General features: G+C 32.7%; 2 protein-coding genes across 13 annotated transcripts in view; both read right to left on the bottom strand.

The window, feature by feature from the left end:
* Window positions 1–14,659: 14,659 nt before the first annotated feature.
* LOC145937738 (inositol 1,4,5-trisphosphate receptor-like) lies at window positions 14,660–54,368 on the bottom strand. Of its 9 annotated transcripts, XM_083041034.1 has the most exons (48): window positions 54,180–54,368; window positions 53,684–53,971; window positions 45,604–45,792; window positions 35,740–35,810; window positions 35,423–35,538; window positions 34,968–35,054; window positions 33,576–34,070; window positions 33,257–33,395; window positions 32,870–33,081; window positions 32,411–32,737; window positions 32,185–32,331; window positions 31,795–32,096; window positions 31,587–31,701; window positions 31,335–31,510; window positions 31,109–31,264; window positions 30,877–31,024; window positions 30,630–30,777; window positions 30,088–30,114; window positions 29,204–29,546; window positions 28,977–29,142; window positions 28,665–28,878; window positions 28,031–28,572; window positions 27,846–27,961; window positions 27,584–27,719; window positions 27,242–27,499; window positions 26,019–26,096; window positions 24,439–24,586; window positions 24,197–24,339; window positions 23,421–23,608; window positions 23,222–23,333; window positions 22,652–22,759; window positions 20,882–20,999; window positions 20,573–20,805; window positions 20,372–20,510; window positions 19,967–20,247; window positions 19,381–19,890; window positions 19,143–19,292; window positions 18,845–19,037; window positions 18,645–18,767; window positions 18,404–18,576; window positions 18,143–18,307; window positions 17,889–18,069; window positions 17,703–17,795; window positions 17,449–17,606; window positions 17,193–17,358; window positions 16,929–17,089; window positions 16,699–16,860; window positions 14,660–16,589 (listed from the first exon to the last, which is right to left on the bottom strand). In XM_083041034.1, exons 3-48 carry the CDS (start codon window positions 45,699–45,701, stop codon window positions 16,509–16,511), a joined length of 8,403 nt encoding a protein of 2,800 aa, XP_082897160.1. In that variant the 5' UTR covers window positions 45,702–45,792; window positions 53,684–53,971; window positions 54,180–54,368; the 3' UTR covers window positions 14,660–16,508. The 9 variants fall into 9 exon arrangements, with proteins under 9 accessions (XP_082897160.1, XP_082897161.1, XP_082897164.1 ...); XM_083041035.1 differs by having other exon boundaries at window positions 24,439–24,559; window positions 53,684–54,368; XM_083041038.1 differs by lacking the exon at window positions 22,652–22,759 and having other exon boundaries at window positions 53,684–54,368.
* A 7,225-nt stretch (window positions 54,369–61,593) lies between these two features.
* Ubce2h (ubiquitin conjugating enzyme E2H) overlaps window positions 61,594–72,089 on the bottom strand; it is a 32,749-nt gene continuing 22,253 nt past the window's right edge. For all 4 annotated transcript variants that reach the window (XM_083041107.1, XM_083041109.1, XM_083041108.1 and 1 more), the window contains exons 4-6: window positions 64,309–64,476; window positions 63,845–63,973; window positions 61,594–63,624 (exon numbers count right to left, since the gene is read on the bottom strand). In XM_083041107.1, coding sequence (XP_082897233.1) covers window positions 63,488–63,624; window positions 63,845–63,973; window positions 64,309–64,476 — 434 coding nt within the window. In that variant the 3' untranslated portion in view covers window positions 61,594–63,487. The remainder of the gene's footprint in view (window positions 63,625–63,844; window positions 63,974–64,308; window positions 64,477–72,089) is intronic.

Genomic DNA, 72,089 nt, shown 5'->3' with positions numbered 1-72,089 from the left:
TACATTGATTACAGAATCTTTTGGTGCCAAGCAGACAACAGCGTACAAACTTTTTCATGTGCTATACATAAATTAAGGATGCGTCGCATAGATTCAGCGGCAAAAAAGTATCGATTTCTATTATTTAAAGACGAGCCAAAAATTCATCGATTATACATTTGATTAGTACATTGATTACAGAATCTTTTGGTACCATGCAGACACCAGCGTACAAATTTTTTAATACGATAAACATAAAATAAGGATGCGTCGCACAGGGTCCGCGTCAAAAAAGTATCAATTTCTAATATTTTAAGACGAGTCAAAAATTCATCGATTGTACATTTAAATAGTACATTGATTACAGAATCATTTGTTACCAAGCAGACACCAGCGTACTAACTTTTTCATTTGCTATACATAAATTAAGGATGCGTCGCATAGGGTCAGCGGTAAAAAAGTATCGATTTCTAATATTTTAAGACGAGCCAAAAATTCATCGATTATACATTTTAATAGTACATTGATTACAGAATCATTTGGTACCAAGCAGACACCAGCGTACAAATTTTTTAACTTGATATACATAAAATAAGGATGCGTCGCATAGGGTCAGCGGCAGAAAAATATCCATTTCTAATATTTTAAGACGAGCCAAAAATTCATCGATTATACATTTGATTAGTACATTGATTACAGAATCTTTCTGTACCATGCAGATACCAGCGTACAAATTTTTTAATACGATAAACATAAAATAAGGATGCGTCGCAGAGGGTCCGCGTCAAAAAAGTATTAATTTCTAATATTTTAAGACGAGCCAAAAATTCATCGATTATACATTTTAATAGTACATTGATTACAGAATCTTTTGGTACCAAGCAGACACCAGCGTACAAATTTTTTAACTTGATATACATATAATAAGGATGCGTCGCATAGGGTCAGCGGCAGAAAAGTACCGATTTCTAATATTTTAAGACGAGCCAAAAATTCATCGATTATACATTTTAATAATACATTGATTACAGAATCTTTTGGTGCCAAGCAGACAACAGCGTACAAACTTTTTCATTTGCTATACATAAATTAAGGATGCGTCGCATAGATCCAGCGGCAAAAAAGTATCGATTTCTATTATTTAAAGACGAGCCAAAAATTCATCGATTATACATTTGATTAGTACATTGATTACAGAATCTTTTGGTATCATGCAGACACCAGCGTACAAATTTTTTAATACGATAAACATAAAATAAGGATGCGTCGCACAGGGTCCGCGTCAAAAAAGTATCAATTTCTAATATTTTAAGACGAGCCATAAATTCATCGATTGTACATTTAAATAGTACATTGATTACAGAATCTTTTGGTGTCAAGCAGACAACAGCGTACAAACTTTTTCATTTGCTATACATAAATTAAGGATGCGTCGCATAGATTCAGCGGCAAAAAAGTATCGATTTCTATTATTTAAAGACGAGCCAAAAATTCATCGATTATACATTTGATTAGTACATTGATTACAGAATCTTTTGGTACCATGCAGACAACAGCGTACAAATATTTTAATATGATAAACATAAAATAAGGATGCGTCGACAGGGTCCGCGTCAAAAAAGTATCGATTTCTAATATATTAAGACGAGCCAAAAATTCATCGATTATACATTTCATTAGTACATTGATTACAGAATCATTTGGTACCAAGCAGACACCAGCGTACTAACTTTTTCATTTGCTATACATAAATTAAGGATGCGTCGCATAGGGTCAGCGGTAAAAAAGTATCGATTTCTAATATTTTAAGACGAGCCAAAAATTCATCGATTATACATTTTAATAGTACATTGATTACAGAAACATTTGGTACCAAGCAGACACCAGCGTACAAATTTTTTAACTTGATATACATAAAATAAGGATGCGTCGCATAGGGTCAGCGGCAGAAAAATATCCATTTCTAATATTTTAAGACGAGCCAAAAATTCATCGATTATACATTTGATTAGTACATTGATTACAGAATCTTTCTGTACCATGCAGATACCAGCGTACAAATTTTTTAATACGATAAACATAAAATAAGGATGCGTCGCAGAGGGTCCGCGTCAAAAAAGTATTAATTTCTAATATTTTAAGACGAGCCAAAAATTCATCGATTATACATTTTAATAGTACATTGATTACAGAATCTTTTGGTACCAAGCAGACACCAGCGTACAAATTTTTTAACTTGATATACATATAATAAATATGCGTCGCATAGGGACAGCGGCAGAAAAGTACCGATTTCTAATATTTTAAGACGAGCCAAAAATTCATCGATTGTACATTTAAATAGTACATTGATTACAGAATCTTTTGGTACCAATCAGACAACAGCGTACAAACTTTTTCATTTGCTATACATAAATTAAGGATGCGTCGCATAGGGTCAGCGGTAAAAATGTATCGATTTATAATATTTTAAGACGAGCCAAAAATTCATCGATTGTACATTTAAATAGTACATTGATTACAGAATCTTTTGGTGCCAAGCAGACAACAGCGTACAAACTTTTTCATGTGCTATACATAAAATAAGGATGCGTCGCACAGGGTCAGCGGCAGAAAAGTACCGATTTCTAATATTTTAAGACGAGCCAAAAATTCATCGATTATACATTTTAATAATACATTGATTACAGAATCTTTTGGTACCAAGCAGACAACAGCGTACAAACTTTTTCATTTGCTATACATAAATTAAGGATGCGTCGCATAGATTCAGCGGCAAAAAAGTATCGATTTCTATTATTTAAAGACGAGCCAAAAATTCGTCGATTATACATTTGATTAGTACATTGATTACAGAATCTTTTGGTACCATGCAGACACCAGCGTACGAATTTTTTAAAACGATAAACATAAAATAAGGATGCGTCGCACAGGGTCCGCGTCAAAAAAGTATCAATTTCTAATATTTTAAGACGAGCCAAAAATTCATCGATTGTACATTTAAATAGTACATTGATTACAGAATCTTTTGGTACCAATCAGACAACAGCGTACAAACTTTTTCATTTGCTATACATAAATTAAGGATGCGTCGCATTGGGTCAGCGGAAAAAATGTATCGATTTATAATATTTTAAGACGAGCCAAAAATTCATCGATTGTACATTTAAATAGTACATTGATTACAGAATCTTTTGGTGCCAAGCAGACAACAGCGTACAAACTTTTTCATGTGCTATACATAAATTAAGGATGCGTCGCATAGATTCAGCGGCAAAAAAGTATCGATTTTTATTATTTAAAGACGAGCCAAAAATTCATCGATTATACATTTGATTAGTACATTGATTACAGAATCTTTTGGTACCATGCAGACACCAGCGTACAAATTTTTTAATACGATAAACATAAAATAAGGATGCGTCGCACAGGGTCCGCGTCAAAAAAGTATCAATTTCTAATATTTTAAGACGAGCCAAAAATTCATCGATTGTACATTTAAATAGTACATTGATTACAGAATCATTTGGTACCAAGCAGACACCAGCGTACTAACTTTTTCATTTGCTATACATAAATTAAGGATGCGTCGCATAGGGTCAGCGGTAAAAAAGTATCGATTTCTAATATTTTAAGACGAGCCAAAAATTCATCGATTATACATTTTAATAGTACATTGATTACAGAATCATTTGGTACCAAGCAGACACCAGCGTACAAATTTTTTAACTTGATATACATAAAATAAGGATGCGTCGCATAGGGTCAGCGGCAGAAAAATATCCATTTCTAATATTTTAAGACGAGCCAAAAATTCATCGATTATACATTTGATTAGTACATTGATTACAGAATCTTTCTGTACCATGCAGATACCAGCGTACAAATTTTTTAATACGATAAACATAAAATAAGGATGCGTCGCAGAGGGTCCGCGTCAAAAAAGTATTAATTTCTAATATTTTAAGACGAGCCAAAAATTCATCGATTATACATTTTAATAGTACATTGATTACAGAATCTTTTGGTACCAAGCAGACACCAGCGTACAAATTTTTTAACTTGATATACATATAATAAGGATGCGCATAGGGTCAGCGGCAGAAAAGTACCGATTTCTAATATTTTAAGACGAGCCAAAAATTCATCGATTGTACATTTAAATAGTACATTGATTACAGAATCTTTTGGTACCAATCAGACAACAGCGTACAAACTTTTTCATTTGCTATACTTAAATTAAGGATGCGTCGCATAGGGTCAGCGGCAGAAAAGTACCGATTTCTAATATTTTAAGACGAGCCAAAAATTCATCGATTGTACATTTAAATAGTACATTGATTACAGAATCTTTTGGTACCAATCAGACAACAGCGTACAAACTTTTTCATTTGCTATACATAAATTAAGGATGCGTCGCATAGGGTCAGCGGTAAAAATGTATCGATTTATAATATTTTAAGACGAGCCAAAAATTCATCGATTGTACATTTAAATAGTACATTGATTACAGAATCTTTTGGTGCCAAGCAGACAACAGCGTACAAACTTTTTCATGTGTTATACATAAATTAAGGATGCGTCGCATAGGGTCAGCGTTAAAAAAGTATCGATTTCTAATATTTTAAGACGAGCCAAAAATTCATCGATTATACATTTTAATAGTACATTGATTACAGAATCTTTTGGTACCAAGCAGACAACAGCGTACAAACTTTTTCATTTGCTATACATAAATTAAGGATGCGTCGCATAGATTCAGCGGCAAAAAAGTATCGATTTCTAATATTTTAAGACGAGCCAAAAATTCATCGATTGTACATTTAAATAGCACATTGATTACAGAATCTTTTGGTACCAATCAGACAACAGCGTACAAACTTTTTCATTTGCTATACATAAATTAAGGATGCGTCGCATAGGGTCAGCGGTAAAAATATATCGATTTATAATATTTTAAGACGAGCCAAAAATTCATCGATTATACATTTTAATAGTATATTGATTACAGAATCATTTGGTACCAAGCAGACACCAGCGTACAAATTTTTTAACTTGATATACATAAAATAAGGATGCGTCGCATAGGGTCAGCGGCAGAAAAGTACCGATTTCTAATATTTTAAGACGAGCCAAAAATTCATCGATTATACATTTTAATAATACATTGATTACAGAATCTTTTGGTGCCAAGCAGACAACAGCGTACAAACTTTTTCATTTGCTATACATAAATTAAGGATGCGTCGCATAGATTCAGCGGCAAAAAAGTATCGATTTCTATTATTTAAAGACGAGCCAAAAATTCATCGATTATACATTTGATTAGTACATTGATTACAGAATCTTTTGGTATCATGCAGACACCAGCGTACAAATTTTTTAATACGATAAACATAAAATAAGGATGCGTCGCACAGGGTCCGCGTCAAAAAAGTATCAATTTCTAATATTTTAAGACGAGCCAAAAATTCATCGATTGTACATTTAAATAGTACATTGATTACAGAATCTTTTGGTACCAATCAGACAACAGCGTACAAACTTTTTCATTTGCTATACATAAATTAAGGATGCGTCGCATAGGGTCAGCGGTAAAAATGTATCGATTTATAATATTTTAAGACGAGCCAAAAATTCATCGATTGTACATTTAAATAGTACATTGATTACAGAATCTTTTGGTGCCAAGCAGACAACAGCGTACAAACTTTTTCATGTGCTATACATAAATTAAGGATGCGTCGCATAGATACAGCGGCAAAAAAGTATCGATTTCTAATATTTAAAGACGAGCCAAAAATTCATCGATTATACATTTGATTAGTACATTGATTACAGAATCTTTTGGTACCAAGCAGACACCAGCGTACAAATTTTTTAACTTGATATACATATAATAAGGATGCGTCGCATAGGGTCAGCGGCAGAAAAGTACCGATTTCTAATATTTTAAGACGAGCCAAAAATTCATCGATTATACATTTTAATAATACATTGATTACAGAATCTTTTGGTGCCAAGCAGACAACAGCGTACAAACTTTTTCATTTGCTATACATAAATTAAGGATGCGTCGCATAGATTCAGCGGCAAAAAAGTATCGATTTCTATTATTTAAAGACGAGCCAAAAATTCGTCGATTATACATTTGATTAGTACATTGATTACAGAATCTTTTGGTACCATGCAGACACCAGCGTACGAATTTTTTAAAACGATAAACATAAAATAAGGATGCGTCGCACAGGGTCCGCGTCAAAAAAGTATCAATTTCTAATATTTTAAGACGAGCCAAAAATTCATCGATTATACATTTGATTAGTACATTGATTACAGAATCTTTTGGTACAAAGCAGACACCAGCGTACAAATTTTTTAACTTGATATACATATAATAAGGATGCGTCGCATAGGGTCAGCGGCAGAAAAGTACCGATTTCTAATATTTTAAGACGAGCCAAAAATTCATCGATTATACATTTTAATAGTACATTGATTACAGAATCTTTTGGTACCAAGCAGACACCAACGTACAAATTTTTTAACTTGATATACATATAATAAGGATGCGTCGCATAGGGTCAGCGGCAGAAAAGTACCGATTTCTAATATTTTAAGACGAGCCAAAAATTCATCGATTGTACATTTAAATAGTACATTGATTACAGAATCTTTTGGTACCAATCAGACAACAGCGTACAAACTTTTTCATTTGCTATACATAAATTAAGGATGCGTCGCATAGGGTCAGCGGTAAAAATGTATCGATTTATAATATTTTAAGACGAGCCAAAAATTCATCGATTGTACATTTAAATAGTACATTGATTACAGAATCTTTTGGTGCCAAGCAGACAACAGCGTACAAACTTTTTCATGTGTTATACATAAATTAAGGATGCGTCGCATAGGGTCTGCGGTAAAAAAGTATCGATTTCTAATATTTTAAGACGAGCCAAAAATTCATCGATTATACATTTTAATAATACATTGATTACAGAATCTTTCGATGCCAAGCAGACCACAGCGTACAAACTTTTTCATTTGCTATACATAAATTGAGGATGCGTCGCATAGATACAGCGGCAAAAAAGTATCGATTTCTAATATTTAAAGACGAGCCAAAAATTCATCGATTATACATTTGATTAGTACATTGATTACAGAATCTTTTGGTACCAAGCAGACAACAGCGTACAAACTTTTTCATTTGCTATACATAAATTAAGGATGCGTCGCATAGGGTCAGCGTTAAAAAAGTATCGATTTCTAATATTTTAAGACGAGCCAAAAATTCATCGATTATACATTTTAATAGTACATTGATTACAGAATCTTTTGGTACCAAGCAGACAACAGCGTACAAACTTTTTCATTTGCTATACATAAATTAAGGATGCGTCGCATAGATTCAGCGGCAAAAAAGTATCGATTTCTAATATTTTAAGACGAGCCAAAAATTCATCGATTGTACATTTAAATAGCACATTGATTACAGAATCTTTTGGTACCAATCAGACAACAGCGTACAAACTTTTTCATTTGCTATACATAAATTAAGGATGCGTCGCATAGGGTCAGCGGTAAAAATATATCGATTTATAATATTTTAAGACGAGCCAAAAATTCATCGATTATACATTTTAATAGTACATTGATTACAGAATCATTTGGTACCAAGCAGACACCAGCGTACAAATTTTTTAACTTGATATACATAAAATAAGGATGCGTCGCATAGGGTCAGCGGCAGAAAAGTACCGATTTCTAATATTTTAAGACGAGCCAAAAATTCATCGATTATACATTTTAATAATACATTGATTACAGAATCTTTTGGTGCCAAGCAGACAACAGCGTACAAACTTTTTCATTTGCTATACATAAATTAAGGATGCGTCGCATAGATTCAGCGGCAAAAAAGTATCGATTTCTATTATTTAAAGACGAGCCAAAAATTCATCGATTATACATTTGATTAGTACATTGATTACAGAATCTTTTGGTATCATGCAGACACCAGCGTACAAATTTTTTAATACGATAAACATAAAATAAGGATGCGTCGCACAGGGTCCGCGTCAAAAAAGTATCAATTTCTAATATTTTAAGACGAGCCAAAAATTCATCGATTGTACATTTAAATAGTACATTGATTACAGAATCTTTTGGTACCAATCAGACAACAGCGTACAAACTTTTTCATTTGCTATACATAAATTAAGGATGCGTCGCATAGGGTCAGCGGTAAAAATGTATCGATTTATAATATTTTAAGACGAGCCAAAAATTCATCGATTGTACATTTAAATAGTACATTGATTACAGAATCTTTTGGTGCCAAGCAGACAACAGCGTACAAACTTTTTCATGTGCTATACATAAATTAAGGATGCGTCGCATAGATACAGCGGCAAAAAAGTATCGATTTCTAATATTTAAAGACGAGCCAAAAATTCATCGATTATACATTTGATTAGTACATTGATTACAGAATCTTTTGGTACCAAGCAGACACCAGCGTACAAATTTTTTAACTTGATATACATATAATAAGGATGCGTCGCATAGGGTCAGCGGCAGAAAAGTACCGATTTCTAATATTTTAAGACGAGCCAAAAATTCATCGATTATACATTTTAATAATACATTGATTACAGAATCTTTTGGTGCCAAGCAGACAACAGCGTACAAACTTTTTCATTTGCTATACATAAATTAAGGATGCGTCGCATAGATTCAGCGGCAAAAAAGTATCGATTTCTATTATTTAAAGACGAGCCAAAAATTCGTCGATTATACATTTGATTAGTACATTGATTACAGAATCTTTTGGTACCATGCAGACACCAGCGTACGAATTTTTTAAAACGATAAACATAAAATAAGGATGCGTCGCACAGGGTCCGCGTCAAAAAAGTATCAATTTCTAATATTTTAAGACGAGCCAAAAATTCATCGATTATACATTTGATTAGTACATTGATTACAGAATCTTTTGGTACAAAGCAGACACCAGCGTACAAATTTTTTAACTTGATATACATATAATAAGGATGCGTCGCATAGGGTCAGCGGCAGAAAAGTACCGATTTCTAATATTTTAAGACGAGCCAAAAATTCATCGATTATACATTTTAATAATACATTGATTACAGAATCTTTTGGTGCCAAGCAGACAACAGCGTACAAACTTTTTCATTTGCTATACATAAATTAAGGATGCGTCGCATAGATTCAGCGGCAAAAAAGTATCGGTTTCTATTATTTAAAGACGAGCCAAAAATTCGTCGATTATACATTTGATTAGTACATTGATTACAGAATCTTTTGGTACCATGCAGACACCAGCGTACGAATTTTTTAAAACGATAAACATAAAATAAGGATGCGTCGCACAGGGTCCGCGTCAAAAAAGTATCAATTTCTAATATTTTAAGACGAGCCAAAAATTCATCGATTGTACATTTAAATAGTACATTGATTACAGAATCTTTTGGTACCAATCAGACAACAGCGTACAAACTTTTTCATTTGCTATACATAAATTAAGGATGCGTCGCATAGGGTCAGCGGAAAAAATGTATCGATTTATAATATTTTAAGACGAGCCAAAAATTCATCGATTGTACATTTAAATAGTACATTGATTACAGAATCTTTTGGTGCCAAGCAGACAACAGCGTACAAACTTTTTCATGTGCTATACATAAATTAAGGATGCGTCGCATAGATTCAGCGGCAAAAAAGTATCGATTTCTATTATTTAAAGACGAGCCAAAAATTCATCGATTATACATTTGATTAGTACATTGATTACAGAATCTTTTGGTACCATGCAGACACCAGCGTACAAATTTTTTAATACGATAAACATAAAATAAGGATGCGTCGCACAGGGTCCGCGTCAAAAAAGTATCAATTTCTAATATTTTAAGACGAGCCAAAAATTCATCGATTGTACATTTAAATAGTACATTGATTACAGAATCATTTGGTACCAAGCAGACACCAGCGTACTAACTTTTTCATTTGCTATACATAAATTAAGGATGCGTCGCATAGGGTCAGCGGTAAAAAAGTATCGATTTCTAATATTTTAAGACGAGCCAAAAATTCATCGATTATACATTTTAATAGTACATTGATTACAGAATCATTTGGTACCAAGCAGACACCAGCGTACAAATTTTTTAACTTGATATACATAAAATAAGGATGCGTCGCATAGGGTCAGCGGCAAAAAAATATCCATTTCTAATATTTTAAGACGAGCCAAAAATTCATCGATTATACATTTGATTAGTACATTGATTACAGAATCTTTCTGTACCATGCAGATACCAGCGTACAAATTTTTTAATACGATAAACATAAAATAAGGATGCGTCACACAGGGTCCGCGTCAAAAAAGTATTAATTTCTAATATTTTAAGACGAGCCAAAAATTCATCGATTATACATTTTAATAATACATTGATTACAGAATCTTTTGATGCCAAGCAGACAACAGCGTACAAACTTTTTCATTTGCTATACATAAATTAAGGATGCGTCGCATAGATACAGCGGCAAAAAAGTATCGATTTCTAATATTTAAAGACGAGCCAAAAATTCATCGATTATACATTTGATTAGTACATTGATTACAGTATCTTTTGGTACCAAGCAGACAACAGCGTACAAACTTTTTAATTTGCTATACATAAATTAAGGAAGCGTCGCATAGATTCAGCGGCAAAAAGTATCGATTTCTAATATTTAAAGACGAGCCAAAAATTCATCGATTATACATTTGATTAGTACATTGATTACAGAATCTTTTGGTACCATGCAGACTCCAGCGTACAAATTTTTTAATATGATAAACATAAAATAAGGATGCGTCGACAGGGTCCGCGTCAAATATGTATCGATTTCTAATATATTAAGATGAGTCAAAAATTCATCGATTATACATTTTAATAGTACATTGATTACAGAATCTTTTGGTACCAACCAGACACCAGCGTACAAATTTTTTAACTTGTTATACATAAAATAAGGATGCGTCGCATAGGGTCAGCGGCAGAAAAGTATCAATTTCTAATATTATAAGACGAGCCAAAAATTCATCGATTATACATTTTAATTGTACATTGATTACAGAATCTTTTGGTACCAAGCAGACAACAGCGTACAAACTTTTTCATTTGCTATACATAATTTAAGGATGCGTCGCATAGGGTCAGCGGTAAAATAGTATCGATTTCTAATATTTTAATACGAGCCAAAATTTCATCGATTATACATTTTAATAGTACATTGATTACAGAATCATTTGGTACCAAACAGACACCAGCGTACAAATGTTTTAACTTGATATACATAGAATGAGATTGCGTCGCATAGGGTCAACTGTAAAAAAGTATCGATTTCTAATATTTTAAGGCGAGCCAATAATTCATCGTCTATATATTTCAATAGTGTATTGTTTGCAGATTATCTTTGTACCATAAGCATACCATCGTACTACCTTTTTGGTCTAATATACGTTATATAAATCTGCGCCGTATGGGATTTGCGGATTAAAAATTTTAATTTTCGTTATTTCAAAACGTGCAAAAAATTAATCTTTTATACATTTTAACAGTACATTGTCTGCACCTTATTACGAATTATGCGTGACTGCATGCATATACCATTAATAACCGCGCGTTATGCCATTCCTTGATTTTATTAAAAAAAGTATGATGTATTTATATAAAGTTTGTTTAAACTTCATTAATATTTTTTTACAGAAATCAGATGATTAAAGCATTACATTGCCAATTAAATTTTAAAATAAAAATATGTTATAAAAATTAAAATAATATATAATTCCTTAAACTCGATTAATATTTTTTGACAGAAATCAGCTGATAGCTATTATAAATATTAATTGAGTTTAAGGAATTATATATTACATTATTTAAAACATATTATTTTAAATGTTATAACATATTCTTATTTTAAAAATTAATTAGCAAATTAACGTTTTAATCAGCTGATTTCTGTAACAAAAATATTAATCGAGGATAAGATATTACAACATATTATTTACAATATATTGCTATTTTAATTTTTATAACATATTACTATTTTAAAATTTAATTACCTTACTATATTAATATTTTCTAATATATTTATTTAATTAAGAAGTAGTATATTTATTAAGTTAAGAATAGAAGTGAGACATGAATACAAATTAACAATTAAGGTTTCGTAAATATAATTTTTAAAACAAAAATTATTTTCTTAATTAGAGTCACAAATATATTTTGTCCGACACTTTTCGATAATCTTGATATAATTCGAATTCCGAATGCGCAGTAGAAATGAGTTTCGACATATATTACCGCGAATCGACAGAGAGCCTATCAGCATCGCGGAAAAGCGATTGATTAAAGCGTTAATTTATTAATTAAATTTTTAAATAATATGATAAAAAATTAAAATAGTAATATGTTGTAAATAATATGTTATAATATCTTATTCTCGATTAATATTTTTTGATAGAAATCACCTGATAACTTTCAAAAATATTAATCAAGTTTAAAGTATTATAACATATTATTAAAAATATATTAAAAGACATCAGGACTTCTTCTTGCGCTTATTCAGTGGCAGAATCTGCGAGAAAAATCAGTTTTCATATATTTTTGTTATTAATTTACAGATAATTATTAATGCAATTAACGTGCAATAATACGAGTCTTTTAATATCTTCGATAATTCATCTAAATTAATAGATTATATTTTGCGAAGAGATAAATAGTTAACGAGCAATTGTCTTATTGCGGTCGAAAAATCGTCTGAGTTAATAGGGGAACATATTTTGCGAAGAGGTATAGTGTAGCAATATGTGTCTTTTCAGGTCCGAAAAATCGTCTGAGTTAATAGGAATACATATTATGCAAAGAGGTAGATCGAAGTAACGTCGGTAATAAAAGTTGCTAATTTATCGATAATAACATCGATAATTTACTAACCTTCATTACCGACGTTACTTCGAACATCCTCTTTGCATAAAAGAGGCAGATCGAAGTAACGTCGGTAATAAAGATTGGTAATTTATCGATAATAACGTCGATAATTTACCAACCTTCATTACCGACGTTACTTCGAACAACCTCTTTGCATAACATGTATTCCTATTAACTCAGACGATTTTTCGGACATATTAAAAGACATTTATTGCCGCACTATCGACACTACCTCTTTGCAAATTATATTCTCCTATTAACGCGGATGATTTTTCGAATATATTTATTGCTGCACTATCGATACTACCTCTTTGCAAATTATATTCCCCTATTAACTCAGACGATTTTTCGGACATAAATGACACATATTATTGCAGAGATAGTGCAGTCTGTTCTATAGTTATACATATATATATATTTTTTTTACATTATTACTTTATATTATTTGTTATATATTTTTACATTATTATTATTTTATATATTTTATGCATTATTTAAACAGATAAAAATAAGAATAATAATTAAAATAATTAAAAAATAATGTAAAGAATAATTATATTATTTTTTTTCGAAAAAGTAAAAGTTTGCGCAATTAAGTTATACAAGAAGAACATTCTATATATAATTATAAAGTTTTTAATAAGATGATCTTGGAAATAATATGATTGATATGTTTAAAATAATCTAAATACAAATGCAATAAAAATATAAATGTGTACATAAATGTATATATATATATATATATATATAAAAATGCGTACATAAATGTATATATATATATATATATATATATATATATACATTTATATATATATATATATATATATATATAAATGTGTACATAAATGTATGTATATATATATATATATATATATATATATATATATATATATATATAAATGTGTACATAAATTAAAAAGTTAAATGTAAAACGGTGACATAAAATAATGTAGTAAATGTAAGTAGTATAGGTCAATAAAAGTAGTATAAATCAATAAAATATTAAAAGTTAATATTTATAATAATAAATAATAAGCAAAATTAATTAATTTGAAACATTATAATTAAGGGATTAAATGCAAAACAGTGATATAAAATAATGATGTAATCAATATAAGTGGTATAGGTCAATGAAAGTAGTGTAGATCAATGAAAGTAACATAAGTTAATAAAAACACTATCAATCAATACATATAACAATAAATAATAAGCAATATTAATTAATTTTGACATCATAAATTAAAAAGTTAAATGCAAAATAGTGACATAAAATAATGTAATAAATGTAACTAGTATAGGTCAATAAAAAGAGTATAAATCGATAAAATATGACAAGTTAAAATTTATAATAATAAATAATAAGCAATATTAATTAATTTGGACATCATGATTAAAGGGTTAAATGCGAAACAGTGATATAAAATAATGGTGTAATAAATATTTTTTTGGAACATTTCTGTTATATATAAGCTGAAAATACTCGGGAAAAATTGTCTAGATATTAAATTATAAAACATTCTATATATAATTATAGCATTTGTAACAAGATGATCCTGGAAATAATACATAATACAATGAATGACGTTCTTTAAATAATCTAAATATAGATGCGATAAAAACACATACATGCATATATATATTATAAATATAAGAATATTCAATAAATAGCTTGATTAAGAAAAAACATAATTTATTCACATGTAAGTAAGAACGCAATCTACATCCATAATGTAACTATACATGTATACTATATAAGTCCGCACGATATTAGAAATAACTGGAAGTAACAGATATTAGAAGAAACATATCTCAACAGGTATTACTTGAATTCATTTAAAGATCTAACAGTACAATATCTGTTAAATCTGACATAAAACAAGGAAAATATGGAGGAGACTGATGATATAATTATAATAGAATAAGAAGTATGTTTTCTATATAATCTATATAATCTAAAAGACATCATATATTTCATCTTTAGACAATTTTAAGATCTAATAAAATATATATACATTATGTTATGTTTTTTTCCATATTACATTAGAAAGAAATATAAAGTGTGTGTATATATTATTTATCTGTATATATAGACACAAAAATCTCAAGAATTATTTTAAAGACATGAGTTAAATCTCCATAATAACATACAACGCAATGTTCAGGTGTCATGTACCTACATTATAATATAACACAACTTGATTAAAATTTACAATATATCAACCATCATATTATATATTAACAATGAATAATTGGACATCAACATTTTGAAACTCGTCCATAATAGAATATCTAAAATTTCAAAAAATTTTACCTATAATATTCCGACAGTCAATTGATCCCTATTAATTACCGTGTTTTCGTTAATTATATTGATAATATCGCGATATGCTCGCGATCATGATAGTCTTCATAAACTTAACAAATGATCTCACCTGATTCGCAGGTACAATTTTAATTTGCACATACATTTTTTGATCGCAAATTATTATTAACAATGTATCAACACATAAATCACACGATATATAAATTTCAATAATTTTTACGGAATTGAAAGTTTTTGAGCGTGTTATTGTTGTTATAAAATTAAATTATTCATTTTTGCTAAGATATATATTTTAAACAACTTCGTATATTGTTTTATTAAGCCTATTTACATATACGAAGTAAGAAATAATCGATTATGTGTATAATCGCAAAGAATGCGATACCAAGAATTATTTCCAAATAAACAGATACGCATAATATCCATATACATACATACATATATATATATATATATATATATATATGTATTAATTAAATATATATAATACAGAAAATTTGTACACATAATTTTACAAATGTATTTATAAACATATTTTTAATCATATATTTTGTTTAAAAAAATCTTTATAATTTACGAAAAGAAAATTCGTATAAACACAACCATGGCTTTAATAACATAAAATAGAAATATATATAAAATTCATAACTGTTGTAAAATGCTGACACTATAATTTATTTAATGTATCCACATATATGGATATATATAAATATTATAACATAGCTAAAACATAATGGATTGATCCCATAAAAAAAGAATATTCTAAAAGATATTAGAATATTATTTTACGATATTTTAATAATTGGAAGTTTTAAGTATAATTTATATCCTTTTTTTTATATTAATCCCTTTTATATGAATATGCTTAATTCTTCTATTTGTATAACAATTTATACATTAGTAAACAATGCAATTTACGATACATACAGATCCCTTGATGACTAACTGATAAACTGGGTCGAGAGCTTATATGACAAAAAGGAGAATGATAATGTTTAATGCCCTAGGTGTATTTTACTTTCATTAAAATTAGGAACAAAACCGTAAAAATGCCTCGGGTTACCCACTCGATACATTCTCGTGTCTTTAAATGCGTGTTAAGAACACATGAATATCGCTACATACATATTATTTTGGAGTATCAAACTGAGATTCGTCCGGAATAAGACGGAAACTACAAAATACATGCCTTAAGTTTTTTACGTGGATACATTATGTAAAACTGCAGAGGCAGAATTCAAAAGTCCCAATCGCTGCTTTTGCTTTCGTTGCTCTGTCATCTTTTAAAATAAAATCAAAAAATATATGATTTGTATTTGAATATCGCTTAACTATTTTTGTTAAAACTTAAGAGATAAAATTTAAAGGATATTCTCACAATTGACGTACCTGGTCGCGGAGCTCCATGAGTTGTTGCGACAAACATTTGACTAACTGCTGCGTAGATTCTAGTTGCGACTGTAAACTTCTTAATTCCACTTGCTCGCCTTCACCTTCGTCCGCCGCCAACGATTTGGCCCGCAATCTCGGGAACCACTCCAGATTTCGATCCTGTGAAAGTACATAGAGCTTAAAGACATAAGCATCGCCGAAATTTTTCAAGCTCTATGAACTATTACCTTAACCATAGCGTAAACGTATGATTCCGGGCCTGTGAATTCTGTCGGATCCTTCACCTTCACCAGGACAATGAAGTAGAGGTAATGCCACATATTATGCTCATGCTTTGTGTGTTCTTCGAAGGAAACTGTTTTGTTATCGAAAGCTGATCTATTCAAACCTATAAAAAAATAGAAAATATTTAAATATCTATAAGATTGTAAAATATACCCTATGATGTGTGAAAAATATAAAAGTATAGGAAAAAAAAATATAATACTTGCCGCAAATGAAACAAGTATTTTTCAAAATCAATTCCTTCTGCTGCTTCTCCGATCTAAGATCCGCAAATGTATCAATAATCACACCAAAGATGAGATTCAAAACGATAATTATTACAATGAAGAAGAATAGCAAGTCGTATACAACTCTTGCAACAAACAAAGGTTCCTGAAAAGATAATAAAGTTTTCGTGTATAAAATAAATATATATATTTCACCGTTTTTTTTTTTTTTTTTTTGTGATAATCCCATACTTACAATGCTGGATGGTGCTCGTAAAATATCTCCGATACCACCACCATTCCTTAATCCTTGATTTAACGTGGTAACGATACACATAACTAGTGAATCACAAGCTCGTTCCTTTAATTCTCCGCCGACGCTAATTACCTCAGCTTTGTTCTCTTGTTCATTTGCTGAATTATTTCACAATAGTATATATTAATAAGTATTATTTTTATATATTATATATTATATTCAAGGAAAAAATTACATCATTGCGATATATTTACCTTCGCGAGCATATTGTGATACAGTTTCTGTTGCTTCGCATTTTTCCTTATCACCGATGCTACAAGTATCTGCAACTTTCTGCTCAATGGAAGCTATAAATTGAATAAATTTTGAGTTGTTATATTTATAAAATTAAGAATATCTATATGATAAATTTATATGTCATACCAAAGGGTTAAACTTACATATAATTTCCTCATCCACAGGAAGGAGAAAATCGTCTTTGAAGAACATAAAACCAATGATGGAAAACATGTAAACTAAAATCAAGGCTAACACAGCAGTGAGTATAATAGATCTTCCATTTCGAGTTACAGATTTTATTACATTGAGCAAAGTCTCCTCGCGGTAAACCACATCAAAGAGCTAGAAGAAATGACAATATTACAATTTGAAAAAGAGTAAAAAAAAACAATTCATTCAATTTTTCGTCACTTACTAAAACTGAATAGAAAAACGGATGCATAAAAATTCCCAGAACACAGAATATTAAATACAAAATGTGATATAAAAGTTCGATATTGGTTATTATTTGCTCTACACTTCTAGTCAGGGTACCCTGATTACCTATAATACTTATAAGATGTACAACTTTGAATGTAATCTGCAACACAAATGTAATACATATTTAAAAATACACATTAAAAATCGCAAATATATATATATATATATATACACATATGAGCTTTATTATATTTACCGTAACAAAACCGAGCAACCATAATGTCGGTTCTGGACCTACAGAGAAAATCAATCGCAATATCGTTGACGCAACCAACGTACGTATACCGGATTCCCTTGGTAAAGTAATAACGATAGCAGCAGATGCAAGCATAACTGTCCAAATTAAAGCTGACAAGTGATAACTGAGTTCTACAAATAGAGAACAAATAAGTATCGAGACAGTTTAAGAAATTCAACTCTCTTAATTGAAAACTCACTAGGCACAGAATCCACAAACGGATAGAAAAAGGCTACGATCAGATTTATAAGAACGGCGCAATTGAATAAAATGTTACTCCATAATGACATATAACTGCTCATCCAGAACAACATTGATTGCCCTGTAAGTTAAAAATGATTTATCATTAGAAATTTCATTGCTATCTCATTTAATTTATATTTTAATTTATAGACGTACCTCTAAGCTTTTTTTGCCATTTCATCTCATTAAACATATCTTCTGTTCTCTCGAAGAAATCGGAAACTTTCGAGCCTTGGTCATCTCGGTCCGTAGTGTTCAATACTCTTATTTTTGTATCGACAGTTATAAGTTCGCAAATCTCCGGAATCGGAAAGACAATTTGTTCGAGTGTTCTGTCGTGTCTCACAATCTAATAAATGCAAAAATATTTTATTGATAAAGTATATTATATTCACACTCTCTTTCTTTCTCTTCTTTTAAAAATTAAACTATTTTGATTTATATATAAAACTACCTCTATTTGAGCTGTATGAGATGCATAGTATTGTAACGCTTTATTAATTTTTGGATCCGCATTATTCTGCTCCGATGGTTTCAGTATCACTGCCAGCTCTTTATTGTGTTGCGCTAATTGATGACCCAAGATGTAGATGTTATGTCCAACCTGAAAAAAAGGTATGTATAATTAAAATAGATGAATTTTTTTAAGTTCACTAAAATAATCAATAAATTTGCGTTACATATTTCCTCACCTCTTTGGGCGATACTCCTTCCTCTCCGTTCGTCGAGGTGTCGTCGACGTCGCTGACGTCATCCAGCGATTCCTGATGGAAAGCCTTGCACGCCACATCCATAAGCTGTTTCGGATTCATATTGTACATGATCCTTTCGGCGTTCTCGCTGTCGCCTCTGCTCTCCATAATCGCCAGCAACAATTTACTGGCATTATTCTTTAATTCCAATACCAGATCCATCCTAGTCTTTTCCAGAGGATTGATATCGTTCAGTATCAACGCCGTTATAATATCCAAACCGTTGGACTCGTGTGTGGCGATGCAGTTTTGATTATCGTGACACGGTCCCTGACAGTATTCCGTCAAGGTTTCCAAAGTCTGATTGATCAGCGCTACGTTGTACTCGTTGATGTACAGGCCAAGGAGACCCAATCCACCGGTAGTAGAGCCGCAGATGCAGTCCAAAAACATGAGCGTCTCAGACACCAGATTGAAATTCGTCTTATTATTTTGATTCCGTAAGAAATTCTATACGATGGAAATGATTTATTAATATCAGAATGTATCGTAGGAAAAAATATAAATTCCGGATGGACGGTAGCACCTGTAATTCTCTGTTGTGATTCTCGCAAAGCAGCTGCAAGAAGCGTAGAATCGGTTGCATCACTAAGACCTTAGGGCTCAATTGATCCTCGTCCTTCTCGGTGTCGGACGCATTGCCGCTTTTGTTTCTGTCCAATTTTTCACTGATATCCTCCAACACGTTATTAGTCGCGTCTTCGCCAGGAGCAAGACCGTTTTGCATATACGCCTGTGCATTGGACACCGCAGCCTGATTCAATTCTTCATGAAGCTCTTCAGTTATCACCATTCCATTGGGCTTCCCTATACATAAACGCTTATCTAATAAATCTATTGCGTAATTTTAACTCATTAACTTATACATATCCTTAAATTAAAGTAAATTAAAGGGAACGTAATAGTGGCAATAATTTATTTTATCTTATACCTGAGCCACGTTTTCGCGACAGCTTGTCTACCTCTTTACCCTCTTTATCCTCGTGTGCTTTAGCCGCCATATCAGATGTATTTACCGTCACGGTAGCTTTAATTTCTTGCTGAGAATCTTTCATTTTATCGTAAAACACCTATGGAAAGGATAAAACCATGAACTGTCGCTGTATATATTGTTTATACAGAGATATATTACCTTGAAAAACGATTGACTCAAATCGCCACCCATTAGTTTATTGAACATACTCCTTTGTATGATAGGATTGCCACCCTCTAACAATGCGATACCCAATTCCACAGCTTCTACGAATATGCTCGGAGAATGTACGCTCTTAATCACCAATTCTACCACTAAATCTGAAGCTCCTTCGCGATCGAGATGGGTTTGTACTTCGTGTAATGTTCTACCAGCTCGGCTTAATATCTTTGCTGTAAATAGCAATCCACTTCTCTTTTACAAGACATTCCAAAACTAATAAAATAAATATTTTACGACATTTTTTACCTCCTGGACCATGAGTGATAGTCGCACTACGGGATACTCCAATATCGACATTTTCCGGTTTCTGTATAAAACCTTTGCCAAAGTAACGCGTCAGAAGATTATTTCTCAACACGTCTCCCTGCGGAAAAAGATACTTTATGTCAGCATTCCACTGTATATTTAAAATTAGAACGATGTACCAATACATATAGTGCACAACATTAATAAAAGAAAAGAAAGGTTTAGTATACGTTACAGATATTCTCTCATGTATTCACAAACATATTTTATCATAAATATGAAATATGTATAAATTTCATTATTTACATAATTGGTGCTTTAAATGTGCGTAAAAGTGGAAGAAATACTTGTGCAATTTAGGATGCGTGTAGGAGATCTCATTATATTATTCATGTAAAATTTATATAGCCCGAAATATATGATAATTAAAGTGCAACGTGTGAGAGAAGATAAAAATGAAGTTAATATGTATATTAATAATGCAAACCAACATCCATATTTGTACATTAACAATTGGTAAAAATCACACAGAGATCAGAGATTTCGATCAAAGTTAAATTTATGTTCAGATAGATAATAGTTTATATGTAAAGGTGTAAGAGTTTATATATAAAGGTAAAGCACGCAAAGATGAATAATAGCAGCACACATATTTTGGATATTATACATACGATAATATTTCAATACATTAATGAGTGTCAATATATTTATGAAACGTTTAATATAATTCAATATAAACTATATATCTAACAATAACATTCATGTTATTGGAGAGAGCAAGAAAAAACTAAGGAAAACAAAATTTACAATATTCAAAATATCACATTTATATACGATTTCAATCTAAGATAATTAAAAATAAAATATATGAGACGTGTATGTGTGTATATATATACCATATATAAGTAAGAGTAATTATATCATTAGAATCAATGTGTGTTCATTAAGATGTTAAAATCTATTATATTGTATTGGTACATCTTACTATATAATTTATATACAATTAAATCTATTTCTATATATAAAAGCTTGTTATTATATTTTTATTCTTCTATAATAACAATACATAATATTAAGAAATATTATGTATATAATTATTAATTATATATTATTTTTTCAAAATATAAAGTTTTATATATAAATATATATATTTATATTTATATGTAAAAGATGTCTTATATTTAATGCAAAGTACTGCAAACGAGATGAAAAATGATAGTAAGAGAAATGGATATATAATAAGAAACGATGATAAATAAACGTGCATAAATTAAGCGACATGCATGAAAGATCTACACAACGTACATTATATTCTCTACTTTACGGAATTTTACCACACCATTTACGACTCGATGTGTACGTATAACATGTAATGAACAATCACTTAATCAACAACTTGTCATTACAAACTCAAACAATTAATCAAGTATAATTAGCAGTATATGTTTATTATTTCGTTAGCTCTATAAGATGGAAGGTAAATTATGAGATTTGCTAGTGATTTGCAGATCATAGAGAAGTGTTTGAAATGAGTTAATTAGATTCTTCTTTTTTTTCTGGTGAGTTACCCTAGATGTTTTTTCCTTATTTTTAAAAATGCATGTAATATGTCGTAGTGGTGTTAGAAGTATTTCTTTGTTCGCGCGTCCTAAATTACATCCCGCGATATCATCATTCTTTTTTTTTTCAATATAATATTTTCAGCATATTAAAATAATTTCGTTTCATATACGTTGTGCCCACTTTTTTTCTATCTACTTTAATTTTTACCGGCTCTTGCTGAATCATTTGTGGATTCTCAGATTGATCATTGGAACCTGTTTCAACTTGTGACTCGCTCTTCGTTTCAGACTCCTTTTCTTCCAAGATACCTTCGTTCTTCATTCGCAGCATGAAAACATCTTTACCTACAGATCTATTCTACCAGATCTACTCACCCGCAGCTAAGACTTTGTGTGGCGTATATTGAGAAATCTTATTAACTTTTACATTATTCTCTCGTAATTATGCGACAAGCCAAATAAATATTTAATCGCGTATTTGATCGTCTAATGCGCTTGTGAACTCTCAGGCATTCAGCTTCATCACGAGAAGACGCGTCGTATAAATTCACGTATTCAAGTATTACTTAAGCAAAGTAGAAATTTTTTTTATAAATAGATACTTGAATTATCTTCCCGGAATACAACAATGCATTGTATTCCGAGATACTTCTTATTTAGATCTTAAATCTATCTACATAGAGAGCTGAATGCCCTTTTTCGCGATGCTGTGTTATCTTCCTTAATATGATAAATGATTCATATAACTACATGCAAGACACGATTGTGTGACGCTCACCTTTTCTCCATATTCAGGATCGATAGCCATCATTTCTCGAAGTGTCCTTAAGACTTTGACGCATAATTTCTCTTCCGTTTCTTCTAACAACTTTTCAGTATGCTTAATTAATCTGCAAACCAAGGATACATAAATATATTTGTGTATTATGTAATATACGATGACGCTAAATTATTATTACTGCAATTAAAAATGTTACCTTTTTATAAAGCCACCATTTTCGCATCTCTTTCTGGCATCAGTTGCTGCAGGAAACAGTAATTCCGGTCGATAGAGAATATCCACTAATAAAGATAATTCGGACTGTACTAATGGCTTCAATTGTTCCTCTAATAGACATACTATGTCCTGCAGACCTTCGATAATGCTTCGATCTAAACGCATAAGCTAGACAAAAGTATACGTGGTTAATAAATTAGACTATTTCTTTAAATAATCTAGTTGTCTTGTATATACAAAAGAATTTTCCAACAATCTATACTACGGAATAAACTAATTTACGATTCAAAAATTTAAATACAATCTCAAAATATAAAATGTCTATATCTCATGACGTATCTAATATTCAATACTGTATTACACATTAAAATATTTAACTTCCTATTTACAATTACTGATTAAATAAATACTTATTTTATATTTAGATGTAATTACACTATAATTATGCATTTTGTATATGTATGTGAAACAATAATTAATTTATGTCTTCAGAAATATATGAAGTCCATGTATAAATTTGTATATAACATAATATACTAATATTGATAATAATCACACTACATATAGAATCTCTATACTAATAAATATACTACGCTTCCGTGAGTGACTTTTACCTCATTATCAGAGCCTTCCATACAAAGTAAGTCACTCTATGCATTTAAGTAAATTTATTACACAATTGCTCTTTCATGGAACGTGAATTATGTGTATAATTATTCTGATCGATTCAATAATGAATAATAAATTACAAATTACCTGGCTTTGACTACGTTCGATTTTTGGTTGTTTAGTAGCTTGTAGCCACTTGCTGGTCTGTCTGCTGAGCATAGCTGCTTTGTTGAACATAGAAGCCACTTGGCTTTCCAGATCAGTTGGTATAGCGATACCTCTTCCTTTAGCTAAAATCAAGAAAGAGAATTTTATATTATTCAAATAAATATGAACACTATTTTCAAAAAATAAAGTTTATTTTTACAAGTTCAAAAGATACTACCCACCTACATCCGATAATGTTCGTATACAATTCTCAACGTTAAATCTTTGTCCAGCGTTTAACCATGCACATTGTGATACTTTAAAAGCTGCATGAAGCAACTGAACAAATATAGGTTGCCTTGTCTGTTTCATGAAAAAATAAATGCGAAACTTTATTAAAGTTGTTCATATTATAATAGCAAAATAAAAAGATTATATATATATTGGGTTACTTATGAAGCTTTTTCTTAAATATTTAATCATATTTAAATTATATGCAGAAATACGATAGTATATAATATTAAATATTATATGAAACAATTGTTATTTTAAATTTAAATTGCCATATCTTGTTATTTTACAATTATTTATATATCCAACAAATTTAAGTTACCATCATTATAAATCCTATTTTCTTAATTGTTATTTACATTTAACAATTACTATTATATTATGCCCTTATATTAAAAACGTCATCTTGTATATAAAGTATAACACACTCACTGCCAGACAGTCTGAATAGAAGAACATTATATATACATGCCATATGTAAATTGCAAACTTTTCTTTATAAGTTAGGTGAATTTGGAAAACACATAGATAGAATAAGATAAAATATTTTGAGAATAACATGGGTATATAATAATCATAATTAACATCGAAAAATGTAGTTTACAAAAATGGTTACATTCAACAATGACAATGAATGTGTTAATTATATGCAAAGACATATGTGGTATATGTATAAAGAAGAGAATGCAGTTTGTATTTACAACATCAATCACTTTGTGCTGCTAAAGTATTTCTATAGTAGCTAACATCGTATATATATATATATATATATATATATATATATATATATATATATATAATTTGTGAATATATTTTTATATTCTTTTCTCCCTTAAAAAAATTATTATGAGTTTTACAATTGAATACAAGTCACTTTCTCAATTCCATGAAATATTTTTCTAAGTATTATATATGACTCTGTGATATTATATTGCAAACATATAATATGTCTTATATTATATTTACTCAAAATTATAAAGTGGTAGATGCACTTATTAAAATATCACAAATTTTATTTTTCAAGAAAAAAAGTTCATAATTTAGCTATATCTAAAATGATTTTTGGATATGTCTCCAAAAAGATGTTAAACATATAAGAATAATGTCAAAATCTTTGAAATCTTTGCTCTCCTACAAAATCATGTTTTTCGATCTTTATATACCTTTTCTTGAAAATCACTAAATCCGATTGTTATTACTTTTTTAATTTAAACTATAATTTAACAATTGTTCGATTTAAAGAAATTGTAATTTTATCATTAATTATGAACATGATGAAGTTATCAAGTCATCTGAAAACTGAGAACTTTTGTTGAAATTTCAACTAATTATAATTCAGAAAAAGATCAGTGTGAAAAACATCAATCAAAATGTAGCCAAACATATAAGAAAAAGAGTGAAAAAAAATTATTCAAATACATTAACTCAGTGCTGAGAAAAAAAGGAACATAAAGATAGAAAAGTTTTGCCATATGCTATTTCGTAACTGCACTCGCCCCCTTAAAAGAAAATCCTAACATTCGATACTCACATAGCCAGAAAGATTATTATCTGTATTCCGATCGCACTCCTTGATGTTCCAATACAGTCTAGCCTCGTGCAGATGTTTCTATTAGTAAACCAACCCACCACCATATAGACCGATAGCACCCATAGACCCAATAAATCAATGTTGTTGAATCAAAGAAGACCAGGTGTTGCATGCCAAAAACACAGAACATGCCGCTGATGCAATCAGCAATGACCAAGCACACATCATATGATACGCAATATACAATTAAAATAATTGATATCAATTGTCGCTGTTGTTTTCTACTGCTCTCTCCCTCTCCTCCTCTCTCTCTTTATATGTATATATATATGTATGTGTGTGATATGTACTTGGTTAATAAGTAAACTTAATTAAATGTGTTTACATGCAAAGCGAGATTATTAAATAAATGAATGCCAATTACATTTTACATATATATTGTAATTAGAACGTATATATTTACTCTATCTTATATATATAATTGTGCCATCTTGTTTATAATATCTTCTTTAAATAAAAAAAGTGGAAAAATATATAAATATATTTATATAATTTTATTTTACATTCTCTAGCAAATATTTCATTATGTCGATTTAATCGTTATATTTCCAATATGTTTCTTATTTTATAACGTTAATTTTAGTGAATTTTAGTTTTGTAATAATAATACAATATTAAAATTTTTAAATAAAGATTTTTTAACAGTTATATTGTTGTGATAAATAATTATAATAAAAATTGGCAAATGTATGAAATACTCCCTAAATGTATAATATTGACAGAATATATTAACTGCAAGCAGATATCTCTTGAATTCATGTTCCTCTTCTATAAAAGATTGTGTTATAATTGAAATAAGTAAGATTAAATTAATCCACTTTTATGAATAAAACTTGTGCAAGAAAATTTAAGTGCGAAACACCACATAAACCTTATTAATCAACATTTTGAATAGTTAAAAAAGCGTGAATCTCCAAATTTCTTTCAAAATGAATAAATTTGTATTTAATGTAGTGTTAAACAATATCTTATATGAAATATATTATCCCATCAAATAATATATATATTTGTCGAAAAAAAGTAAATACATGTATACCCCGGGAAGATATAACATGTAGATTAATTAATTAGAAAGAGGAGATAAGTATGTGTCTGCGTGTATATATACACCATGAAAGATAATATTTCTTTTTTCATAATGCAACAAATGAAGATGACATTACCTGCACGGTGGTACTTTGATCGGAAAATGGACTGCTGAAAAATGTGGATATAATGTTCATTAGACAACTCGTCACGTAAGTCTCTAAGGTTGTATCCGCGTGATTTCGATCATGGGTAGAGGTGGCGATTAAACCCATATCAACTATAAAAGATTTTTCAAACAAGGACCACATATGATTCGAAGTGTAAATTTCCTTCATCTCGACTTCCGTGTCGATATAACAGTGATTGAGAAAATTGATGTACGCCTCCTTCACCTAGTTATAAAATATGTCAATGTAATATTCTATATATCTATTTTAATAAAATATAGGCATTTTTAAAATTCGACGAAGATTCACCTCAGGTATACAGTCTGGATGTGATACTACAGCAGCGATGTCGTCTAAAGGCAAGAGACTGTGACATTTAATTTCAGTATTGACATTCTTGCCCATCGTGCAGCAAGCTAAAAGTTTTACTAATTCCACGTGATACCTAAAATACAATAGTTTCTGTGTATTCTCAATTTCAGAAAGTCTCGTCGGATATTCAAATAAATCAATGAAAGATAACATCATACAATATATGATACATATATCTCATGTTAAGTGAGTAACTTACTGAAGTGGACTACTTTCATCCATACGATGTCTTTCAGATCGCATCATTTCCACAAAATGATTAAAGGAGGCTCTATCATTATAAAAGATTAAAACATCTTCTGCTGATTGAACCAACTAAAACAAAAACGAAGATAAATAGAAGAATATTCCACAAGAGTTATGTATATATATAGTATATCTTACCTCCTGCATCACCATCTCTTGACATTTTCGGATAAATTGATTTTCAGCTTTCACTATGGTTTGCAAAAATTTCAAATATTGCACATGCTTTCCATGCGTTTCTATGCAATGTACAAAGTGCTGTATGACCTTTGCACTGACTTCGTTGCAGAGAACAGAATTATCTTGGAAGATGCTGCATACTGTTTGCGCTTCTCTTATGCCGGGATTCAAGAACAGATCCAACTGCTTGTGCAAGAGAACCTGATTTTGTTGATTCGACAGGCAAAAGTTTTGCAGGAAATCATACGCCAAACGCATTAACTCGTTCATTCTGATATCTTCCTTGGCGTCGAACGGAACTTGCAACAGATCCAAAACGACAGTGTGTACCCCGACATTACGTAGAAGTCTCTGCTCGTGTTTGCGTGCCTTCACTTGACCGCCCGGCAGAGTTTGAATGCACAATTTATTCATTCTTATTAAAATCTGCTGAATTTTTTTGTATTCCTCAGCTTGCTCGGGATGTAACGGTGGACCGATGTCCAAATCAATAGCAGAACCTTTAAAAGAGATAATTAACTGTATTTACTTTATCTCGTTTAAAAAGTATTCATATGAAATAATAATTGACATGTATGTAATATATAAAAACCTTGTTTATCCGTTAAAGATAATAAAGGTGGTTTACGAGGAGTTATTTCATCTTCCTCTTCTTTACTTTTCTTCTTCTTATTTCCATGTTCCTCCGTCGCCTTGGATTTATACACCCAAAGTTCAGATTTCTCGACAGACTGACGTAAAACATCCAAGTCCGCCTTTATTTGTTTGTAAGATTCTACGTCGCTATCCGAAACCAAGAGCTGCACCTGTTAATCGCAACCATCAATATCAGTCAAAATCTTTCTCTTGACAATATGTTTTACTAAACATATAAGATACTAAACATATAAGAGAAGAATCCCACCTGTTTAAATGCTTGTAAAACTTCTTGTCTTTGGCTAAAATGCCTAAACAATAGATGTAAGGCTCCGGAAACTAACGGAGGATAATCGTGCATCGCTAGATGTAGCAGAACACGTAAAAATGTTCTGCCTCCTTGACCATCTAAATCTAGCGCTGCACATTCTTCGCTAAAAGAGTACAGTTTCTCTAAGATACAGCTCTCATATAACACATTCAAAAATATATTACCTGCTCCCAAATATCCCTTCCGCTTGTGCACCAACTGCTTCTAAATCGATAGTCTTCTGTCCTAAAATCACATCTCCGGTCTTCTCGGAAGAAGCCGTCTCATCAAACGCCCGTTTGAATATGCTCAGTAGACAAGAGATTCTATAATCCAATCGAACGTCCAGAATAAACTGCAGAATCTCGATTATCTTCAGCTTCGTGTCCATCACCAAGGGATATTCTTTCTTCATTAGTGGCTTCGGTCTTGGAGAAGAACTGGGTAGTACTTGACCGGCTGGTCCTAATGTTAAATTTGTCATCACAGCACCCATGTCGCCGATGCATCTAAGAATACCTCCTTCAGCTATTTGAACATACCACAACAAATAAAAAAATTCGTATTAAGCCAATAAATTTTTTAAAAAATAGTTCAACATATATACGATATTATGTATTTACGTATATCACATAGTTAAATCATAGTGTGCAGCAAGCAAATTTAATTCGTGTTAAAAAATATCATTTTTATATTAAAATGACATATAAATTAATATATATAAAATGACATGATTCTCTGTTTATGTCTTTATTTATTTTGCTATTTACTATGTAAAAGATAAAAAATTTACTTCAAAATTGCTAAATAAAACAGTGCTTATAAACATTCAATAATTAAGGATATCGCATATATTATATGTTAAACTTTGATATTTTTATGCTCACATTTCTTAAAATGCTCGTTTCTAAGAAGAAATTATAGTTAAAGAATGTTTAAGCAACAAAGAAAGCTTTATAAACCTACATTGTACAATGTATAAGATTGCATGCTATATATCTTCTTAATATCCATTCCATATATCACACAGTTTAATTAGCTTTTAACAAGCTTTCTAATAGGATATTACCTGCCTCCTCAGGATCCACCGTATCAGCTGTGATGAAATATTTACAAGAGTAAATTTATTAGTTTCAAACATTTACCTCTCACTCTACATGTTATAAATAATTTAACATAATTGCGTAAAAAAGGTATTTTATTTTCAAAGGGGTTTTCCTAAAGCATAGATCATATATATATATATATATATATATCAATATGTTACAGCCTCATAAAAGAGAACGTTATATATACAAGTTTCCGAAAGCAAAGCTTGAAATCAGAATAAGTTACTCATATAAAAAATGTTTGAAAATAAGGGAAAATTTATTATATAATATCAATATATTATATAATAATGTAAAAAGGTAAATAAAACTTTATTGCGATTGATAAATGACTACTACCATGCGCGCGAAATGTATATATATAGATGAATTGAAATGACTCTTCACTACAAAATGTTGCTCTAAGGTTCATTAAAATTTAATCAGTAAAAATATAAAACATGGTTTGCAGATTATATGTTTCATAAAGTGACAAATAAAAAAATAAAGAAATTAAACTTACAATCAATATCGCCCGTAGGTATTTTTCCATCGGTGGATTCATTTTCCGACACACAATCCAAAATACTAAGCAACGTTTTTGTTAAACTTAATAAATCGCAAAAACTGTAGAATCCAAAGTAAATTAGATCACGCGCTAATTTAACAACCTGCAAACAATATATGAGTGTAATGCGAATAAATATAATTTATTCCATACATTTAGAGATAAACAAAAAACATACACACAGAAGAGAAAAAGATTGTACCTCAAACGTGAGCTTATACTGTTCTTGATCTCCAAAAGACCACATTTTCGCAACAACATTACAGAGATAATCTTCAACAAACATGATTGTCGAACTAAATTTAGTACGAACCGCCTCTTTATTTTGATCCGGCATTTTTGTGTCATAACTGAAATTGCAAAAAAAAAATAATTTTTAATATTTCTCTCACACATATTCATCTTGTTTGATGCATCTTTTATTGTTTACATACTCGTTTATGCTCATTTTTGACGGAATTTCAGACCAAAGCCGAGCATATTTTACAGGAGTTACTTGTTCCTGCGGATCTCTGTCTACGTGAAGATGTAACATAAGTCGGCAAAATGATGCGCGTAATTCGTATGGCACTGTTTCATCTTCCATACATCTGTAAGAAATGCGAGATATAATTTACAAATAATCCTCAAAAGCGTTAAGGATAAGCGCACGACACTTACTTAAGTATAAGATCAATGTCCAAATGTGGTGACAGATTATTTAGCGCTAGATATTGCCTATTCAAACACATATTACTAAAGAGATTTAATTGATGTCTGTAATAGTCTAATATTGCAGCGTCTTGAACATTTCCCATTTTCGCTCCTCTGGATAGCTCACTCAAAGACATTGATTTCTGCATTAAACGTCACATTAATTTGCGTATAATACATATTATAATTTCGATAAACTATTAATGAATATGTACTAACGGTTCTATTATTCCATTCTAATACAACTTCAAATTCTTCTATGACGGTAATTCTTGGTTCGGCATTTTCTTGTTTCTCATCAATATCTTCAACTTCTACCTGGGTCTTCACCATTCTGAAATAAATTAAAATTAATTATTCCAAGGGCTAAAATAAATTAATATATATTAGAAAGACTGACATCGTTCGCGCGCCTTATCATACTTACTTTGTTTCTATCAGAATATCCTTGTTCTTCTCGCTAAGCACACTTTTGCAAATTAATTCTTGTGTTACAGCTATTGCTTTTTTATTAGAGATACATAGATCCGACAAATAATCCAGAAATCTCGACTGCCAGTTACGCATATTTTTTCTCACAAGACCGACAAACGTTTCAATTTCGGCAGCTGTTATATGTTTTTCCAGCAACTTTCTATTATTGTGTAAAAGCGCGGTGATGGTATCTTCCGCTAATATATCGTAGCCAATTTGTTTTTGCATAAACGCAAAATGTTTAGCGATGTATTCCTGCACGTGTGCGAAATAACGATATAATATTTCAACAAAATAATTGTAAATATAAAATGTATATTATATCAGCATAATAGTACAATACCTGATTCTTTCTGTAATCTTGCTGAGAGAGCCTGAGTATTCGATAGCACAGACGAAACATATACTTGTAAGGCGCGTGTCTCGGATCGTTAAGCTCGTCTATCCTGAGAAACGGTCCTTCACCCTCCGCAGTTTCCAAAAATGGAGCCTGCAATTGAGTAAGTCTGTATTTTGAGACGTCCCTCGCGAAAGTCTATCTGTGTACGATCAACACGTCGCAAATATACCTTCAATATTTTAAACAACTGTCCAAGGATGTACTGCTCGCGCAATAATTTCTGACGATCCCTCACAGCATTCATAACGATTAGCTCCAATGCCTCAGATTTGTTCTGTTCGTTCTCTAAACCAGCTATAAAGTATACAATGTCCTGCAGCAAGCTAGTGACAGCTCTTCGTTCGTTATGCGAAATGGTTCCCTTTTCCAGTTTGCTGTTCATAGCCGTCAACACCTTGCAGGCGTCGTTTGCGAAATCTAAATCGCGCACTTCGACCGGCGACACGGATCTCAAAGCGAAAGCCTCCTTATCCTCTTTACTAGTCGCACAACCAACCTTTAAAAAATAATTAAATATGACCGAATAAAAAAATTTATTTATTTAATATTTTCTGAATCACCCTCTCCCCATAAATTTCATTCATTTTTCCAACGCACGATTTATAATTGTTAGAATACGCTGCAATACCTTCGACATCACAGGTTTCTCGTCATCCTTATCGATCGGAACGCTTGTCGAATGGACCCAAGTATTTGTGCATATGTGATGTAATCTAACGAAAGACGATTGCGGAACTAGACTGTCTCCTCTGGTTAAAGTTGTAGGATCTAGTTCGAATAATGAGCTAATCTCGTTGCTGTGCGGCACCGACACTAATCTATAGACCGGTCCAGGTGGATCTGTATTAAATCATCGATATAAATAATCGATTTGCCATTATTTCATTAATCACAAACGCTAAGCGCATGTGTTTAGGAAAATAAGTCATAATAAACTATAATCAATTATTTTCTTTAATATAATATTGAAAATCTATCCTTAGAATATTAATTTCGAAATATTTGTATATCATACCGCGCTTCCCCTTTACAGGTTCCTGTGATTCATCCGCATCAATCTCAGCAGCGAGATACTGGCCAGTCGCTAGGTGTTTAAATCTAAAAATTGAATTCCAGTGCCCAGCGCCTCCTCTGCACGGATCGTGTTGTACCACCTAGTCATTGACAAATAAACGAAGATGATTATTTACAGAAGATATGCCAAAATATTGCCAAAGAATAATGTTTTTCACACAATAAGAATTTTAAAAAAATCTCGAAACCTCATGCGTAAATAATGTGTTGTATATATGAATAAATTTTAATAATTTTATAAAAAGAGTTTGATAACTCACCTCGACTTCCCACAAGGCCTTGCTGCTGGTAGCAGCGGTAGCGCTGGTCCTGCCAGTCGTTCGCAAAAATACGTGCTGCTTCTGCCTGTACCCGTCCATCGTCAGGAACTTTTCCTGCTCGGCGTGAAACAATCGCACGACATCGCCACCCTTGAGGATCTCCTCCTGGTTCTCTCGGTGCTCCATAAAGAGGGTCACCTTCCAGGAAGTGGACGAGTTCACGACGTTGACTTCCTTGCAACCGGGATTGTCGCTCAGTTCGTAATTCGCAGCCACGTGGAGGCCCTGCCGACCCGCGTTCACCGGTTCCATGATCACTTTATCACCGACGACGACGCTGTCGCCGTCACTTCGCAGCTTGTAGAACGGCATTATGTAAAGCCACGAGCCCTCGTTACCATTCGCGTCCAAGTAAACCCTCATCGCGTTCTTCTCCAGCAACGCCGGCAGCCTCTTGTTTACCGTCAGAAATTTGTTGGACTTGAGATGCAGTAACTGCATGAAACAATCAATGAAAATATCAAATACGTGACACGTAATGTATGTGTGTGTGATGTAAATTTATACACGCGCACAATATGGGTTAATTATTTCTATGTTAATCACTTATTACATTTACAACATGTGCGCGATGTAACTCGAATAAATTTGTATTATTATGATATAATTATTATACAAGCTATATATATGAGTATCTATAAACATTATAATCATACATATAGAATATATGATACATAAAGTAAGATAATATATATGATTATTTAATAAAAATACACACAATACATCAACAAAAAGTATATAAAAGATATGCGCGATAAAAAATCTATATATATTCAATAAAATCTATATATTATAGCAGACGTTAATTGAACATAATTATCGAGGATGTAATCTATAATTATCGAGGATATATCATATAATACGTAGAATACAATGTTCAATATAGAATGACGTTGTCTCATTTATCAAAGATTACAAGGTGCTACATTTTTTTTAATTTTCTCGCAACAATGGTACACTAAGAAAGAAAAATTGAATTGTTTGCGAGAAACTTAACGCTTGCTTCTATTTTTCGACACGGCAACGATATCGCGGAGGAAGGAAAACTTGTTAATTGGCAAGCACTTATCGCGCTCTCTATACAAGGCAGATAACTATGCCAATACGGATGGATGTACCAGACAGTTTTTATGATCGCTTTGCGAAAAAAGAAGGCGTTAAGGGGAAAATTACTCCCCTAGCAGTATTGATAAATCTATTATTAATCATATACCCTTTTTACGTTATAAGAATATGCGGTCAAGCATAAGACGTTCAAGATATACTTCAGTAAAATAATGTCACTTGGAAGTGATTATTTAAAAATAGAAAAAAATTTTTTTTTTTTCTTACCTGTACGACATTGCCGTACGAAACCACGGTGCCCAATAGTTTTTTGTTTTCAGTCTCATTTTGCTTCTTCTCGATTTCAGCCGCATGCTAAGCTCGAAATAAATTAATTATATAAATTATATAATTAAACTAATTTATATGTGTAATATTCAAATATATGTAAAATATTATATTTATTTTTCGAGATCAACACACATATGTACTCTCATTCTTTTTCCCTCTTTCTCTCTCACACATTAACCGGAAATAATAAATTCTGATTAAATAATTAATATCCATAATATGAAAAACAGATTGACATTTTCTACTTGTAAACACATACCTATCTATTTTTTTCAGACATGTTGTGTATTAACATGGAAATTGGACAATTTTGATTGAATATAAGAATATATTTTCTTGTGTAATTTAAAGTGAGAGAATCGATTAAAAGGTGTATTATTCTTACAACTCACATGAAGCCTTTTAAGTAGTATAGCGTCTGTACCCGAACTTGCGCTTTGTTTTGCTGCCTTCCAGAATTGCTTTTGAGCGGAATATCGGTTCATAGGACATATTTTGAAGAGGCAATCTAAAAATCAAAGCTATCATTGCTATCGTTCGATATTTTTACCGTATACTTATTTTAACATTGCCCGCTTAATAATTATTCGCGGAATAATATTTAATTAAGAAAATATCGATATAAAAATTGTCAGTAAACTCATTGACGTATTTATTGCACAATAAGAGTCAACAAAGAACATAAATTATCTGAAAAGATATAAATTACCTCTGAATTTCTTCGGTGGATTTGACAAATCTCCAGCCTCGGGACATACTACACACCTGTCGTCGACCAATCTGAAAATAATATATGCATAGTAAAAATAACATATTATATTAAACATCAAACAACGAATGAAACATTATTATATAAATTTCACAGCGTCACTTATTTACTATATAAATATATGTTTCTCACAGAAACCAAGTAATTATATTCTACTACATATATTCTACTACAAAAAAATGTTCTTTCATTATTTATTATACAAAAAAAATTCTTTGTCTATTTATTATCTTCGCTCTTTTTATTTTTTTGCAATGACTAGTGTAATCATATCGCCCTGCATATTATACGTGTCACGTAACATTGATAATACACGAAGTTTCGGAGTGATACAGATACAATAGCCCCACCTCCGGCTTTGTAACTATATGCAATGTCGACATTACGGGCGAACCATCATTAAATAACCGTGGTCCAGGAGAAGAGAAACGACAGGATGTGGGTCGATAGCTAGTCCCTTGTCTTGCCCTGGCAGCTTTAAAGCATTGCGTAAAAGGGAAGAGTAGCTTTCATCTCGTAATTACTACAAGAATTGCTTAGAAACGTCACCGCACTGCTATAAAGTGTTTTGTGAAATGAGATGTCTGATAAAATGAGATATATTTTAGCTATTATATTTTTTTATTGAATTTTCCTTTCATATATCATAATCTTATCAATTTTGTTGCATGATATATGAAAAGTATATACGCGTCACAGTATATTATAGTCCGATATTTTTTATATTATATATCACGATTTTGTGTAGCGTCAGATACGTTTTATTCAGAAAAAAAAACTACATTATAAATGTCAAAGTAGAATGTGGCTTCAGCAGACAAAAGGCACGATCACAACTCGGTAGACGCCAAGCAAGCTATTGATCCATCTATTTCGTATTAATGGAGCACGTAAAGATAATCCCATGTCTTTTGCATAATATAATTATATCTTACCGGCAAAAACCCAAGTCCGGCTAATTAGAAACCTTGTCGAATTAAACTTGTCTTAAATTTTGCTGTTACACAAAACCGTTGCACATTAACATTAGTAAGAAATTACAGCATAGAAAAGCGTAGCTTGTAGTTACCACGTGTTCGGATTGCGGCTCAATCTCGAGTGCAAATCGAGATATCGTCGCTCCCTTATCTGGGCTCACACACAAGCCAATAATTAAGATAACGGCGCAAGTTAAATATCATACACGCCGATTAATATTTTATTAATTAAATACGTATTATATTATGTAGATCTCATATCTCTGAAAAGTATGTTTCCAGAATGTAAATTATGGACCTTATCATACGCAGTTTAGATTACCATTAGATTAATCATCTACATTTTCGCTGTTCACTGTATTCGTATTAATTTCGTAAATTATTGACAAACTGCATTTTTTCCATGTCATTATGTGCCACTAAAAATACTATTTGTTAACCACTATATGCACATATGAACATATAAGCTCTCCCGACTTGCTAACAAGATTGCGATTAGGCTTCTCTCCGCAAAGGTAAGCTCTCTACATATTGTAGGAGAACGTAACTCACACCTTATTCAAGTCACAATCCACACAAGGATGCATTAAAGACCATTCTTCTTCTTATATTAATTAGATAAAATAAAATATGTATATATTAATAATTTTAAACTTTAAAAAATATAATAGAACTTTTCTTTTAAATAAAATTTGTGTATCAACACGATGTAAACTTTTTTATAAGGAACAGCAAGTAATTTCATATCTCGGTATCAATCTTATTTTAGGGGAAAGCATCAAAGTAATGCAAATTGCATTACACGTGCTTTTACGCGCGCCTCTTTCTACAATAAATTATAATAATAAACCTAATAATCGCGGGTGCAGAGAGAAAGAGAACAAAAGCTCGCTTCCAGCGAGTGTATAAAATTTCTAAAAATATTATTTCACGATTTTCTCAAATTTCTTCATTACAACGGGAATAATTGAACGCAAACGCTTGTGTTTCGATTCATGTAGCTTCTCCAATTAATCGGGAGCGATTTTTCTCATTCGCGGTGTGCAATCAACCTTTCACGCTCCGCGAATATATCGGATGTCGCGATAATGGAATAGCGAGGCTGCCAAAACAATAGATCAATCGTATACGATAAACTTCCAGAGTATTCGTGCCATCGAACGAAGCCGTTTCCATCCGATGTGCAAACACGGGTATAGAGAACTCGTGTGCACCATCATGCGTGCCTGCGGCCGCAAATACGCGTGTAGTTGGCGTGATTAACGGCGGCGCTTTGCAACGCCGTGATTAACGACGCTTTGCGTTTCTCGAGCCGCCGCGAGCAAGAAAACACGAATTTGCTTCGCCTTACGTAATGAGTCAAATAGCACGAGAGATATTCAGCACTCTCCCTTTGTAATCGTTTGCGCGAGAAAAGTTATATAATATATTCTCTCTCTCGAGAAAAAAAAGCATGGCTTTGAAATTAAATCACAATAATGGAAAAATTAAAACTTCTTATTCTATTTTTCTATAGTTAATGGATCCTTTAAAGTAATCTAAGGAATATAAATCATGGTTTGACATTAAATATATGCATCTATATGCGACACAAAAAAATATAAGTTTCAACGGCGTATTCTTTCTTTGTCACTTTGTCATTTTCTTCAAGAAATCTATTTTCACCCGCGGAATATTGCGAATATTAATATACTGTATGGAAATAACCATCGGCCTTGAAATATCGTAGTGCAATTGAAACAAAGTCTATGCACGAACGATAAGTTTAAGTTGTAGGAGAGAGGTCGTACTTTAAATGGAAGAATAATGTTTAGCATATCGCGGAAAGCGAAAAATGTGACGAAAATAGTTCATTTCAACAGAGACGGAACACCATCGAAAACGATATATAATTCAAGATATTATTTAGATCGGAAGACACTATATGACGGCTATAGGACAGCAAAATCCGATATTGTTATTTCTAGCGACATCGTGTCACCGTTGCTGCTCTGCATCGTGCGCAGCTGGGATTACAAGAGGATCGCCGTCGTTGTCATGTAGTTGTTGCTGTGTTTGTTGTTGGAGTATCAGAAATGAAGCGGAAGGCGAGTAACTCGAGCGTGCGCGAAATTGCAAATATAAAAATATAAACTCTTTAGGCGGCTGATATATTCTCATATTTTTATCTATCAAAGCAATTAACAGATGTGAAAGAATAGGAAATTTAAAGCGGCGCGATCCAAATCATTTTTTTCACAGGCGGCAAAAAAAAAAAATTTTCTCTCTCTCATATAATCCAAATCAGGGATATATTTAAAACAGACGAAAATTTATTCGCGATGGATTATTCATAAACCGTTTATTATTAGGTAATAATCTCAGCGCATAATGTTCGATAATAATAAACGAGTAACATTTCTGCCTAGAACGTGATTCGGATTTCTATCATGATATATGGGTACATATATATGCATATATGCGTAACGCAATCAATTTCTCTTTAAGTCATGCGTTCGTGCGTATATTCGCGTGCAATTAGAAATTATAATGATCCGCATTTAATACAAAAAAATTATAAAATAATTTAAGCCGACAATAAACACCTCCGTCTTGTCGTCGCATATCGGAGCAACAACAAAACACCTAAATAATATTAAAAAATGTTAACTTAACCGTATTTATAGCGTGTCCACGCGATAATGCGTGAAAGCCCCCTTGTTATCAATAATCCGATACAATAAACGTTAAAATACTCGCACGAGGAGGAGAAATATGCACATGAATCGCGTGATCGATGAAAGTATATTCGACGCGAAAATCAACTGTGAATTTACGACCACGAAGAACAAGTTTGCGTAGCTCGCAATTATTTTCACGCCCCAGTATTCGCCCCATTACTCGCACGGGCGCGCATTAATTATGGCCCTTTCATCTGCAGCAAGTTACCGCGTTATCGGTCGTTCCGCAATGACAAGCGCGCGCGGAATTGGGATGTATCGAGATCGTTGTTCGAATCGTTGCTCTACATCCGACAACGACGTTGAAATCGACCGTGACGATGCAACGGGACAAATTACACATATCACGTTATCTGCATTCGCCTGCGATCAATCTCAAAGTCAAACAAACGTCGCAAATTGATCTCGGCACGGACACAGTCTCTTATCGTCTCGTATAGACAACAATAGCAGGGATCATCATTGTACAGCACAAAAATGCGGAGTGTATAATTGTACACATAAAAACAACATAATTCTTATAATTTAGAAAATCATTATATTAAAGCCGCATAATAGCGTCTCTCGTCAATTTATCACGCGTTTCCTTTCTTGTGCAATACCATGAAATTATTAATCTAGTAGCAAAATATTGACTTGTGTAACACATGTGTGCAACAACATAATGCTGCAAAAAGAATGTCGGTATTACATGAATCAATGTCATCACAGAATTATTGTACCGATAGCGTATGATTATTGATTTATGATACTTATGATGTGCGTTAAAAAGCGCAGTAACGAGTTCTGGAACAAACTGGTTCAGACGGTACGAATTAATGATCGTCACAAATTCATCCGACGTGACAGTCTACATTGCTCGGTTAATATCTAGAAATTATTGTTCGCTCGTACGATTTATAAAATATATAAAAAAGCGCATCATGTGTAAAAAAAAAAGAAAAGGCGTGCTCTTAACGAGTATAAAATGATTTAAACGCAAACCGATGTAAACACGCAAACATCACCTTTACAAATTGATCTTGCATAATCCGCAGACTATATACTTGGTATAATTGTTATGCTAGAGACGACAAGTCGATTTGCGGTTTGTAAAAATTTACGATTCCACCGCGTTTGTGTTGGAATAAAAAGCTTTAAGTGTTTCTCCGCGAAAAGTGTAATCGTAATAATATCAGCTCGTAAATGTCTCTATAAATTGATCACGCGAGAAACATTGATACACCTATAAATTTTTTATATACGCTCAATAGTCGAATATGCTAATTCATAATTTATAAAAAAAAAATAGCGATCAAATGTATCCTGCACAGTTCTAGGTCGTTCTTGCACCTTGGACGCGAAATTTTAACGAAATTCCGACCTGTTTTGTGGCCGGAAAATAAGGGCAATCTCATCACAGCTATAATCGTGCTTCTGAAAATAGTCCCGTCATCAACGTCGTTAAGTAAGTAAGTATATATCGTGGACAGCCACGGCCGCGATATATACTCACATCATTATTATCAATGATTTCGTGCGCCGACGCATTTATCGAGCCACAAATTAGAGGCTTTTCATTAGCATACACCGAATCAGGCGAATTCCGAAATTCGCTTTCTCTCTCTCTCTCTCATCAATTTTGTATCCACATGTATATTGCAACGCAATGCGGTAATTAGGGAAGTGAAAGGTGGCACGCAATCGCGTCCCTCGTTACATATTTGCATATACGCCACGCAATCTTAATCGCGGTAAATCTAAACGTTTAAGGGGACTTGAAAAACCGCAGTCAATGGAAATACCCTCATAAAACTTTAACCGTACAAGATATGGGTGCTATCTGCTTGTATAGCTGAGGGAGCTGAAAGGGTATAAATCAAAAGGTTTCTTTAGAAGAAGCCAAGAATCAGAGATGCGCATTTTCACGATAAATTATAAATTTCAGCCAAAAACTTGTAATAAAATAACTTAAAAAAAATCTTGATTTAAGTAAACGTATATTTAAACAGTTTCTGTTTTAAAAATATAAATTGTCTCTGTAAAAAAGAATATGCGATACAACTTTTGCTTACTGTGACATCGATTCCCCGTACCGCATTTTTTTTCCAACTATCGTATCTGCAGCTTTCATAGTTAATCTCGGGTTTCAAAGTTAATCTCAGTTTATAAAACTTTCTGTTTTTATAATTTCACGAAAACATAAATACGTCAAAACCGAGTTTGCTTCCAGCTGCTTCTCAAGTGTCATATCAGAAAACAGCACAAAAACCAGATGGCTGATGTACTCTAAGCCTGCTCCCAGCCACTTCTAACAAAATATCTCTGATCCGATATAATCAGCCGCGATCTTGCTCGAATATGAGAGCAAGCATTCATTCATGAGCACGAGAACACTGGGCGAAACGTGTGTGACCTATTTCCACGATGCAGCGTCGAAATATGCTTAATAGATGGGTTCCTACTTATCCGCGGATCGCAGAGAGAGAGAATATTTATGCGGAGTGTTCCTCAGCATCAAACGGCCACGTGGACTATAAAGTATGAAGAGTGAGACTTCTGAAAACGCACGCGACAACAACGAAGAATTACGAAGTTCGTTGGGGCCCCTGAATGATGGACCCCTGACCGCTTTGCACAGCATCCGAAAATATACGCGTGGTTTCGAAACGACGCTTTCTCATGCATGATCAGTTATACAAAAGGCTGCCTTCTTCTTTTCTCTCATTTTTTTATCGTCGCGAATTTTTTACACAGGCCACGACTTCCCTTTCACGATCGGTAAAATTCTCTAAACACTGACTGACAAACTATCGAATTTAAAAGGTGCCTGTCATTCCTTGTAAAAAAAAAGTCGCATATTTAACTCTTAACTCGACACGTTAGCGCCGCTTGCTATTTATCGTTGACCTATTTGTTTTGCATAGAGAGAACATTCGTGGAATTATTATCAATCGAAAGACGACAACAAAATTTTCTCTCGAAACCAGATAAGCATGTATCAATAATACGCAACAATAACAGGAATGAAAAGAAAATAGAAACGATGTCGCAGATCGATCTCACGGGTTAAAGGTTGCATTAACACATTTGTTCGATCCGTTTAGGCACATGCATAATGCATGTGTCAGTATGCACAAATAATCCTCTGTGGGAATAAATAAAAATTTGTATAAATTATCTCTCATATAGAGTAGATATCTTTAATAAGTAATTTACAGGACACACTTTTTTACTAGTCATTCGTATATTAATTCAAAAAGAGTAATAAAAGAGTAATGAAAAAACATCGCCCATTTTAAAATGCAGCTAAAGTTAAGATTGCTCTTTTCATGGCCAACTATACTGGTGCTGATAGAGTTAAAATGCTCCAACTTTACAAATGTTTATGTCGCTGGTATACGTGTGCGGAATCGCTTTTTAGCAGCTAAAAAAGCAATTTTCCAGTACGCTTTTAAACAAGTGAAATAATAACCAGAGACAAAAAAAACACATCGCGAAAACTACATCATACATCGCGGAGATAATCGTTATACATTCACAATTAGCAATCAATGAGAACATCATCAACATTTATTGTTTTCACGCGCTCTTCATTTTATGCGTATTTCATAATCAGGATAAGATCGAGGCTGTCAGCTCGAAGATATTTTAACCGATAATAACACGTACCCTTTCGAGAAAAATTTGCGCAGTTGAGTACGCGAGATCGATGACAATGTTGGATTACAAAGAAAGAGAGAGAGATAGAGAGAGAGAGAGAGAGAGATCTCGCCTTATTACCCGGTAGCCGTATGATGTTCGTCAGGTTCATCAGTGCGCGTGTAATATACATCTACATACACGAGCAGCCATGACGATGACAACGTTGCTAAAGTCGGGTGAAATAATTGCTCATCGATCGCGAGCCTTATACGCAGGTGCGAATTTAATAATATGCCTGCCTGCGAAACTCATTGACGTAGGACCTTGGTGCGGCATTCGCTTTAACATCGTTCCCTCCAAGAGAACGCAATACGGAAGAAACTTTATGCCTTTAAACGCGGATCTCTCTTAGCAAGAAAGATGAAACTTCTCTGTACGCGATATATAGTTAATGTTATAAAGCTCTGTGAAATCGCCTGTACAGCCGAGACACCCTCGCCAAAAACGTCAAATTGTAATTAAAAGTTCTCGCGCTTTTTAACGTCGTAAAATATGAGGGAAAAACTTGGAAAAAGCCCGATACGCAATCTTCCCTGATGATAAAAATAAAATTTCCGCACGATTATAAAATAAAATTTATACATACTTATCCCATTTGTACGAATTTCATGAAACAAATTTCATATTTTATTAATTAATCTTATATCCCTTGTAATTTAATATTTTCATAATTTTTGTTACGTGAAGAACACGCAACAAAAATTATGAAAATATTAAATTACAAGGGATATAAGATTAATTAATAAAATACACATAAATGTGTATTTTAGATTTTTAACAGGTATTCTTTTAACTACAATTTCTAACGAATGAGTCGACACTTGTTGCAATTTTCTAAAATTGAGAGAACAGAAATTTCCAGCAGAAATGTAGGCCATATTACAAATAATTTATATATAATTTCTCTGAAATTAAAACTTTTTTCTGTTCATATACCTGACAGCTGACTAAAATATATGTATAATACATATAAGCATAGTTTTCCTGTCTCGAAATAATGCATGACAGAAAAACAAATGTAAACAAATATAATCTCGCTTCTGTGTACAACATTTGTTACGTGAAAAAAAAGTACTTTGATGCAAATCTGTCTAGTGCAAACTTTTTTAAAGCTATTATATCGTTAAAACCCCCGCAATCTAAACACGAAACGCGATAAACTATATATGTAATATAATAAATAATCATTATTGCTTTCACAACGATAATGTGTGTAATATACTATCAAACATTTATGCAATAAAAAAAAACATGGAAGCAAGATCTCTTCTTTAAACCAATAATAAACTTCACATATATCAAAGAACGCATGTTAATGCTGTGCAATTGATCCGTAGCTTAATTTTAAGGGAAATCCTTTTCTCATTTTTCCTTTCTTTCCATCTATTTTAAATATATACATAATCTTAAAAAAATAAATAGCCTTTATACATTTATAGAAAACAGACATATTAATGAACATCTTTAAATAATTCGATGTTACTTCATCAATAAGCATCCACATAAAGCATCGATATTCAATGCTAATAATTATTTTTGTAAAATATCAATATTATTTATATACATTTTTAATAAACAGTAATATAAGTAAACATTAAACATCATGCAAATAAAATAACTTCGATGTAAAGCTCTAATATGCTGATATGGAATAGATATAAAAAACTACGGAAATGATAGTTAATAACCTCGAATAGAGGATGGAAACAGTTCTAAATAGATAAATATCTAAGGTCAGAGCTTGTTGCACGAGATGTAAATAGAATCTAGATTCTGCAAGAATATTTGATTTTTGAAGCTATCTGAGGCTGTAAAGTATTGAGATAGGCTCTGGCACACTTAAATCTACATCTTAGAAAATATAATAACGCCCATTACAATCTGATTACTGATTGTGAGTAAATTAATTATGTTTTTGCACATACTAACATATATATATAATTTTCACAAAAAATGTATATTTATAAAAAAAATATTTCTTTTTTCACTCGAAAAGAATTTTACGAAAAATTCACGAAAAATGATTGGAAATTTTACAATAACCTATCTCTAATGTATATAACGTATTTATTGACAATTTAAATTGTATGTCGACAATTTAATATTTTATATCCATCATATGTGTAACATATAAATGATAAATTTTTAATTAAAAACTCTCAACGAGAGAGCTATGGAAAAGATATTTTCGACTGATACGATTCGTTGTAACTGTACGCGTTTAAAATTTCTGTGATATTTTTTCCTCTACTGTTTTTCTCTGGGTTCTTTTTGAAAAAATAAACATCACCCAAAAAATGTAGCATTATTTTCTCAAAAGAGAAAGCGAAATATAGTTTTATAATATTAAAGAAGCTGTCAAGTTGTGGACACGATTAAATGACAGCTACATCGAGAAATTCTATCGCTCATTTTTCACTTACCCCAATGTGGAAAGGAACCCGGATACATTTCCCTCGGCGTAGAGGCTGACAATGTCGCCGAGGTGAAGAAAGCTCGCGGATCCTAAAAGCTCGCCCATCTCGATGACGTCGTTTTAGTCTCCCTTGCCTCAAAGTCGGAGAAACTCCTGTGTTGGCCACTTTAACCGAGTGAATTATTCATGGCTATACCTGAAAGAACGAAATAAACAATCATTAGAGAGGACCAACGGGAATACGAGTGCTATAGATAATGAAATCGCTTCTGATCGAATTATATAATGAGAGGAACATATGTGGAAATGTGTTTTTCTCCTTTTTATTTTACAACAATGACACCTATAGCCGATAAAATAGTAGTAGCGGAAATGTACTCTTAACGATCGACTATTCAACTGCAACTGTTAGATCTATTGCGAACTATTCTCGTAGGAACTATTTACAAGTTTCGTATAAATTTTAGAATTTATATCAAGGAAAATACTATGTTAATATTAATAATACAATAAAATATATATCAAAGCAATGCAATATTTTTATAAAAACATATTTGTTCCCTTATTACAGTCTGGTAGGTATTTCTCATCAAAATAAAAAAAATTTAATAATATAACTTTGAAAAACTTTAGTTAGATTGCAAGCGTTCGTGAAAGATATTTTTATATAAAATGTACATTCCGCGCTCCATTGTTTGCTTAAAGGAAACGTACATTTACATTTTTTGTTCAAAGAAAAAGAATATTATACCGGAATACGATTCGTCATAATGCCGATGCCAAAAATGCAATAATAAACATGGTATGCTCCGTAAACAAAATATCTAAATATTTTTCAAACATTCATCTAATATTTCAGTTGTATACATGTAATCTTTGATCTCGCATACTGCATTTTCGCGCCACTTTTATTGTTATATACGAACTGATCTACAATCTACAAATAAATGCAATTTATCGAGGAAAAAATATTATTGGAAAATTTTGTTATACGAATCATTTCGGATATAGAAACATGGTATGCAAGTTAAATCGTACAAATGCAACAGAAGAACGAGACTTAATTGCTCAATGTGGTGTCACTGTAAATTGCTATATGAAGTTATCTATCTAATAAATCCGAGACGGAATGATAAATGAATCGTTAGACTTTTCTCTTTCCTCTCTCATCAATGTATGTAAGCAGAAATATTTTTCACACGATAAATATCAATCGCACAAGAAATATTTCTTTATCGTACGTAGTAATTAAAAACTATATATTTATTTTTCGAAAAAATATTCTCCGCGATAATCATGATAGTTTTCTTCATATTTTAATCTTCGTATCTTTATAGTTATGACAAATAGTTTAATATGCGAGCTACATCTATACCTGATTCTTATCCCATGTTTCTATAGTATACGCAAGTTTTATATCAGATAAATAAATAATATTTTAAATATCGAACCACACATCCACTCAGCGCTAATAATAAAGATCTTAATCTCAATTTTCATAATCGCAAGTTCTCTAATTAAACTGCAAAATCTTAAATTATCTGTAATTATCAAGACTTTAATTATCTGCAAGATCAAATCCTTCCAATTTATCGAAAATTAATTGTAAGATCATCTTATGTGAAATCCTATCAATGTCACAATGGCCTAGAAATAATCTACCGACAAATCTCGAGGTACAGCTTCTCGATAAATTCATTTACTTCAATCAATTGTCTTCAAACAAGGAAGACTTTGTCCGAGCTCTACTCTTTAAATTAAATTGACCCTTAACCTTAGCGTCCATGTAAACAACCATAACTACAGACACGACCAGCTTTTACAGAAAAAATCGATTAAACAAATCCTGATACTGCGTGTAATAATCATTTAATGTGATCAAAATACAATTTAAATTACACCAAAAAAAGAAAGAAAAATGGTAAACTAAAAATTATAACTATTTATTATTTGATCATTGTATTATAGATATATTTTAATTCTAAGATTTCTATATATACATCCGGCGAGAGATGTTAAAGATGATTTTAGATATTACATTTATCTTTGCATAAATATAATTTTATTTGTATTATTAAAAGATATAAGAACTCATCAAATAATGTTTGAGTAAAACACAACATTTCAACTTGAAACTCTAAAAGTTCAATGGAAATATAGCCGACGTATATTTTTAAAACGCGACACAATATGTTCAAACTCTTACAAAAAAGAACTATCGATTCCTTTTATGTAACTATACGCTTATCTCACAGTTTACCTCTTTCACAAACATACAAGCTATTTTTGGATCTCATTCATAGAAAAGCCATAAAGAAGAATCATACGCATGTCTTTCTGCTGATGAGTTTCAGTCCTAAAATAAATAAATCTTATCGCGAAAAAAAATTAATGAACATCAAGATACGTATCGAGAAAATTCTTTCAATGCGAGAGTTATTCGTACTTCTGAAAAAATTGAATTATTTCTTTTTGCTATTAATTTGTATTAAAATTTATCGAATTTTATGTGAAAAAGATTTAAGCACTTTCTTGTATTATATGGTACACATCATTGAATATTTAAACATCTCCCTGAAAGGGAGATGCTGAAAAGGAACATAAAACATGTAACAAAATATAGCCACACAGCAAAATTAATTTTATACTAAAACACTACATAAAGGTCCTGAGAACTTGTACTAATGAATAGTTAATAACATTATTAAATATTTCGTAGACACTAATAATTGAAATTTATAAAATTCAAATTTTTTAAACACAAAAATATGAAGAATTAACTCATCTGATCTATAATCATATATATATATATAGTCAAAAATATTAAAAAATTCATATTAAATATATTTTACGTATACATACACTTTTAAAATATTTTGTGTGCATTTATAATTTATTAATAATTATATAAATTATCTTCTAAATTATTATATAAATAATTATGTAAATTTAATTTTCAATTTTTGCAAAAAAAAAATTATAAGACATAAATAGCAGATATGTGTTGGCTTTTGTCAAGAGATAAAATATATTTAAAAAAAATAGCACCATATAACAAATATAACATAACAAATTGCCTCACGCGAGATCACGTAATAAATTATTTAGATTTTAGATAATTCTACAGTCGATATATGTATATACATATATACTAGAACGTAATTATTAAAGCATCACATTATTGATAATCGCGCTATTCAGTGCATGATTCTATTTTCTACTGCGTAAAAAAGTTATCATTAAAGATTCTGCATTGCAGGCACATTAAAATATTATTAAAACAAGTCGCCACGCGTGCAGATGATATTACACGTATCACATGATACATGAGAATCCCTTCAGTTCCGACGATATCACATGCTTGATTGTTATTTTAACAGGAATTCTTTCCATAAATGTGGAAAATTTCTGCTTTATTATTTATCTATATATACAAGAAAAATTCTTTTTTTATTTTAACTTTTTTATTTTAATTTCTTTGATAAATAACATTATAATTAAAATTATGATTTTATATAATATCCTTTCATGTCATTTAATTATGTAGAATGTATTATTAAGACACTCCGCGATGATATTGGATTATTAATTATTACTACAAACTAATTTCAACAAAGTTATTAAAATTTGTTTTCCTTCTCAATTTTAATCTTTAATTTGTAATTAAATATTAAAATAAATATATATTATAATCAGTTTTCACACAGAGATTTCTCATTCAAGAGGATGAATTTTAATTTTTCACATTTATGCATATTATATCCGCAAAAGTATCAAGATGGTTAAACGAATTGTGTAATGCAACGAAAAAGCGAGCAAAGATGTTTGCTCCGTTTTCGCATCAAACAATACAATCGTCGGACAATAAACTGCCAATTGACTATCAATATCGTCTAATGAAACTGTATCGTTGCATCGCGATATGAGAGGACATGCAATTCTATCCACTCTACCGTCATTCACTCAACAAAACGATGCTATTAAACGGCGACATCTAATACGATCTCAAACACACACAGTATGTTATTACATATATATAGCGCCCGCAAGAATCATCCGACATAATCGGGGAAAAAAAATATTAACCATAATAGATGAATTTTTAAGTATCCCTATTTTTGCTAATATTTCTTTTTTGTGTTGTTTTCGTATTATCATAAAAAAAAACTCCGTATTTTAGCGCGATAGAACGTATATTAATAATAAAGATAGCAAATGCAATTTTCCATTCAAGATTATATTTTAATATTGCAAGTCTAAAAGCGTTCAGTTAAGAGTTTCGCTATATAAATTAAACAACTATTAAATATTATGAGAAGCTGTCTGCAAAATTGTCATGATTAAACATTGCCTCGTTATACGCGAAAGGTCAGCAAATTAATTGAAATATTAAATGAGTTAATAATAGCTTTTACCAATATTGGAAGTAACTTTAGCTATATCATTTTCACACGATCCGCGATACTTGCTATCGGTCTTTCATTTTCTTTCGGAATGGAGCAAACTTATGCATCAGTTGTTGCGACAAGTGCAACTAGCTTATATCCTGGCTTATATGCAATGCGCCAACCGAGGCTGAGATTCAACCTGACGCATTATGGCCTACCTTGACCTCGGATTGTTGTGTGCCCCCAAAAGTCATATGCGCGGTGTTCAATTTCACATGCAAGGGGAGATATCGGGTTTTCATGAATTACGTAACCGAGATTATCACAATAGCGTTCGTGTTACAAGACCGGCAGTTTCATCCTTGCGACGATCCTCACCGGGATCGTTTTGCACATTTCTCTTCGTCGCGATTCCCCAAAGATCGACACGACCAAAAAAAAAAAAAAAAAAAAAAAAATATATATAAAACTAATTTTCGGATTTCGCGCAAATAATTCATTCCACATCAAGTTAAAGATATCGATGTCGACATCAAATCTGCTACATTATGCATCCGGATACATTATGCATATTAGCAAGAATAATCACGTGCATGCTCGGAAAAAACTCGCTTTTTTTATTTCGTCTAGAATATATTTGAGATCATTCGTTTCGAGTAAATAATAATTAAAAATACTGCCATGTCATGAAATTAAAAATGTCAATGCAAGAAACGATATTGTAAATGTGCCTGATAACTTTTGAATAAGTTAACTTTGTCTTTGTATTCTTTAAATATATATTTATATATTTATTCGTATAGTGCGATATCTTTTGAACATTTAAGATTATATCATCCTTGAAAAGCAATCTTGAAAAATATATAATGTACGAAAATATATGCCGCACTAAAAATATTCTCAAGCGATAAAATATCATTTAGCTTTCACGTTATAAATTACACCTTTCATATCGCATTTCGCACATTATTTCCTTGTTTATAAAATTGCACACAACGCAAATAAACTTGTATTTTAAGCGCGTTGAATCAAACATTACGCGTTGAGCAAAACATTACATTAGAATTATTGTATTTTTTAAATATTATTCAATAAGATTGATCTACATTTGTTCTGCAATTGTAACTTAACTATATTATTATTCTTATATGCAATTATAAAAATAATATTTTTAACACAAAAATAATGCAAATAATTAATAATTAACTAAATATAACAGTTAATTGATAGGATATAATCAAATTTTTTTTAATCAAAGAATAAAATTTTTATATTATGAAAACATATAATTTTCAATTCAAAGAAAGAAGCTTTTTAGTGATTTGATTAATATTGATCATGATAGTGATATTTAATAAATAATCAGTTTTGCTTCAAAGTGTTTAACTAAAACACTTTTGCGTTATTTTCATAACTCGCCTTATCTGAACCCGGATATGAAAAGGAGGAAGCAACGCACTATTCGCGCGCGATGTCATTAACCCTTACGGGGGAAGGAGGGATTTATCGAGCACGTTTGACCCATGTTGGTCAATAAAGTATTATATCCGTTTTACGGAGAATCCCGGATACATTCAATCGATACTCGAAGACCCCAGAATCAAAATGATCACGCAAAAGTGAGATAAATCATAAATTCGTGTATTCTTCGACGACTCTTTCATTCAATCAAAATCTTGTCGCGAGAAAATATTGGAAAAAAGTTGCAATTAGGATTTACTTTTACAATATTAATTTTTTTTAATCATATCTTTCATTAAAGTATAGAAAACAGAATATATATATATTTTCAAAGAGATATTGCTAATTTTTTATGGAAACAAATTAATTAAGTACATTTAATATATATTATATTACAATAAATATTTTTAAAAAAGGCAGAAAAAGAGCTTTGTATTTTACGCATAATGTAGTAATGAACAATTATGTCATCCACAAAGACATGGTGATATCTCTGTTAATATCAGTTGATTTAACACTAATGAATAAGGACAATCTCGTAGTTGATGCGATATATGTTCTATTAACTAACAGCAGCAAAATTTTAGATACCTCATTGAAACATACATATCGAATACACGATTATATCACGATTTTTAAGTTTTATATCAAATAAAAGCAATATATGTATATATATATGTATATATATATATATAAAACAGGAATAATTTAATTATACCTTATTTATATTTATTAAATACATTTTTATATTTAGGAAATATACGAAATATTTCAATTTGCATGGTTTTATCCACGCTCCAATTTCTATTTTGCGAAAAATAAACGTCAAAAAAAAAATCAACTTTGTACTCTGTTTTGTATACGTTCAGTATTAAATGTGACTGGCCCAATCATACAGTTTTCATTGACGTGCTATCGCAATAGAAAAGCTAACACATATACATGCGCAAAAGCTACTATTATATCAGCGAAATTCACAACTAAGCGTTCAACGCTGAATATGAAACATAAATATTTTTTACTACAACTTGCAGAGTGAGAATTTCACATACGTGTCAAATTTAGGCTGTTACGTGCTCAAGAATCACGTACGTGATAATGAACACACCGAAAATACTATCGATAAACATGAAAAGTCGGAAATGCACATATGTGAAGAAAATATCATTCTCTATCCTCTCTTTCCTTTCTCACACACTTTAATTTCCAAGGTTAATTCTGTTATATAACAGTTATAAGACATCTCAAGAATATTTCCTCAAACGAGACGTAAATTTCTAAATTCTGTTTGAAAGTTCAGAAATTTTATAAAAACATATGCGAGCAATTAATATCCATATTTCTTCCGATTTTTCGAGAATAAAAATACAGACGCAAAAAAACAGTCACCCGTCATTGCAAAAATTTAAAAATAGTATATGATAAATTTCAAGAAATATCAATTTAATCGCGTCGATTGTGGCATTTTCTCGTCTTATAAAGAGAACACACATCTCGATTTCTATGCCTAGAGAGAGACAGTTTCGATAGAAAGTTTAAAAATAAAAACAAGAGGAAGAGAGAGAGAGAGAGAGAGAGAGAGAGAGAGAGAGAGAGAGAGAGAGAGAGAGAGAGAGAGAGAGAGAGAGAGAGAGAGAAAGAGAGAGAGAGAGAGAGAGAGTGGACTCGCGTCACGGAAGGATGCGTTCCTCACTTCAGATAATCGAGAGATCTGATCTTCGTCCGCGCGTTAAGAGATTACTCACATATTGCATCGGAAGATCCGATTCTCGGAGTTTTCGATAAGTCTTCATTCGAGCAGGCGTCGACGAAAGAGCCGCCGGCGCGTATCTCATTAACGATAGAAGTAATCACGATCGAAAGGCAGTCGTTCGTTCCAACAGAGCCGCCAGAGAGAGAGAGAGGAAAACACACATCTTCCTCTCTCCCTTTCGTCGAACAGCTGAATAAAGCGACTTGCAGCGCACATAAACGCCCGCGTAAAAATACTCTCCGCGATTATTTCCGCCGTAAAATCCTCCTTCACTTCCGCTTACATTCGCGTGTCGCGGAAGAGAGAGAAAGGAAAATAATCTCGCGACGTTCTCGAATATCCGAAGACGCGCGCGACTCTAGAAAAGTCAAGGACTGCACTTTGGCGAATATCGCGGCTGCCAGCAACGAGCTAGCGACGAGCAACGCATCAAGGCGAGCGAGGAAGAGAAAAAAAAGGAGAGAAAATAAAAAGTGTTTACTCACTTCCTCGCGGTGGCGGCGGCGGCGACGGCCGCAGGCTCCTCGCCCAGCTCCGCGCGCTGTCGATGAATCGAGATCGTTCCCGGAACAAGAGTCCGATACGTCGCACGGCCCGTTCGGCTCGCATGCACGTACGAGTGAAAACGCCGGTGCACTTCCGTCTCTTGATGTTCGTGCCGAGGAGATGCAGCTCCTCTTCGCGCGAGGAGTGTCGACGACAACGACGGGCGGCCAGGCGGCTGATCGGTCGGTCGATGATCGGTCTCGAAGAAGGCTGGGACAGGCAGTCGCCTACACAAGCGGTCCGGCGATCGGTTGTAATAAACGCGTACGTGTATATGTATGTGTGTATGATTTTTTTTCTCTTTCGTGTAATACGTGTACAAACGCGCGGGAAAGTGCGTGCGTTCGTGAGTCTGACAAGTATGTATACGTGCGTGCGATGATAAGTCAACGGCGAGAGACGATCGGCGATCGACACGCGGCGGAATTTACGTACTGTGGCGTATCGTGACGTGCGTATACATATGTATCTCCCTCAGCGTCGAGCCTGCATGCCTCACCGTGGCCAGCAACCGCCAAGTGTCACTGGCACGTACGCGATCGAAACAACGATGTGTTTGACACGCACGACACTCAAACTACGTCCGCACCGCTCGGTGGTCCCGACACGACTGAAGTTGCACGCGCCGGCGCGCGCAGCGCGTCCGCGACGAGATGCGCGCCCCGCGAAATTTATCTGTCGGTCACCGAAACGCGCCGCGATTCCTGTATTCATTTTCATTTGCAATCGCGACTGATAATAAGTCACGGAAATGTCGGTGGAATAATCGTATGTATTATGTAAGTGAGAACCAGTTCCAAGACTCGATCCTGATGTAAACATTCGAAATAAACGGCATCTAAAAAACACATATGATTGCATAAAATATATGTGTAACGCGCATGACATGTGGACATTTTAATAAATATTTGGAAATATAAGAATTATTTAAATAATTCACAATTTGAATGAGTAGATGAAAAGAGTAACAGATACAATTAATAGAAATAATCTGTAAAAACATGCATAAATGAAATATTTGTCGATAATATAGAGAACTTTAGAATACAGGTATATACATTTTAAATAAGTATATACAGGATGTTTCACAATATTAGTATTGTACAATATTTCTTCAAAAAAATTAAATTGGAATAAATATCATATCTGGAAATTAAAATCAAAATCATAAGATTGATCTATATAGTAACAGAGAAATATGTACATGCATATATTATAAAAATAGACACAAATTATAACAGAAAAATTATTACAAATACATCAAACATAATATAATCAATGTAACATATATGGATTCTTCAATAACAATCTCGGACAATATTTTGGTTCTTTTCATTTTATTGTACCAAAAAATTGCATCTTGTTCAATCATCGTTAATTCAATATAATATATATTTATATATATATATTTATATTTGTTATATCTTATTTATATATAATAAATATTTGTAATAGCGTAATGTTCATTGTTTGTCATTGTTTTATTGTGTTCATGAACCATGAAAACGTGGATTCAGCGAGTTCGTAATCATCGTCATGTGCGCTAACACTAGAAAGACGTTCTGTGTGATTGGTCAGATTTGGAAAATCTGTTTGTTAAAACAATCTGGTACACGCCAGATTGTCAAATTATTTTGTCTCATCCTTGTTTTTGTTTTTTTTTTTTTTTAGAAAGGCCGGATTATTCGAGATAGATTCTATTCTCTCGGCATACTCGTCGTCAACATTTTTTTCTAACAGTACCAGCATCTTACATAGACGATTCATACATCGAAACAATAGATACCTAAGAAAATTACATCTAGCTTTGAGGAGCCCGTTCCCTTAAATTCGTCCTTTAGAATTTTTTCATTGGATCTGTATGAAGCAAAAGTTCAAAAATAAATCGCTTTTTGAATTTCGACAAAAAGATAAATTTATGCTTGGGATTATTACACGATTGCATAATTATATCACAATGGAAATTACGCAAATTTGTCGTTCATTATTATTTATTTCTCTTCCAACACTTAAAAAATAATCCTTTCTTAATCCTATTAATTAAAGAATATTTTTCATATTAAATATTGAATTTAAATTCATTAAATTAATTTTTTAAATCCCATTTCATTTTGTACCACATTTTTGGACCGTGTATTATTTTTGTAATCTTTCACGTATATACTTTGAAACTAGTTTTAAAAAAATACATTATGCATTTCTGTTTTAATTATTCTAACGTGTTACGAATGCAAATTTAAGCTTCACTGCTTTACAAAACTAATTTTGACGTTACTGCGACGAAATCGCTAAACATTATGGAACTAAAATCTATAATACTAAACGATTTTATTATATACATTTACTTTACGAGATGTTAATATGATCATTTCTGAAATCTCGCTCTCTTTCTTCGATTCATTACGACTAATTCAAGGGTAGCGGGTCCTTCACGAGCCGAAGCAGCACAGCTAATTACCATATGTATACCGTAAGAAAATATATGTACCTCTACAGACACCAATAATTCGATCTTCACGATTGTACATGGAACATAGAAACGGTTCCCGAACAAATTCTTCGAACAAGTGTTCCAAACTCCACCGTCATCGTCATCATCACTACGTTAGTTTATAAAGCTTTACTTTGCCAATGTTAATTAACGGATATCTCGTCGATTCCCCGTAAACCCTGCAGTACAGCAGTCTTTGTGCCAATTTTTTTCCTCGAGAGCTTTTAACAGCTAATAACTCGAACACATTATGAGATATATATATATATTTTTCTCTGTTTTTTTTTCTCAATATTGTTCGGCAAAAATTTTCTTTAGCAGCTCTCCGGTCACGCTCTTCATGATATCGTCGTCAATAGGTATGGCAGTGACTAGGAACCACTGGGGAAAATGTAACGTTACTGCAGAGTTAATGACGATCGTCGTCACTACCACGAATTAGTACAACTCCTTAACTTTTTTATATGTCGCTACATGTATTACGTTTGAAAAGGATCTGTGTGCTACCAGCGATATCGAAGTCTATATCAAAAGAATCCGTCTCACTGTAAGCTGATTGATTGAAGGATCGCGAACATCGCCGGAATCCTTCAATCTTCTAAATTCTTTGCAGCGCGCACCAACGTTTTTTTTTTTTTTTTACAAAATTGTACAATAATTGTAATAAAATATCTTCGGCCTAAATACGTTATCTCAATCTGTGATATTTTTATCAAGTAATTTTGATTTCTTTGACAATATATAGCATTTAATTCGGTTTATGTTTTGTTCGCCAATGTGTCACTGCAATAATTTTCTTATTTATCTGCGTATAATATAATTTCCATGAACACACTTGATTATATATTTCTTATTATATTTCTGGTTTCTCTAATTAGACAATTAAAAAACATACGTTGCAGTGCGGACCGCCAAGAAAATATCCTGTCTTGTAATTATATATATGTTTCCGCCTCATCAGTCTCTCTATCACCATAGTTGAAATATTAAGTTCTTATCATTTCCAGATGCATAAGCGAGCGTAAACTTTTTTGTTCGGGAGAGTATTGTTCTTTTCATTTCACAAAATGCTTAATTATATCGTATTATTCGCTGTCTCCCGTTCGCAATTTTGCTTCTTCGCAGCGAAATAATTTTCCCTCTACGTGTGAGCGCAAAACTCACCGCAATTATTTATTTTTTAAATGTCGTAAAAAATGTTGTCTCGATAATTGTCTCGCTTATCTACGTGGAAACTGTTTAGGTATGTTCTCGCACAATCGATGAGTAATATAAAGCAGTAATAACACACGTGAAAGTCGTCCATTGCATTGCAAACGCCGATATTGCTCAAAAGCAATAGCTTGTTAACGAAACGTAATACTAAAAAAAATTCGACGAATAACAGAATATTACACGAAATTATAGTCGCTCCAATCTCATAATTATATCATCAGATATTAAAAAAAAAAATAATAAAACGCGTAGAGTTGAAACGCACTTAAATTGCCAGACCAGTTATCATTTTTTTTACTCGTGTTTTCCATGCAGCTTAATTATCTCACTATCGATATTCGTGGCAATATCGGCGTCCACTGTCTAATTTGCAAATACATACGGCTAGATCATTCTCTTATCGCTGAATCTAAGTCGGGAGATTGGAGAATTAATTGGGTTTGTGCAGTCCCACTTTCGGCTGGATAGAATAGATAGAGAAACGAATTGCCATTACACGGTCGCGAATACTAAATAATTTGCCAAGTGATAAATATATTCCGCGAGGGAGTACACAACTGCATCATCGTGTCGTTGTCGGACGACTAGTTTCCGATCGTTACGATCGGTTTAGTTTAATGTAACGAGATTGTATCATCTTTATTACAACTTTAATCAACCATTATTGCAAACGCGTCTGACGCTCGTGCTATCCTAGGCACGCTCGATAACATTGATTGAGATATAATTACGAGATATAAGTAGCAAAAATATTGCTGTTTCCTTGTCCACCGATGAAGGAATATCTGAAAGCGGAAAGGAAGTTGTGCGGACACAAATTCCTCTCGATTACCTAATTTCAGCAAAGATACTTTGCGAAGAAAATAAACGTCAAATCAAGGAAATATGTTCCGCCGGCGGAACACGAGAATAACAGCTGTTTACTTATCCCTTTTTCACGACACAATGGAATCTTGAACGAATATTTAATCGATATTCAATCATGTTTAAAGGAGTTTCTTTGATAAGCGCTCTATATCCTCGATCTCTCTATCTTCTTACATTATTTCAAAATTTAAAAAAAAAAAGTTACACTGAATTAAATATCGTACAGTGAAAAATCCGACTATTCTATCTCCGACACATCGAATATCTTTCTTCTTTCTTCATTTTTTTTTTATATTGAAATTGCAGCTCCAAATATAATTCTCACAAAAATCGTAGACAATATAGGCTATATAATTGTAGCGCAAAACTTTTTGATAATTCTATTTAGAACGTATTTCATACTGTACATATGTATATATATTTGTTGGATGTTTAAACTGAATCGAGCAAAATGAATCCCTCGCCCTTCGATCACGAATTATTGACATAACTTTGGCAAATACGTGGCATCGCTCGTCGCCGGCTGCTCTCTATATATCGGAAAATTGTCATCCGTAAATATATACTTACGCAATTTTGCGAATAAGATTTACATCATGTGCAATACTATATAAGAACACATATGCAAAGAGCCAATCGATCACAATAATCGTAGTTTCAAATTCTCTCGTTTCAATATCTGGAGCTTTATTTATATTATCACTAAAAATTATATATTTCCTGCGTTATGTACGTAACGACTCCTTTGCATCCTTTAAATGTACAATTATTCATGTATTCAGAAAACATTCGACGTATCTTACAGAGTTAAAAAATCGATATAATATAAACTATGAAAGGATTGCTTATATGATTATAAAAATAATTGATATACATTATGTATAATTACAAAGGAATAATTAAATGGCGATGAAAGATTCGACGTATGAGATAAAGAACATGCAATATATCGCTATATTATATCATTGCAATATATGTATAAAAATATATCTTTAGACATTAACTGTTACAGAAAAATTTGAACACAATAGAGGCAATGGATCTTTGCATTAAAACAAAATATTAGCAAATATTGATCTACGCATTAACTTGATTAATCCAATATCAGTTTACACACGCCGCAGAATATTCTTCATCTTCGTTATAATGAGCGAAGCAAAAATTAAAAAAGAATGCCAATAGTTGAAATAAAACGCGATAAGACACTAAACTTGACACAAGGAAAAACAAACAACACTTGCAAAAAAAAATAAAAAATGATTATTGAAATTCTTTCGCTTAATTAAACAATTTGTTAGTAAAATCATACTTAATATATAGAAAGTTATGCAAATATAATCGATAATTATATGTATAATATATATATATTTATGCGTATAACTAGTCAATAATTCTATATGTTACATGTACAATTAGCAACGATGTGAGATCTGAGAGCACGACTTCAAAATCAATCGACTATGTGAAACGCACATTATATGATGATATTTAGTTTTCGATCGGCAAAATCTAAATCTCGTAATATTGTCGATGAGATCGGCCACATTATTGAAATGCGCGTGTTATACAAGCTATTATGCTAACTTATAAAAATAAAATAGAAGAGATGCGTTTTTGTGTGCGAACAAATACAGCGTGAATAAAAGAAAATAGCAGAGTTCTTCTTTTCTCTAAGTACGACTGATAATTCACCCTGCGAAGAGTATTCACCCTAAATAAAAGCTGTACATTTCTGTCATACATTCAAGTGACGCATATACTTTATTGATTGCACACCGCGAGTTTCAAAAGACATTAAAGTTTAGCGCAGCCAATAGACGAAGAGTACGATATACATATAAAGTATAAAATGAAAAGCAATTGAGATGAATTTTTAAAGAAATCGCACTTTACATAATTGCACGGATTAAAAAAAAGACACTGAAAAAGCGACAAAAAAGCGACAATGATTAATAAATTATATAAAAATTGTATCTGATTTCAATTAATCTCTTTTAGCAATTTTTTACTTTGCAAACGGAACCCGGTCGTATGTGTTGATGAAAAAATATAACGACGCCAAGGATAAATATATATTTCTTTTCTACGTAAATTATATATTCTTCTCATCACGCAAAACAGAAAAACATCCTTTAAAGAAATATGAACGCAACTGTTGCATAATACATTAAAGACTTGAATAAACTTTATCAGCGTGATGAATAAAGTTGATAGTTTTTATACCGAAGCTTTTATATACTTAAATTGCAAATATACGCTAGTGACTGAAAAGCACTGTAACTTTTATTTTACTATATATACATTTAAATTTGTTGTAATTACTGCATTTATAATCGATGTGCTCGCAACGTAATTATAGTGAAATTTAGATTATTATTAGGTATCAATTCGATCAAGAGAAAAAACGAGAGAATGACCAAGGAATGAAAATGACCAAAGTTCTGAAAATTGATAATTTTGTCAATGAAATGATTTTTACGCTTCTTCACATTTTTCTCTTTTCTGTTCAATCTTTTTATACATTTCAATTATCATCGAATTATTGAAGCTAATTATAATAATTTCTTTCAACATATTTATCCTTAATTTCGAAAATTAACACAACATAAACACTATATTAGTGTGCAATGCTTTAAACTTTAAATAATGAATTTTATTCACAGATTCGTTAAATGCTCGTCGTATGCACTCATATATTCCAATGCAATTTTTCACGGGAGACCCATTATAATAAGGCACGCTTTTCTGCCTGAGAAGGCACTGAAATATAAAACGTCTATACTTACGTATAGTTGTAATCGCATTGCATACACGTAAATCATGCAAAGGAGGGAGATCAATTTGAAACGAGATACTATTGATCGAAGATTATTGTGCATCAAAGTTTGTACAATTTTATATTCTCGTGAACTTTTACAATTTTCCTACACTGCCAAACACAATTCTTTACTCTACTTGGTTCTTTTTGAAAGCTTCAAAATTTGCTGATATATTGTCAATCATAAAAAATAAATTTTGTTTTTTTTCTTCGCGTGCTTTCCATCTCTCGTGCAGAGTTGTTTTCCTTACCTTAGCGATGTTACAACCACAAGTTTTTTGTTTTCCGAACAGAAGTTCCCTGAGATCTTTGATTTCATTTTCTTTAGATCTAATGTTCGAAATAAACTGCGTAGCAAATGGAAATAATGACAATTAAATAGATATTCTTTCTTTTCTTTTTTTCTTTAACGCAAGGATGTTTCCAATTTCGTTGTTCGAAAGCAAAGTACTCTAGAATATTATAACAAACCAATTCAATTTAATGTATATACGTCCTTCTATTAATAACATTAATCTATATAATGAAATCTATAATAATTCAATTAACAATGATTAAAATAATACAAATTGACTTAAAAATTTTCGCGATCGATCGTTGAGAATCGCGTCCGATCCGCACCCATCGGAATCGACTGCAATCTACTTAAAATTCACTTCCAAAGAACGGACACATCGATGAGGATGGTCCTGCAGCAGGTTCGTTTGTTTGTGTCTCTTCCGCATTTTGCCCGCCCGATGCGCACAGTTCGAGACAGGACGCCGAGGATGCTTGAAACGCATTCAGAGTCTCGTTTGCACTCATTCTCCTGGGATAGTTCCACGATCGCGCAGTCTTGAACGGCGGCTGCATCTTTATCCCGACATCGTTCGCGTCACGGTCGTGCGGCCGTTTGCGTGGCAGATTCGATCTTATTCCCGCCGACGACGACGAAGACGACGTAGCGATCGGTCGCTGATGCGCAGTCCTACGAGGGAAACGTTTGGGAATGGTGATGGCAGGAAAAAGGAAGACGGTGCTAGTACCCATACTCCATCACATTTTGTGTCTCACTGTTGCTTAAATAAAAGACCTGCCTTAACGGAGAACCGTAAAATTGACATAGACATAGATTTTTTTTTATCCATCGATTGCGAGGAAAAAGAAAAATGTTGCAAAGATAATTTTTTTTTTATCTCTCCTTTAAATAATAATCTTTAGTATATTCAAGCTTTAAAAAAATGCGGAAAATATAACGACTAATAGTGATTTCTTTTTGCAAAAATATAATTTTCTTTTTTTGGATTTAAATGGATGCAGTCTAAGGTAGCAGCAAAGGAGTCGTTAGCCATGGAGAAGATGCGATCGCAGATATATAATCAAATCGGCTCATTGTTAAAATTTCTCGTGACGCATCTCTCCGGTGCTGCTTTATTTAATCTCTCTCTCTCTCTCTCTCTCTTTCGATATATCGTGTTTTCGAAATATCACAACGATGAGCACGCCTGCGGCACTCGGAAGAAGAAACGAGAAATGAACAAGGGCGAGAGAATCTCGAAAACGAGGGAAACGTAACCGGATAAATATATTCTGTTCAACTCTTGGTCGTACGATAACGTTACTGGTTTCGGTCGCTTCTCTCAATCACACAGAAACGCATCGTAGATACAAATGGTAGATGACGCACTATCCGATCGATGCCATGGTTGCCGAGGCAATGTACGAGCAATTTCGAGAATCCCAACTTGTGGACCTCAAACTGGCAGACCCGTAAATCCGAGAACAACGGGTTCTCTCTCTTTTTGTCTCTTTTTTATTTCTTTACCTTCTCTCTCCTTCTACTCGGAGGAAGAGAGCGTTGATTCTGTACTGCAAAGACTACAAAATCTCGTTCATGCTGACAGATTACGCGTTCATGGATGAACGCGTTATCGTCATCATGATCGTAGGTATTGAATGCAACAACAAACGATTAACGGAACCGACTCAAGAGAATTCAGACGATCGTAAGAGACATCGCCATCGTGATCGAAAACGCCCTTCGTTGCGCTCGATGTTAAGAAAAGCGCAAACAATACACAACCCCGCGTACGCGATTCTCCGTTTTTACCTCGTTCGCTTCTGTCGCTTTCACTCTCGTAGAGAGTTGGGAATCCCCTCCCTTGTCACCCTTTGTTTGGAAAACGCGAGCCGGCTACGTACGAGCGACGGACGACGAGAGCAACGACAAGTAATAAGGGCTCGTCACCGTCACCAGAAGTGAGGCTCGGAGTCTAGGGTGTAAGCATCTATTTGGTAGTAGGACGACCGATCGGGGATCTTACAGGGAATCGAGATGATTAAGGATATGGGTACGGATGGTAATATATTTGGTTACAACTCCATGTCCTGCGCCTCGTCCTCGCTGAAGTCGCTCATCGAGGACTCGCTATCGGAGGACATCCCATTGCCGGTGCCGCCGTTCTCCTGGTCCCTCAGTGCCTCCTCCGTCGCATATTTCCTGACGTAATCTGTCGAGATAGAAGTCAGAAGAACGGGAAATTGCATTGCGAACGAGATATCGACGTTCTAAGATCGCGCTTACACACGCGATACGGAAGTGAGAGAACTTTACTTTGAGAAAGAGACGTAGGCTCTGATTGGCAGTGATCGTAAAACTCATATAATGATCTGCCATTTGGTTCTACCGCGTTTCATTACGGAGGACACTTATTAAGGCGGTATACTCACCCGCTACTTTCTTCTTGTACTCTTCTGGTTTATGAAGGTACATCGCGGCAGCGTCACCGTTCAGGGGATCGATTGGATTGGGATATGTTAACAACTGAGGCAGAAAAGACTCGAAAATATTCGACAGGTCTGAAACAATGAGAGAGCATGTCAATATAATCCTTCATAATTTCGTATAAACTCTTTTTCATTCCACAAAAACAAATGTACAAAGATTCATTTCTTGCCAAGTTCAATTTATAATAGATATAAATATATAAAATAGAAATATATATAACAGAAGGATATATATATACATATATATATACAAGAAACAATATAATTCTCTCTCGAAGTTATGTCTGGATTAAATTACTTCTTATATGAAACAGTTAAGTAGACGGCGAAGCGGAAATTGCGCAGGTACTTCGCGCTATTTAAGGATTTCGTGCAGCAAAAATTTACGAGGTTAAACGAATACATACCGTAAAGGGCAGTCCAAGCCTGGTTTATAACGTCTAGACACACCGTGCCTGAGACTTCATCAATGTTAGGATGGTAGACTTTGTTCATGAAGCCAATCGAAGGTGACTTGAAGGGATAATGCTCCGGCAGATGAACCCTTACCTTCCAAATTCCACCTTCATACGGTGCTGAAACGTGACAACCGCATAGTATCGTTAATTATTATTATATAATTGATTTCCGTTTCTGTACATTTTAACAACATACATATGTTTCGACGAACAAAATATTCGTCGTAATTAAAATGTCATAGCTGAAAGAATTGAACGTGTAATCTCGCGAAATATATTTTGATTAAAAGCGCACAAGTATTGAGAGTGTGTATAATTATGAATATAATATGCATCAAAATTTTCAGTATATTCACATAATGCATATGTAACGAATAATAAATTATAATAATCTCAAATTTGCTTTTTGTGCCAGTGTTGCTAATTATTTTCGCATTATTATTATTACTTTTGATTCGGATACGAAAATAAAATACACACGTGGAATTTCAGCTCGCTCGTTAATTGTTTATCCGAATTTCATACGCGGGCTGTCAAACTAGACAAAAATCAAACGACGAAATAACAGAGAGCCGTAGTCTCATATTTGTTGGAGAATCGGAGAGGTGAATAACCGAAATGTCAATAATTCGTTGAAATTCGCGAGTTTCGAGATGCGTCGATCGCGCACGCACAATCATTCCTCATCGCGTTCGCGATGATTCAACTTTCAGAAGAAAAAACCATCAATGTTAGCTGCGACCGCGATTCCGCAGCAATTGCACGTACAGTTATCGGCGATACACGATTGCAGGACACAAGACGATCTCATAATTCGCGATAGATCCGCGAAACTGGAACGTCCAACGGTAAAGCCACTCTCCGGAATACTCCTTTCGTCCGGAAAGGAGAAACTAATATCTGCAGCAGCGAAGAGGGATCATCCATTGTCGCCAAAGAATCGAAACGCAGCTGTTTTCGGTCAAAAGTTCGCTAAGAGCTTTCTATCCTGACAAAGTAAGATCGCAAAGCTTCGCATGGAGTTTTATAGACGAGAGACGAGATCTCTTAACTCATGGCGACGAGACTTTTAAAGAGCGTATACTTCTCCCTTTTATCTTAAATAAATTACGCTCTATCTGTGTTCTCGATTCAATGTTTTGTCCCAATTTAAATTGCAATTGGAATCATAAAAAGGACAAAGTATTTAAAATTTATGAGTGATCGTGAAAAATCAGATTAAAATTATCTGCGCGTCATAAGCTCCAATTATCAATATATATATATCTGATTATTCATATCAAATTATATTCTTTGATTCAAGGAAATAAAATAAAGTTAAATAAGTATATAAAGCTATTCATTGCATCTACAATGCAGCGTGAAAATAGAACAATTCAGTATGGTACAATTCAACTGACTTGTCGATTAGACTTGACGAATTCAATATTTGATATTTGTAAAAATAATATTCGCACACAAATCACGTGTTGTAAAAAATCGAGAAGTCATTAAAAAAATTAACAATTCGATTTTTCTATTCGACACAACAAAAAGTTAGCAAAGTCGAATTATATATATATATATATATATATATATATATAGACAATATAATGTAATTAATTTACAACAATGAATAATTGATAAAACATAGGATGATAATTAAAGCTCAAATAAAGATAAAATAAATTTTATCAAGCGAGATATAGAAATAAATCGTGGATGCCACAGACATATCAATTAATTAATCGAATAAAAAATATAGAAATTGGGATTCCCTTTGCAGTATATTCATCCCATCCGCAGGTATATAATTATTTCACAGAAATTGTAACACACGTTGATGTATTGCCTCGGTAAACTGCGCATATCGGAAAATGGAAAAATTAAATCGTACCCCAGAGTTTCAATTCCCATTTCAATAAAAAGCTAAATGGAGTAAGACAACTTGTACGTACAAAATTTCGTGTGGAACTTAAATAAACATTTTTAAATATATATCCTTTGGATCTCTCGTTGATTCCATTTCTCGTATATCCAATTTACTTTCCATAATTTATAAATTTTTCGTTTGAACTTTAGATAAGGAAATAATCATTCCACGCATACACATGCATATTTGAAATTTAAATCAATCCCAAACGTCATCAATCAACACGCACACATGTCTTGGTGAGCATTAAATATGCTTAATTCTCGACGCACAGCAAATCCACTATTTACGCACATCTACGCATTCTTTTCTCCATGTTTTTTGCGGTCATGTCCGACTGACTTTTGCCTTCGAAACACAAGAATTATACACACGTGTGAGATAGCTGCGTGTGCCTCGGGAAACGTGATTCACCTGCACGTAGAACGTGTGCACGTGTACACGCATTCACACTTCCTGTTGCCAGATTCACGGTGAAAGGATCGATATACTCACGCACCGACATCGTATCAAAGCATGATGTAAACACGATTTAAAAAACAGTTTTTTTAACATCTACATAATTTTCGTAATATGTAATTTGCATTAAAAATGGACACTTTAATTAGATTGTGAGAAGAAAAACTTATTTTTAAATTAAAATTAGAGTCTCTCTCTCTGCTAAAATCGTACGAGATTGTTCTTAATAAATAAGAGTAGCGCGCAAAGACAAATATAACACATAAATATGATAATAAGTATAATATTTTAATATGTTTAAATTCAGTATAAACTTATCATTTTTTATGCAATCGCTGTTATCATTAATGTCGGCGACAGGAATGTGCCTCGTCATTCTAATGCGAAAAGTTTCCATACTCTTTAAATGCCTCTACTCAGAAAACTATTATTCCTAGGAAAAAGGGGAACAAGAATAATTTCCCAAACAGTACGCGTGAGTTATACTGCAAGTCGGCATTTTCTCATAATTTGCAACATTAATAACGACCTTAAGACCCTATAAAAAAATCAGTTCCACGACCGCTTAAAAAAAGTCTACCAGTTGAATGACCGGTTCCGGAATGCATCTTCGGCTCCATCATTTTCTCAATCGAATATTCGTTCGAAAACATAAACAGGTATCCATTTTACAACAGAAACGCTCCATGAACGCGTTATTTTTTTATTCTCTTATTGATGAATGTTCGTTTAACGATCGCGACAAATCAAATAAAAGACCATGTCCGCTTGTGTGTGAAACAATCGCGAGAGAAAACGCTTAAAAAAAATATTTCGATTGCTTTTTCTAAGCGACGAATTGTATCTTCAAATAATTTTTGCGTTGAAAACGATAACCCCTAAATAACGAACAAACATGTGAGGAAATTTTTCCAAAATACAGATAGAACCTCTAAAAAGAGTTATTTCTCTCTTTAAATAAAAAATGGTGCCACAAATAAATGCTTTAAATAAAAGACTTTCGAAAATCTCCCGATAAAAATGTTACAGCGCGAAAATACTGTTACGATTCGCGAGCGAATGAAAATTTACGAGCAATAAGTAAAAATCAATCAAGCGCGGACGGACGAGCTCAAGTATGGGCGGCTGAAATTGAACGGAGCGAACATAAATTTTTGATAGATCTGCATTCTGCATTTGTGCAAGTTCATCGCGCGTACAATGCGAGAGAGTTCGCGTCTCATCGGTATGCCGCGCTTGCAAAGTGAGTTTTATTTCCATCTAGAGACGCATAAAAGTGTTATATCCACGTGCAGCAACTGGCAACAACAAAAAAATCGCGAACAAGGCACTCCATTTTCGCTTGTTGCGATTGCATATATCTAAACCCGGGAACAATACAACAAGTTTACATTATTCCGCAGTGCACGCGATGTATTTTGCGCAAAAGCCCTTGTGTACAGCGCGTTTTCAGCTTTTATTCGCCGGAGCAGCATTAATCCATGGTTTTTAATGAGTTGAAACCAAGCTCGTTATTGCTTTCATCCAGGTGTTACGACAATTTTAATTCAACGACTAAAAAGAAATACCAAAAGCTTAAAATTTTATCAAATGAAGGAGATAAAACGGAATTCCTTTTATTACGAAAAAATAAACTTATTTATTGAGGATTAAATAATCCTCGATTAAAACTTCGCATCACATTCGAGTTTGCTGTGGCGATTATGATTATCGGTTAAAGGATTTAATTTATCCGGAACAGAGTGTCGGATAAAAATGGTAGCCACTTTTACGTAATTTTATTAGCGTGCGTGTTGTTTTTTCGCGGAAAAAAAATGTTTGCCTTCGCTGTTTATAGTAAATACACTAAGTGCTCGCGATTTTTCTCTCTCGCGATGACTGCTGTGTGTCATCTGGGGGTACATCGGGAGATACACGGCACCCTCGCGTACAGATGCGGATGCAGTTCGATACGGAAAAGCTCGCGCCGCAGCCGCGCTTGGCCCACTGACCCACTTCCTCGCTCTTCCGCAAGTGTGTACCGCACTTTGTCACGATAACGCAAAGCCACGATATATACAAAAGAACAGCGAGCCGCTCTCAGCTTCCGCGCGAGCGTGATCCGAAGCGTCGTTTCGCAATTTCGAGTTGAGATGCACGACAACTCCACAATTGCAATTACGTAAATGGCCGGTGATACACCTTGAATAACATAGGTTTGTTACAAACCGAAAGAAAAGCTCGCGCATATAAAGCTGAGAGGCTTTTTGACGGATACGCGGATATTGGATGTACTTTAATCTAGAAAGAGACGAGGGCGCTAAGTATATAAGCTAAATGCAGAAATAACACTGGGTATCTTAAAATTCCTCGAGCTGAATTTATTATTCGGACTATTTGACCCAATTTATATATCAATTTTTTCTCAATAAAGATGTTAAAAGAAATGAATGGTCGAAAAACAGCACGTTATCGTTTCGCTACGCGTCTCAAATTAATATTCTATTAAGATTAAATGTCATCAATTAAAATAAAATAAAATAATATAATTCAATATCAAAAGTGTAACTTTGATTGTTACTTTGGTTTCATATTTGAAAATTATTATTCAAAAATCTTCAATTTATAAAGTAGACTTTCTATGACAAAAAAACTATAAGGAAAGTTATACAAATTTCGCATAAATATAATCAACTTTACGGTGACTTAACAAATCATTTTTACACGTAAGCCCACATGTTGGCTCTGTATTTAATCCTATGTTAATTCGTCCGATCAATTCATTTATGATCGACTCTACAAGATTACGAGGCCTTATGCACGATATAATTTCCAGTATGACGCAAGCACAGCTTCGGAGTAGAAACTAGGTCGGGTAAAATTCTCGTCGAAAAAGATCCGTGGACTTTTTTTGTATCGGGCGAAGGAAATAGATCGCTATTTTTCATCTGTTTCAGCCGTTTTAACGAACGCTTTGCTCTGACTCTTGTCATTAACACCGGCTGCATCCGCCGACCAAAAGAAAATAACCGAGATAAAAATCGTTTTGAGAGCATATGCTCTCTGTAACCGAGAATTTTTTGCGCGCAATTGCAAACAGATCAAAGGCTTAGCAGCTGATTCTAGGAAAATATATAGTTACAAAATTAATAAAAAAAATTGTTTAAGTCTATAAAGAGTTTTAGCAGAATAAAAAAGATAAAAAGAATTAAAAGAAGGGAGAATAGAGAAAACAAAAAATATTTAATAAAATGGCAACAAATCATTGAAAATTACAAACTATATATCATTAATTGAGAAGCAAAGTGTCAAAGCAAATTTTATTTATCTTGTTGCGAGACTACTGGAACTTATAAGCTGACCTGATATTAATCGATTTTATCTTTAACATCGATAACGCAATTACGTGATGAAACTTTACAATATATATAAACTATGTTGAAATTGTCTGATAGAGTCGAAATCCTAAAAAATTAAATCATTAGAGTGCCAGAAAATGCGGTGAGACTTATTACTGATGACTATATGTTTGTGACTTAGACGGTTCAATGTCTGATAAGTCTAAAAAAAAGACGAGATACTTTTCCTTCAATAATTCCAATTAAAAGGACATTGACGCGTCTGCGTAAGCGTATATAACGAGACGGATAGCTCCCCAAAGGTTAAAGTCATCGGGCTATGTAAACAATTTTTCTCTACCGCCGAATCGATGTGCAGACGGTTCATTGGAAAAACGAACGGTGAGAAACAGGCATAAAGTTTCTCCCACGTCACACAATGTGACACAGAAACATGAGTTATTATTTGACACCGCAGTCGATCGCAAGCGAAGTCGTCCAACTTTTTATCTATAGCTGAATATATATAAAGACTTTATCCCCCTCCGCGATCACCGATCACATGTGAATGAAGTTTGCGTGATAGATATCTCTCGTTAAATTTGCGAAATAAATTCTTCGTTAACATAAATAATTATAATCATTATTTATCGCGCAATTTTCCAATTTGCATTATAGAATGGCTTATGTATACATTGCAGTAATTCAGTTTGTTAAGAAAATTGGTTTGACGAAATGACGAATAATGAGAAAAATTATTAGTGAAATTTCTGTTACAATAAACATTCCTCGCAATATCAAACAAATCGTCGTCCTTACAAAGTTACACAATAATAATAGCTCGTCATCATCATTTTCTCGAAAACCTCACGATTCGATGAAGTCGACCATATTTCCTTGTGGGTGAACGTAATTGAATCACGTCAAAAACTCACGACAATATACCAAGATATTCTCTTCACGAAAAAATCCGAACTCGATTGCATGAATCGTGGGCGAGGAAGAAAAAAAAAGATGAGAAACATTAATACCTTCTTCGCATCTCTGACAATCGTTTAATATATGCATTCGCGAACATTTTTTTCAACAAGACAATTTGCTTAAGTGACATCAATGTCAATCACGAAGCAATAACACGGGAAAAGGGAAAACGGATAATTACGTGACGGAGCTCCACGGAATAAGACTCTCGATTTCTGCGTAATTCCACGGTGAATCCCACATAAATCCTTCTCTGGTCTACTTTTCTGCTCGACGACAAGTACTTGCCGCTTCAAGAATTTTCTACACTCGAGAATCAGACGAGGATACGACATCGGGAGATTTCCGCTTCGCGAACGACGTATGCTAATTAGACCTTGCCACTGCTTAACGACGCGCTAGGCTCAACAGCGATTAGAATTTACTTGTGTAAGGCTCGATTGCACCAACATTATTTTAGCTTTAAGTGAGACTTAAATATGTATCTATCTTTATCTTTCTTTCTAAATAAATAAAGACAAACATATATTTAAGTCTCGCTTAAAACCAAAATGACGTTGGTGCAATCGGGCCTAAGTCCAGAAACTCTGACACGTGTATTTCTCTGATCTTGAATTTCTCAGATAATCATAGAATATATAAATCTTTAAAAAATAACCGGCTGATATCTCGTCTGTAAATATAATTCTGTAATATTTACGACGCGAAACATTATTCGTTTATTAATTTAATCTTTAACTCTTAATTTTTATTTTGCCAATAACACTGTCAAAACAGTAAATCAAATGTTGCGAATGTAAATAAAATGGCTAATTATAAATAATTGATACCGCGAGATTTTTTGAGATATTACGACAATATTCAGCGAAATTTTATAATGACGAATTTGTAATCGCTCGCAATTTTCATATCGATTATTTTCGCTCGTGGGACGTGGAACAAAGATATAGCACACGGCTTTCTATATCGATGCATGTTTGCCTAGAGCGCAACCGCTTCGAGAGAGTTTGCGACGTGATAGAGCAACGTGGTAGAGAACTATTAATGGAATTGGAAAGACT

The sequence above is a fragment of the Prenolepis imparis genome, unplaced genomic scaffold (genome assembly GCF_030444845.1).
Source record: "Prenolepis imparis isolate NDT839.2.m4 unplaced genomic scaffold, iyPreImpa1.0 SCAF_6, whole genome shotgun sequence".
Taxonomy (NCBI): domain Eukaryota; kingdom Metazoa; phylum Arthropoda; class Insecta; order Hymenoptera; family Formicidae; genus Prenolepis; species Prenolepis imparis.
This window is presented reverse-complemented; position numbering and strand designations above follow the sequence as displayed.

Coding starts and splice junctions, on each gene's coding strand:
- LOC145937738 (XM_083041034.1), bottom strand. CDS start 45,701: ATGGGCGAGCTTTTAGGATCCGCGAGCTTTCTTCACCTCGGCGACATT. Junction 31,265..31,334: donor GACATTGATCTTATACTTAA/GTAAGTGTCGTG, acceptor CATTTCTTACAG/ATGTATGGAAGATGAAACAG. Junction 27,962..28,030: donor AAGAGATGGTGATGCAGGAG/GTAAGATATACT, acceptor TTTTTGTTTTAG/TTGGTTCAATCAGCAGAAGA.